Source organism: Varanus komodoensis, unplaced genomic scaffold (assembly GCF_004798865.1).
Source record: "Varanus komodoensis strain SLA01 unplaced genomic scaffold, ASM479886v1 scaffold9, whole genome shotgun sequence".
In the NCBI taxonomy this organism is placed as follows: Eukaryota; Metazoa; Chordata; class Lepidosauria; order Squamata; family Varanidae; genus Varanus; species Varanus komodoensis.
Genome location: NW_025336598.1, coordinates 24,050,128 through 24,122,216, shown reverse-complemented (window position 1 = coordinate 24,122,216; position 72,089 = coordinate 24,050,128). Strand labels below are relative to the sequence as shown.

The 72,089-nt window shown below is 42.8% G+C and overlaps 1 protein-coding gene across 5 annotated transcripts; it reads right to left on the bottom strand.

The window, feature by feature from the left end:
* Positions 1-13,021: 13,021 nt before the first annotated feature.
* On the bottom strand, positions 13,022-70,806 carry PDGFRA (platelet derived growth factor receptor alpha). 5 transcript variants are annotated; one of them, XM_044417831.1, is made up of 23 exons: positions 70,722-70,806; positions 56,141-56,201; positions 53,285-53,599; positions 47,122-47,388; positions 45,982-46,112; positions 44,173-44,344; positions 43,899-44,088; positions 42,713-42,828; positions 41,071-41,194; positions 40,168-40,361; positions 38,459-38,553; positions 38,229-38,361; positions 32,055-32,159; positions 30,403-30,513; positions 28,133-28,286; positions 27,211-27,377; positions 24,008-24,123; positions 23,307-23,429; positions 21,565-21,676; positions 19,886-19,985; positions 19,224-19,329; positions 18,037-18,272; positions 13,022-17,547 (listed from the first exon to the last, which is right to left on the bottom strand). In XM_044417831.1, exons 2-23 carry the CDS (start codon positions 56,187-56,189, stop codon positions 17,400-17,402), a joined length of 3,264 nt encoding a protein of 1,087 aa, XP_044273766.1. In that variant the 5' UTR covers positions 56,190-56,201; positions 70,722-70,806; the 3' UTR covers positions 13,022-17,399. The 5 variants fall into 5 exon arrangements, with proteins under 5 accessions (XP_044273766.1, XP_044273763.1, XP_044273764.1 ...); XM_044417828.1 differs by lacking the exon at positions 70,722-70,806 and adding an exon at positions 69,671-69,797; XM_044417829.1 differs by lacking the exon at positions 70,722-70,806 and adding an exon at positions 68,017-68,740.
* Positions 70,807-72,089: the final 1,283 nt, after the last annotated feature.

Sequence of the window (72,089 nt, the reverse complement as noted above, 5' to 3'; positions counted from 1 at the left end):
CAATAACAGAATGACAGCACCCTGAGCAGATCAGAGGAAATCCCTTTGTGGTACACTGAAGGCAAGGCAGTCCCACTCATTCTTTTTGAAGACAGCTCAGCTCCTTGTAAATTGAATTGGCCCTCAAATCAGACTGTCTTACAGTCCACTTCTTTTTTCGCTTTTGAACTTCAGCACTTGCAGTACATGACCTACAAGATTAGAGCACTGACCTTTATCAGGTGTTTGCTGTTTTTCACCTTAAGGAGAATGTTGCCCTCTGAGCTACTGAAGAGCTCAGATCCAAAATCTTGTAAGTGGACTTTTCAGGAGAGGCCTGAATACTGTTTCAGAGTAATTTTAATGCTTCAAAAAACACCTTGTGCATTTAGGAAACTAATCTAAATAAAAAGCAACCATCAACATATAGTTTGATTTGCCTTGACTTTGTTTGTTGCTTTGCTTGACTTAAGATGAGTACTCTTAAATCAGGGTGAGGCTGCAATCCATTGCAGGTATACTTGAACCAAGCCCCATTTTGCTCATGGGGCTTTGAGCAAAGTAAATATGTATACAATTGGGCCAAACCTTTTGCTCTTTTGGAGCTTCAGACAGGTAGATAGATTGGGAAATTGTTCATTTACTGAAATGATCAAGCCTGCAAACTGCTTCAAGATGCATTGAAGCTATTTTTTCCCCTTACAGGCGGAAGTCAACTGGAATGACATTTTCTTGGTTTTAGTATTTAGTCTGCTTTGCATTTGTTTATTCTTGGGCTCTTCTGCTAAAAAAGAACTTACTCTCATCTAGTGGTATAGGGTGTATTTTGAAGAGTTCATTAAACTAGCACCCAAAAGAGGCCAAAAATTCCAACAGGTGTGCACGTGTATGCATGTTGGACTAGTCACTATCTGTGCATAGCCTGCCTAACAAAGGGATCATGGGTCAGGTCAGGCCTGTCCTGCAACGCTCCAAATTCATAACACTGGCAGATACCTGCTCTGACAAATTGCCATTGCTCCTGCTGTGAAAAAGTTTGCAGTGCCGCACTGCCCTGCCTTCCTGCTCCACTACATTTCAGTATTGTCATGTTCACTGCTCCTGAGCTAATGTACATGACATTATTGATTCCACAAACCTAGGGGAAAAACATGTGACAAGGAGATAACTGCACACCAACAACAAAGTGGAGGGTTGTCCTAAAAATATCTGAAGTAGACGATGATCCACACCCTGTAGGTTGAGCAGCTGACAGATGGCTAAGCATGTCAATTGCATGACTGTTATTTATCTTGGCAACTTGACTTCGTTTTGAGCAGCTGATGTGCCATACATCCTCTTAATAAGCCTCCTTGTATCTCTCTCACTCACTATTTCAATAAAATTATCCCTCTTTTCGGTCCAGGGTTGCAGTGGGCCAAGAATCACTGGAACAAATACGTCTTGAACTGGCAGAGTAAGAACTGCCAGTTCTTGTAATCTTGTGAGGGTCAGAGGGAATTGGGGTGGGTGGGTGGGCGGGGGGGGACAAAAAGGAATGGTACAAGAACTAGTAGAAAGGAGAAAGGGACTTACAAGAACCCACTATGCTAATAAGTTTCCTTCTCTAAACACACCCATGGGAGTGTAGGAAGCTGCTTTTGCCAAGGCCATTGGTTTAACACTCAGTATTATCTGCGCTGGCTGGGGTCTTTCCCAGCCCTACCTGGAGTTGCCCAGGATTGAACATGGGACCCCATGCCTGTGAAGTGTGTACCCTGCCATGGAGATCGGGCTCTTTCCCATGAACATTGCAACAGCCGTAGAGGAGGCAGAAGTGATCTTGGCAGTGCGTTCCCCATCACCACATAACCACGCTGAGAAAGGCTGATTTTTCAGTGTTGATCGTATGCTTCTCATGCACCTCTGAAAGACACAAGAGCCCTAAGAGCAAATGGAAGGTGGCCACCCTAACTGTAAGTTTTAGGCACAATGGCAGAAGCTTGGAGCCTTGTCTATTGGGTTCCACTTCTTTTACCTGGCACTGATACTTGAATTCTTTAAAAAAGAAAAAGAAAAACAGCAAACAATTCACAAGGGGTGAAGGATGTGTGTTCCCTCCCTTCCCGCTTTCCTTCCCATTTTTTCCCTCTGAGTTGGAAATTGGCTTTCCTAAAGAAGCAGCACTTGGGGAGGAAATAGTATTCAAACGTTTTGACCAACCCTGTGTTTGAGTGGGTGGATCAAAAGTGGCATTGGTCTTAATCTTGTCCTTCACTGCTGACAGCTCTGCATTGCTGTCTTATTTTGAGTCATGGCTCACCATGGCTTAGCAGCCCCATGTGCAGGAACTGAACATCAGAAAAACCTCATGCACTCACAATGAAGGAAAAACACTACAGTTAGCAAGACATCACATGACTTGCATTAGAGTCAGGGCTTCAGCAGTGGAGGACACGGCTGCTAAGTCAGTTGGTTCCTAGCACCTTGCTTTGAAAAACCAATGAGCACTCCTAGAAATTTGAAGATTTAGGAAACCCAGGCCTTGGAAGGGAGAAACCAATTTGCTTCACATTTTCTCCAAAAATCCCTGGAAAATAATGTTGTTAAAATATATATTTCTGCCCCACACCTTCAAGACATTTACATTTTAAAAGAGAACACTTGTTTTCTGAAGTTATTTGCATGGTGGATGGTGGATAGATAGGAGGAATATCCAGATCTGTTTAGTTACACTTGCTAATGCTACCCTTAGTGCAACCTGATGCTGCCTGTGCTTCCATTTCTACAATATGTCAGGCTAGTTTTGCCCAGCCTCTGCCCTGGTTCACTTGGAAAGAAGGACAAAGGGGTTGATTAAAGTAAATAAGTCTTCAAGAACAGTTTGTCAGCGATGGTTCAGTGGTGGGGGATAATAGTGAGCAGGACAAAGCACAAGCTCCAGGGACATCTTGTTCCAAACAGAGCAATTGGATCTGCATGTCATGTTAACCCACCCTGCAAAAATAAGCAACGGTGGGTTGGTTGCTCACCAGCAAGCACTGTGGCCTGCTCCTTCCCAGCTAAAGCTGGCTTGCCTTCTCTCCCTGCCATGATTGCAAGCCCTTTCTGACTTGTTGCAACTTTACCCCCTTTTGCTTGGAAATTGCTTTTTGTGATCTCTGAGTGAACAGCCAGTGACAACCTTGCAAAGCACCCAAGCAGCACATTGGAGGAGCTATTGCTGAATTGTTGCCTCCTTTTTAAAAGAGTATGTGTTTAGTTTCTGGCACAAGTATTCCAGTTAACTAATAAAATGGCAACACTGAGTGAGATTTCATGACTTATCAAATAAAGGCATGCAAACAAAAATAAAACGATACTTCACATAACACATCATTACATTATGAAAGGCATGCCCACAAGATGACCATGGACTTAGACAGCTCTGAAATGGGATTTATTTATTGATGTATTGAAAAATGTCTGGGCTGCACTTTCATCCAAAAGAGGTTTTCCAGCAAGCATGCACAAAAGTCAAATATTCAATATAACAAAAACGGTACATAATTGCACCAGTGGGTGAAGGACATATCTGACAATGGTTATGAACCATTACAGCTAAATGTCAGATCCGTTTTCAAAGGCAGCATTCTTCCAAAATCTGCAGGCAGAAAGAGTGGCACACCATCATCTTCCAGACAGGCCACGCTGGGCAAGAACCGAGTTGGTTTTCCATTCTGTCTTCCAGTGCAGTTTGTGGAGTTTTCACCACAGAAGTGCCAAGTGATAGAGAAATGCTACCCTCTGTGCAGACAGAATCGGAACAATCAGCCTGAACTGCAAGCTATGCGCCACTCCACTGTTTTCATATCCCTCTGCTGAAAAAGAGATGCTGGGGAGTGTTTTGCTTTCATGGGCTGCTTGCAAGCATCCCTCTGGCACCTGGTTGGCTACTGTGGGCAACATGATGCTGAACACAATAGACCACGGGTCTGATTCAGCAGGGCTCTTACATTGTAAGGAAGTGTTTACTCCTCTAGTTTGCTATACTGCCATCCTTTGGCTTCCCAATATTCTCTGGGTGGCCATAGCAGTATTTGGATTCCCAGCCCCCAGGTCCTGCAGCCTTGGTGTGGGAATATGAAAGGCCAAGCCCCTGCCCCACACCCTTCACACCAATGTGGAAGGAACTGCGCAGTCTGCCTTTCTGCACTTGCATTTAGCCTTGAAGAGAAGCAAAAAGTGCAGGACCGGAGGCAGGCGGGAGCCAGCAGCTGGGGCAAAAGGCTTGTGCTGCATGCAAAGAGGGCTGCAACCCCTTCCTCTTGACCTACTTCTCCACAGTGCTTTATCTAGACAGCTGAAATCGGCTTTCAGGATGAAATTCAGAGCTCAAGGTGCAGTGTTAGCAAAGACTGCCTTTGTCACACCTTGCGCCATGCACTGGTTGCATATAAACCTCCATATGCATCCTATCGGCATGGAGGCCTATGGGCATGAAACTCGTGTGTTTGCACAGTTTTGCTATACCAGAGCACTATCTAGAGGTTGCATAATGGGACATAAAGAAAGGACAGGCAAAGGGGCTGATTTTAATCCCTCTAAGTATCGACAAGCTCCAGTAAAGTGAGTTGAATGCCTCATATAGAAAAGCCTTAAATGTTGTGCTTTTATAAGGAAACATTGTTTTATAATCTGTTCTAATTCATTTTCAGATTTTTAGGTTGGAATTTTAAAATAGAATTTATTATGCTTGAATAATGAATAAATAGTCACAGTATAATAGTCATGATGTCTTATCCTCGGTATTGGAGGTAGTGTGCTTCTGAATACCAGTTCTTGGGAGAATGTGAGTAGAAGGATGCTGGCTGAATCTTGGAACACAAAAATACTTCAGCATGTTTCTAGGCCCAAAGGTAATAGAGAATGTCCAGCATGTCCTGGCAGTGTCCTGCAACTTGCAGCAGTTCCTTTTTCCTCCTCTTCCCCTCTCCCTCTGCAACCAAGAAGCAACACCATGTGCCTCCTCCATGACAGAAGCAAGTAACCATATCTCATGTTTTTCTTTTGCATATTTGCACGCACAAACCCAGCTTTAGATCATGCTTGCAGTTAAGCCATGTTCGCTGGGCTTTCTTCCACAAAGTGTATGAAAGGACTAACAAAGTTGATTTGGGACTTCTTTTAACCAAAGTGCCTCTAGCCATTGCCTCTGAATTGGAATGCTGTGTTGCTCCGCTTTCTTTATAGAAGACTGTGCTTTTGGTCGCTCCAGACTATCCAACATTGCATTCATGCCTGGCTGTTGCCTCATAGGTACCAAGCTGACCATAGTGGGAACTGAATCATAGTCCTTTGCTCTGATCCAGAAGGGCTTTTCTCATATTCTGAAGGCCAGCTTGGCAGCAACCCTGTTCCCTTTCCATTTGCTGTGGAGCTACCCATTGAATGTCATTCATGTTTAAGCAGGCTTGCATTAAGATTGGGTTGCAAGGCAGGATCATCTCCACCTCTGAGGTAGTTGATGCCAGGAAACAGGAATTGGACTTCAATGCTTTAGTTTTTGCCAAATGATTAGGAAAGTAATCATTACAAATTAAAATGCCTGTTCAGAGTCAGAAACTGCCAGAGACTTGCATCTCCAGTTATGAATTTTCTTCGTGATTGAAAAGCTTAGGTCAAGTGACCGCATTTCTTTCTGTCAAGGGACAGAATGTTGCTATTAGCTCCATTAATTATTGGAAATTGTGTCCTGTTACATAGAAGTAAACTTACTTTGCTCCTCAAACTGTTCATTTCCAGTAAGGTTACTTACAAATGAATGTTAATCTAATGTCTGTGAAATTCAAATGCAATCAGTTTCTTTTTAAATGGAGAAGTGCAAGGAAATTAAGATAAACCTGTGGAGTAGTGCAGGCCCTCCCTACTAAAAATCAAAATTTGTTTGGTGTGGGGAGGGGAAGGAGCATTTGAGAATCTTTGCCATACTCAAAGTTGGGCATATTCCGCAAATGACTAATCTGAAACTCTGGATCCTGAGAAGGTCACATTTTGTCTTCAGTTCAAGATTCCAGCCCTTAATATAAACTTGAATATGCATTATCAGTGCCTAGATAAGAGTACTTACGACAGGTTTTTATCCTGAAATCACCCTGGCTGACACACAGAATTTTACAGAGGGATAGACATCATCTGCTATTTGTAATTCTGTGTTTTTCCACATTCTTTTTCCTTAACAGGAAAAAAACACACGAAATAATCATCAAGTGATTTAAATTGTAGTATTGGATCCTTTGGTGCAGAAACACCCTCAGTCTCTAAATCAATGGGTCTTGCCTGAGAACAGTATTTGTGGAACTATGTTCATTAATTAGATACATCTAATAAAAGGATGTTGTCTCTGGAAACTCACGCGATAACATACATGTTCACAATTAAAGGTGCCACCTCAAGGTGTTGTTGGTGCTTTTGCCTTGAGGAAAGAATATTGAAGATATTTCTGCATTTCAAAGTTTAGGTGTCATTTTGACTCTCTAAGAGCCTTAGTAAAAATGTTAGTTTACTGAGGATATTATCCATTATGTTGTTGTCAGTGATGTCAGTGCTGCTTTTGGGGTTTGGAAGGTTCTTCGGCCAGGTGCCCTCAGCCGCCTTCCCCCATTCGGGTGCACCTTGGGCTCAATCCACAGAACTACCCAGAAAGAATTCTGCAGCTTGGCCTCCTTATTGCTGCCATTCTTTGGATGCTCACAGGGCAGGTGAACAGGTGGCATCAGCAAGGAAGAGGATGATGAAAACCAGGAGCTGGAAGCGCTATAGACTTGCATAGTTTCCTGCCAAACTTTTAAAATAACTTTTGCTAAATTCCATTTTAAAAATGAAAGCTTACTTTTGACAACTGTCAAATGTAACAACTCCTATAAATGACGCTTTTGTGTGTTGTCAAAGAGACAGCACCTCAGTAAGACATGCAAATGGATGTGCAACTTTAGGATATATAAGTATCCAGAAACCCATGGAGCTTGCCATAAAGGGGATAAACAGGCACTACTTCACTTTCACAATAAAAGATAATTCACTCTTCGGTTATATTTGACAGCTTGCCTTTTGACCACTGTCCAATGTAGCCAAAGGGCAAAATAACCTCTGTGGGCAATGTCCAAGCTGGGTACCTGCTGAACTTTGCCACCTGAGGCTCCCCATTTCTGTGCTAACATCAGCAATTGCACATGTGAGGGTTTTGTTTTTTGTTTTCAAAAGGCAAATGCCTCTGAAAATTAGAGAGAAAAGAACATGGTCAGCCCCTCCAAAGTTCTGCTGAGACACCTTCAAGACACGGTCACTAGGAACAAGTGAAATCTCAAAGGGAGAAAAAGGGGGAAATTGCCTTTCATGACAAGCCTGAAACAGCATACAATCACTGCTAGGAGGGAGGAAACCCACGAAGAGGGCCACCAACCCATGGTCAACCCAACTGTCTGTCAGGTGCACTTTGTGTTGCTTACACAACAACCAACCCACTGTGGCTTACTGCCAGGGGGTGTTGGCATGCCTACTAAGGCGCCCTTTGTTTTCCATAGAATTCCCTGCAGTACAGAAGGTTCAGAAAGTACAATTCATTCTTGAGCAATAGTTCCACCTTGTGGCTGATTTAGAGAAAAGCAAATGATACTGATGCTGGTTGACCAGGGTTTCTCCCAGTTTTATTCTTGTGTTTTAGGAACATGGCAGAAGAAATTTTCTAAGGCAGGTGATTAAAGAAACGTTAGGAAAGTTAGATACGGAGTATGAGGATGTATCTCACAGGCAAAAGACAGAAGCCACATCCTGTAAATTAAAGATATGTCTAAAATATAAATTAAAAACAAAGCATCTCTTTTTACCAGTGCTATTAGGAGATATTTGGAGGAGACCTTTGAGAGAGAAAGAGGGAGAGGGAGAGGGAGAGGGAGAGGGAGAGGGAGAGGGAGTCTTCTGAACATTAGGAGAAGCTTCCTAACAATTAGACAGCTTGGGAGGTTCCCTTTTGTGGCAAGTATTTAAGCAGAAGATGAATGGTCATTAATCTGCGTTGCAGGGCTTGGCCTAGACAACCTCCAATATCCTGCCAGCTCTATGCTTTATTTGTTATGCTTACATCACATGTCCTTCTGCTTTTTCCAAGGCGCTTAGGGCAGTGTATGTGGGATTCCTCCAGTCTACGTTTACCTTCAGAACAACCCTGTAAAATTGATTGGGCTGAGAAACAGTGGCTTCTCCAAAGTCATTCAGTAAACCTGAACTCAAGACTCTCTTGTCGAAGTCTAAAATCCCAGTCCCTGTGCTAGGCTGACTCATAGCATCCTGATCCATAAACAATAAGAAAAACAGTAAGAAAAATAAGCCCTATGAAACATGGTATGGGTCTTGAATGGGCTAGCCAGTAGATTTCAGTCAGGTGATTTGCATTAGTGTGGAGCTTGGTTCGCATTTCCTTTAGCCAACAACTTTCCCTTTTGCATGACATAGCCAAGGTGGTGTTAAGTTCCAGCTTTCTAAAGTTGGAGCCTTAAATCTCTGGGGGCCCACCTACCCTCCTGTGGTGCTGTCCAGGAGCACTTACTGAAATAAAGGTATAGGAGTCCTGATTATTTCTATTGCATCTGATTCCCCTGGATCATTCATTCATTGATTAGATTTATATGCCACTACAATAGCCCATATCTGGGCTCTCTGCATGGCTCACAATATAAGGATTACTGGCCTTTTGTCACACATGCCTCACCTCCTACTGCACCCGCTCTTGACTCTTTCTGCCCGAGCTTGAGCTCCCTGAAATGTCTCTCCCCTACCTGTATATCCCACCCAGCAAATAGGAGTAGAGACAGGACAGGATCCTTGCAAATCTGTGCTTTTAAAAAAAAATGTTCCTGTCCTGTGCACTTTTCAGCACGGGATACCACCGCTCAGTCATGGTGTTCTTCTTATCTTTCAGCCAATGTTATCCGAAGCTGTCATCTGAATCACGAAGGCTTCCCACTAGTGCTCCCAAACACCCAGCTAAGCTGCCTTGATTCTCAGTGATCTCCCCATTCATCTGGATTCATATTTTTCCCTCTTCTGACTCTGGCTGATAGTTCAGAAGCAAGTCCTTTTTGGTAGAACCAGCTACATGGCTCAAAAAGTATTCTCCACCCACAGAAGAGGAAACCCAAATAATTTTGGAAAGTGAGTTCCTTCTTCTGGAGAAGGAATTGCACCAGCCCCACTGAAAGTCAACTTTTTTTCCTCTTCCTTGTCCTTCCTCATCCCGTTTTTCTTGTGGGTTGTTCCTATTTTGACTGTAAGCCTGTGAGCAGGCATGGTTTTGTCTTATTAAGCCACTCTGCCAAAAATAGTTTTAAAAAGTAGGACAGAAACTTTAATCAATTAATTAAAATCAACTAGACAGAAATCCCTTCACCCCATTCTATAGCATTTTTATAAGTTGAGGCTATTTGGAAGGTACCATTCATAGTTCCTTTAAAATTCAAACCGAAACCTGGAGTGGATACACTACCTCACTGACACTGAAGTCACCAACTTCCATTGACTTTTTATTCAGGTATTTATCCAAATAAGCTCCAAAAGTGTCTTACAGAGATAAGAAATAAGTCACACATCCCCTCCCACAGACTTATAATCTGAAAGCCATAATGCAAAAGGAAAGGGATTTGGGAGGCGGGGGGTGGGGGGAAGCAAATCTGGGCACTAGATTTTTAGCGTAACGTTAATTATCCCTATCTCATATCCTTTTTTTTTTTTTTTTTTTTTGCTGCAGGTCTCTCACTTGGATCTCACATTTACCTGTTGCAGCAGCTGTGGCTACAGGCCTTGGGAATGCCAGATTCCTGAATTGTTGGTGGGTCTTTGCTAGGGAAGTTGGGAAGAAGAAAGAGGAGGGACACAGGGAGACTTTTGCTGATCCTACTGCTGTGGCATTTCACATGCCCCATCCTTCCAACACAGCACTGTAAAGACAAGGTTATAATCCCCATATTGCTTATGGGCAAGTGAGGAACGCATGAGAGAAAAGCAGCTTTACCTAAGATCAGCAACTGAATAACAAGATCTACAATCAAATATTCCAGCATTTTCTGAAGACAAGGTTATAATCCCCATAATGCTTATAGGCAAGTGAGGAAAGCGTGAGAGAAAAGCAGCTTTACCTAAGATCAGCAACTTAATAACAAGATCTACAATCAAATATTCCAGCATTTTCTGAAGCAACTGCTAAGACGTTCTGATCATAGAGCTGTGTGTCACATCTGTTTGGGCCCTTTGATAATTTGAACCGAGGTAGTCGTATTTGGTTGTTGAAATGAACCCACAAAGAGCCATCATCAGATGAAATGGTCCCAAGTGAAAGCTTGTGCCATAATACACAAGTCTTTACAACACAACACACTTTTGGCTGTAGTTGAACTGAAGATGCTTGAACTCACATTTTATGCTACGCTGTTTGTGGTTATGCAATTTCTGCATATTCCCTGTGAAAATCAGCAAGTTCCTGTACTTAACATTAATTCATAGGGACTATACAACTGCAGACAATGGGAAAATCAGTGCCATATTTTCTTTCCTGTGCAACAGATGGTGTATGCCTGAAAAACCATTTAAGTCTAACAGTGTGACTATTTTCATTTCTTGTTCTCCTTTTATTTGATAGAACCATACAAAAATCTTAATAGCAATAACATAGTGCTCTCAATGCCTCAGCATTGGCTGGCTTCAAACAGTGCAACAAGCCATGGTAGTTTTTTACCACTGCAGTCTGCTGTGTTGTCTGAACCTAGTTGTGGTAAGTTTGGTAAATTTGAACCCAGCTGTGGTCATTATGGTCAGTTTGGTCTTTAGAAACAATGATATGAAACAATGGTTTTATCTGTGGTTTCTCCATACCACCATGGCTTGTTGTGTTGTCTGAACTCAAGATTGTGGCTTCCAGGGTATCAACTGGTATCAAGTATTACAGAATTCCCTGGAAAGAGTGGCAACTTCAGGATCCATTCCAACCATCCAGCCACTAGAGGTTGACCAATAAATAACAAGCAGGTGACATAGGCAGGAAGTCAAGAACCTTGGAATTGAATTTCAGACACAGTGGGCTGATGGGTTACATGGCAACAGCAAGATGACTGAGCAGGGAGGATGGAAACCACAATAATGTAGGGATGACTTGATAATCAGGTAGATCATGGTAAAAGCCATGAAACATGGTCATCATGCAGGGTTCCTTTAGAATCCTCAGGTGGTGGAGTGGAACAAACTACTTCAGAATGCAGGGGGGTGTTTTATGAATTCTCTTCTCCTACTTGCACCTTTGAAAAATAATTTTCTGCATTTTTTTAAAAAGCTAACCCATAATTGAATCATTATAGCCCAGCTCATTTCTTGTTGTCTTTTCTTTCTTGTTTTTAGTTTGGAGTAGGGTGTGGTGGGAGACACTTTCAGAAATGCATGCCCCAGTTGCAGTGTGAAATGGTGCAGTCCATTCTCCCATCTCAGAAATGTACCAGCTTTCCCTGCTGCTTGTGCACATATGCAGACCTGGCTTCAGAGCAGTCTGGTTTTGCATTCTAGACTAGACCAAGGGTCTCTAACAAAGCTGCTGCAGGATCGTCTTATACCACCCATAAACTCTTTACGCCCTGCTCTGTGGAAATACATAAATAAGGAATATAAAACTTTAGAGGGCCAGGTTCTTCTTTTTGTTCCTGAAGCTGTTGCTTTTTAAATACTGGCGAATGGAAGATGCTTCTGGGCAGAGAGAAGAGAAAGGACAATGGTAAAGGTCTGTGCAGATGAAAGATTAGGCTGGCTATATACTGTTCCCTGCTTCTCAGCCTCTGGCCTGGCTATTTATCTCCCACCACACCCTCTTGACTAGCCAAGCCTGCACCATAGCCAATATGTGACTAGTTATATCTTCCATGGAAGCCATTTTGTGGAGAAACAGTTCATCCAATTCCCAGATATGCCCATGTGTCTAAACAGATTGGGGATCCCTGTTCTTGAATGTCTCATGGAGAAGGAAGGAGTCTGGAGACTGTCTTGCTGCAAACAATACCTCAGAGGCAGTCTTGTCAGTACTATTGCGACAAAGTAAAAATAAAAAACGGAAATTGCAAAATTCAAGCTTGTGTGGCTTCAGAATTACAAGATGAGACAGGCTCTAACCAGCTTAATGGAACACAATTGGGACAGACAGGCTAAACAGTGTGGTGAAAACCAGGAGAAATGGGCAAGGAGGAGAGAGAGAAAATTATGAGTCATTCCCCTAGCAGCGGCATTACTTGAATGAGTAACACAGCTAACCAGGAGAAGCTTGCATTTGGGATTGTCTGGCCCAGATCCTGAGAATGCGTTGTTGTCTCTGATAGTTGGATCTGAGTTTTCAAAGGCCTGACATCAAATTGGTTTCAAGAAGCAGTCCAGCCTCTGGGAACAAAACGGTTTCACACCATTCCCCACAAAGGTTTGGCTTCTCCCCCATGTAGCTGCCTGCATACTGAAATTACCTTTGGAGGTACATTTCTGGGTTCTCATGTCCTCCCTGGTTGGATGGGTAGCACGTGGGAAGAGAAGCTCCAGAGATGCAATATGGCACCCAGTACTGATTGAGGAATCCCAGCTTTGGAACTTTGATGTGAGGAAAACAACTTTTTGTATTCCCAGGCCTTATAAAACCTTGGATGAACTGCTATTATTCCACAGCTGTGATTTTTATGCTCTTATGGTTCTATTTTTCATTGCTTATATACATTTTAAAATTGTTTTATCTGATTTGTTAACTGCCCTGTAAGTAGTAATGCCTAGCACATATTAAAAATAAATAAAAGCATTGGCTGCATTTCTCAGTGGGACTCTGAGTTAACATGCATAGGAAACTGTGAATTAGGACACGTATATATTCTTATGGCCTGTCTGACTTGAAAATATCTTCTGTTGACAGTGGCCATTTGTTTGAAAAAATCACCTGAACTGAATTAAACTTAAATTAAATGGGGTGGCATGAAATAAAATGGCTTTCTCCAAGTAAGATTCAACACTTTTAAAGTTTCTTTAAATTATATATCATTTATTGAAATATAAAGATCTTAATTTACATGTTTTTAAAGACAAAAATAAGAACAGGGGCATTTGAATTACATTTTGTACCTATGTTCACTCATTCTAGCTTTCTTCTTCTCAAACATTTCATAATACCACCATCTTGGAAAGTCTTACGTGCTTTCTTAACCATTCTAAAATATAAATTTTGGACATTTAAAAGTGCAACAGTTAGCGTGCTTGTGGAGTATATTACAGTTTAAAAATATATAAACAAAGGCAGTGATACAGCTTGTCATGTATGTTTTGGCAGTACTCCTCAAAGTAGATATAAAAATACATATATACATATTGATGTATAACATCACCTTATCTTATGTCCCTCATTATATCATAGGACTGTTTTGTACATTTGCAGACCATATTTTAAGGAAGAGGGTCAGCCATTCAAAATGGGAAACTTGTGTTTCACAGGCAAAATTCGATTGTCATTATACAAATATGAAACAGACAGAAATTGGGTATTTCATTTCCGAAAGCTTCTCCTAACTGAGCCACAACAAAGAAAATCTGAACAAGATTATCTTCAAATAGTTACTATCATACTAAAATCCAACCTTTTTCCTTCAGACTAGTATTGAAAGAGCAACAGCACAATACTATACATGACTACTTAAAAGTAAACCCCTTTAATCTGATAGTGCTTACTCTTAGGTAAGTTGGTGTAGGATTGCAGCCATAGCCCAACAGATACTGCCTGCATTAATGTGCTGACTTCATACAATTTTCCCATTCACAGTGAGGTGCAAATGCAGGAATTATCATTGTCATAAGACTATAAATCTAAGAATTAATTCAGCCCACAACTTGAGTTTGGTCCCATTCCAGCTATAGTTACATAGTTAAAAAGGTGTTGGGCATGGCTAGCATGGCATTGAAATGGAGAAACAAAATAAATGGGCATCCCACTGATAGGATGGCAGTTATGATGGGTTGGTGTGCACTGTCATGTGGGCAATGTGATCCATGTGTAAAGCAAATCATGCACATTTTGGATTAGCACATTTGTTTTTTGAGAAGCAGGATAAATTCAACAAGAAGAAACAAAGACAAGAGTACTGCAGCTTATTCCATAGCAGCCAGTACAAAATGAATGTCTGCTCAACATGAGAATACCTGAACTATGCATACTAATGCACGAGGTACCACTTGACAAATGCATGCGCAAGTAAGACGTGTGATTTTCAACCATTGCATTAGCACATTTCTAATGAATAGGAGTTGGCTGAACAGAGACAACATCCCTGCTGGATAACTACAAAGAAAGGACTATTTGCCCAAGCAGTTGCATACCCATATTGCTTGTGTTGCATTTTGTAGATGTAAACCTCAACAGATTATTTACCACAGAGAACCCCGTGTGCACAAACCATCCACAAAGAAGTATGTAATAAGTCCCATTTATTTCAATGGGAGACAGTTGAGCACATGAAGTCAATCAGACTTTCAGGAACTTAATGCTGAAAGGATCATGTCCTATGTTTGTAAGGACCAAACTCTTCTTCATTTATTCCAATGTATGGATATCTGATGCTTCATGTTAAGTGGTAGTTAATGATTTGATATCAAATGAGTTGACTGCTGTGTAGAACTGAGTTATCACTGGCCCAGCCCAAATTATTGATTTGTATTGCATTTTTAGTCTTTTTGGGCACTCATCAACAGTGACAGTGATCTTCGAAATATCAATCACTATGGAGTTAAGCTGGTTGGGATTGCACATAATGCTAACTCTGTCTCAGTTTGTACATAATGTTAGCCATTTTATGTACTGTAGAATTCTGGGTTGTCCTGTTGTATGAATCCAGCCATGCTAACAAATCCTGAACAACCCAGAAAGACAACACATTATTTGTTTCTGGCTTGTGAAGCCTGGGTTGTTTAAATCATGGCTTGTTTTTAAGTGTGAACCTAGAACTGATGGATTGTTCTGCCAGGCTACAGAGGGTATGGGCAAGAGTAGCAGGCAGATCTATCTGCCAGTACTATTTGTGATCTAGGTTCGGAGTGGATGAAAGAGCAGGGAAACAAATAGCCAGGAGACTGAGAAAAAAGCAGACAAACTCAGGGTAGAATGACAAGCCATGGGTTTAAAAAAATCCCATGGATTAGCATTATGTGCAAACATGGTCATTGTCTCTAGAACATGTAACATTCATATGTTAGTTCCTAAAGTTGCAATCAAAATAAGCCTGTGAGTTTGTCACAGAAAGTAACATTGCTCAAAGTGACTACTACCACTGCTGAAATGCTACCATATGCTACACTTGGTGATTCTCCGCACAGGGACAGATTTATTCAAAATGCCAGGACTCAGCGCTAGCATCTGGTTTCAGTAACAGGTCTGAGTCTATGTAGTAATGAGCGGAAGTGCCCTGAGAATGTGCCATGCTCTTTTTCCTTTGTTAGAGAGTGACTTCAGTCTGTCGCATGCATATTTAGAATTAAGGAAATAGCTTTTAGAAGTCACAGCATGGTTCCCAAACAGGTTTCCACTCTGAAACTTGTCTTTATAGAAATCAAACACTGGATGTTTTATATTTTTATACTGAAAAGCATAAAATCCCTTTTGTGCACCAAACTTTCCCAGTTCTTGATTTTCATAGACTGATTCCAGTTCATGATTTCCACAGACTTACATCGTAAATGCTGCAATCTAATACTCACTTACCTGAGTATAAGACCCATTGAACAGAATGGGACTTACTTCGGAGTATACATGCATGGGATTGCACTGTGAATCATAAAACAATTTTGATACAGATACACTATCAGAAACACAAGAAGTGCAGATTAAGGAAGCATCAGTATCAATTGTTTAAAAATTGTCTAGAAGAAGAAACAGTGCAGGATTGTACACATTACAAGACAGTATTTTGCCAAGGAATGTATACACTGCTGGGAGTTACACTCAATCTTGAGTTTTTAAGTATTCACCCTGGAAAGAGTTATGCATAGAAAAGCCTTTAAAGTTGCTTTACTCTTGGTTCAGTTTCCACTGGAGTGGTTGTAAAAGACTCCCATTTGTTCCATAGAAAAACTTGAGGAGGACAATGGGATCCTGTTATATCTCTGTTAAAATGCAATGCTAAAACTAGATCATTATTATTGCTTGCAATGTGGCTATATACCTAATTGGAAATCACAGGCTCAGAAAGAAGCTTTGTCAGAAAGAGCATTTGGTGCATCAGACCAGTTAGTCGCATGTAAACCCAAACAAACTTTCAGATGTGCAGTGTACTCCATGAATGCTCCAAGCAGCCTTGCTATTGATTGATTAAACACACACGTGTGCGCACACGCACACACTTGCATTTTCACACATTCATGGTACAATAACTTGAGCAACCTGATTGTAAATGAAAGGTTAAAAATAAACTTCAGGTTTTTAAAAGTTCCACTGAATCAAAGGAGGATGCACAAGCTATCAGTCTATAATGTTAGGAAAGCTACTCCATTAAGGATGGAAAATTACATCTGGATTCCTTAGAATACATTAGCTTTTCCTACTTCCTAAAATAGTTATAATTTACCAAAATTGTTAACAGTCAAAAAGAACAGTTGTATCTTGTAAATGTTTAAACCCTGAAACGCTTTAGTCCATTAGTAACTTTTTTGTGATTTTAATGAAGGACAAGGAGTAGTTATAAACTATACTTAGTGATACTGAGAACAGTAGTAGTAAGTATTCCTCTATGGTTATAAAGAGTCTCATTTGATTTACTAAGCTATTGTATAAGGTCTGGACTTTACTATTGTTTTCTTTTGTTTGCATCATCAGTGAAAGGTTACCTAATACCAGTCCCTTGAAGTTACAAAAGTGGTTTCTTTTTTACATGTACTTCATCTCATGTGAAAGTTCAACAGCAGCTTTTAATGAGACTGAAGGAAGAAAATACGCAGAATTCTTGAGTGGTCTTCTAAAAAAGAAAAATGTCCGTTCCACAAAATATCCAGGTAAGGACAGGTATTTACACAAGTACACGGGTGATGCTTCACCATAGTGGAAATGTCATCCATCTGAGTCATGAATGCCCTTGAAACACAAACTTGACTGTCCATGGCCTTTCCCTTTATCGACCTATCTACTGAAACTGCAAACAGTACTGAGATGCTAGTGAAGGATTAATGCTTAAAAGCTGGTTTCCAAATGTCCTGTTGTTTCACAAACCAGCTGAGATCTTTAAGCCCCTTTTTGGCATTCCAAGCCTTTACTGTCTGTTTTCAAAGTGGTTTTCCTCATGGAGTGTAAAGTCCATGAGTGATATGCCAAGTCTCTCCCATTTTGTTTCATGCAACTCAAAAGATGTCCCCGGTTTCCTCCAGAGTTACAGGAAGCTGTCCTCGACCAGTTCTGAAGAATCCATTCCAATGTCATCAATGATGTCGATATCGTCAATGGTCTCATCCTCGCGCTTGACAAATGTTGAACTGCTGGAACCAGTTTCAATGGCACTCTCTTCAGATGTCTGGGAGCTGGGAAGGGAAGCCGCGGAGGAAAACAGTTAGGAAGGCTGGACTGCATGGTGAAAAATGCATGATTCAATTGTCTAAACCAAGGGGTTAGAAACACATGACCTGAAGAGTGTGTAGCACCCACCCTGCCACCAAATTTGGAGGGAAAAACGTGAATGGGAAAAAAAAATGGCATTCAGTCCACTATGGAGTACTGAAAATGTCAAGCTAAAGTTTTGGCAAGTGAAATTTGATCCTTTTAGCACTCTGGAGCACCACAGACTCTGTTTGGGAAAATACCCCATAGGGGTGATGTCCAAGAAGCAAAAATGGCTTTCACAGTAGTCCATCTTTCTATAGACTCTAGAAGCAACAGGCAACCTTCCTAGGAATTTGCTAGAAAGTTTGTATACATAATTTTAGAATTCAAAAAGGCCTTTCTTCATTTTCTAAGCTTGCAGGGCTTCTCTCAGATTTCTGATTAGCCCAGCTACATTAAACAGTGTTTACCTATGCCTGTTCCTTTTTCCAAGTTCATCTTCTGAAACTGGGTCAATGTCTGGCAGAGGGATTATGTAGCCACTGTCAGCGCTGAGTCTTTGTTCATCAAATCCACTCTCCCTGTCCTTCAGTTTGTCTTCGTTCTTGTAAGTGACTCCAATGTAAGCGTTGTCGCAGTCCACTCTCATGCGTGTGACAGCAGGGTGGTCACTCTTCAAAAAGTCCAAGTGAATTCTTTCATAACTCTGAAAATATTTATTTAGCAAAATTAGCCTCCCTTCTTAATCAGACTTAATACTCTGCCACAGTAAGATTTCTTTCTGGAATGCATGGGTTAGGGCGCCTGGGAAAAAGTCCTCCAACATAGAGAATGGGGCCACAGTGATGCCAATAGCTGTGACCACACTTGCCAATGTCATCCAGTTCCTGCACCCAAATAATATTCTGTACTCCTGCTTTGAAACCGATACATTTGAAACATGGTGCTGGAGGAGAGAAAAACAAGGAAGCAGGTCCTAGATCAAATCAAGCCAGAGCTTCCCTTAGAAGAAAAAATGACAAAACTGAGGCTGTTCTACTTGGGACACATCATGACAAGGCAAAACACCCTGGAAAAAATAACCATGCTAGGGAAAGTTGAAAGTAGGAGAAGAAAAGGAAGACAGAATATAAATTGGATTTACCCTATTGAGGAAACCACAGCCTTGAATTTGGAAGAGCTGAGGAGGACTGTCAAGGATAGGACATTTTGGAGAGCTTTCATTCACAGGTTTGCCATAAGTTGGAGATGACTTGATGGCACATAACAACAACTCCTCCTGCTTTAGTGGTATACACCAGTGACAAATTCCTATAATATGATGTATAGTCAGAATATTCTGACCCCTTCCATGGTGTCCCCTAGAGCCATATTGGAACCATGGAGTCTGGTACAGTGCAGGAACATGCTCAGAATAAGATTGGTGGGGGAAGGGGCTACAAAACAGGACCGTAAGAAATGTATGCTCTTCTTTCCATTATAATATTGTAAATAGTCTGTATGAAGAAGCTCAGCTTTATAAAGCTCAGCTTTATAAAACATTGTGATCAACTGAAAGCTACCGTTAACTCTCCCCACTTAAGATCCAAGGCTTATTAGTAGAGTTGAACAAAATCTTCTGAGATTTGGAAGCAACCTGCTTTCCAAAAGGACAAACCTTTTTGTATTCTCCAGGCAAAAGATTCTCAACTATTTCACTCAAATGGTAAAAGGAAGGTCTTTTCTCCGGTTCACTGTTCCAGCATTTCACCATGATATCATACCTGTGAAGGGTATGGGGAAGGTAGCTTAATAATCTGGGACTTAATGGTTTCATCAAGGAATTAATGACAGGCTATAAGGATGAAAACAAACATAGCAGCAAAAACAGTCACTCGCATGCATCCATCAGACAAATGTGCATAGTTATCAATTGACTCAAGGTATCAGTTTTGCTCCATTCCTACTGCTTCAGGAAAGCTGCCTGTCCTTTTTAATTCTTAGAATTGCCACAGTAACATTCATGCATTTATCTGTTCATTTGTCAGCCTGTATTTTTTTTAAGGTACCATTTCTTAAAGTGCAAAACTTTGGGGATTGTTTGGTATGGGCAGAGCTGACATTGTAGGGACCACATCAATCAGCCTTATTTACAACCAGGTTCTGCTATAAACTTGCAGAACTATTTTTTTCAGAGTTCAGTCATGGAGCACTTTAGATGCGTTTGGACTGAATGCAGTGAGGACAGCAGTCCAAGTGTTCTATATATATTAAGTCTCCCTCCTGAGTCAATGAGAAGCTGAGATATTGCAGAAGAAATACACAAAAAAGGTCACGTACACCTCACTAGTAGCATGATCCGGTTTTGCCATTCGATAGCCACTTTTAATTTTGTTATAGAATGTAGAATCCACCATCATGCCGGGGTATGGAGTGCCACCTAAAAATCAAGGGAAGCAAGATGTTAGTAAGTGTTCAAGAAGCTATTGTGCAAAACTTTTTGTCCATAAATAGCATGTGCCTGTTTCAACATATAAAGACAACATTCTAAATGCTTCCATCCCCACTGCCACCACCACCACCAAAAAGGAGCAAACAACCAAAAACCACAACTTCAACACAACAGGTTGAACCAGGATGCAACCAGATTATAATCTGGCCACATCCTTGAATGAATCACATAACTTCAATGTACACAAAATTTCTAACAAGATCATTCCCCTTCATTCCTGTGTTTGCCAACAGTTGGGAGAATCTGACTAGCTTACAGGGCTGTGTATTTTGGAGATGCTGTGTAAACACTGAAGATAATGGAAATTTTGCACTGGAGGCAGAATTCAGGTTCTTGAGATTAAAACACCCAGACTCACACAACATTCATTTTGCTGTTTTTTGGGATTGTGGCAAAGGGGGAAAGTAGAATGTTTCAGGTATTCTGTACATGGCTTCATTCTTTCTTCACTGATCTCCTAGAATGCTACTGAGAATTACATTTTCCTTGAACTACATAGAATTACTCAATCTTGCCCTCAGAGAAGGGCATATAAGGGGCATGAATCAGCAAGATACAAGAATAAAATACAGTAAAACAGGAAAAAAATGGCATTGCATTCTGTTTTTAGGGACTGGAAATACTGTTTGTCTATCTTTGCATCTCTCAGGCATCGTACTTCAGTTTGCTTGGGAAAAGCCCATCTATGCTTCCTTTTAAAAAAATGGACTACAGTTCACATTGTAAGGCTGTTACAGTGTAATTTTTAAAAAACTGGACACACCAAAGTTCAATTTCTTTTTAAACTTCAATTAGTCCTAAAATGAAAAAGTGTCTATAGAGGAAACAAATATTCTTTTATTATAGCCTAATAAATTCAGATGTATAGATGTGTGTACAAATGTGTGTACTTTATCTGACATGGATCAATCATGCATGCAAATCGTGTATCAAAGTTGTGAACTAGCCTACACATGAAATGGAAAACCAAAGTATTCAAAAATTTTAAACTGGGGAAGGCATGGAAACGCTTTGCTTGGGGCTACATGTGATTTAATCCTGGTTTGACCTTGGGTAGAGGTCCAGGTGCAGGGTTGCCAAGAGAGGCTGATTATACCGAGTTCCCTGAGGATCAGCAACAGGGTAGAAGATTTACATAACTGGTTGGTTAAGGATAAGAATCAGGATGAGTCAGGTGGTGCTTCTTGGTCATTCATTCAGGAACATGTCCTCTAACTCCATTTTTATGCCTCTGGACCCAACCTTTTTGTCAGAGCAAAACGCTTTCCAGAGGAGAAGCTTGGTTTTCTTCCTCAATTCAGTTCCCTCCAAAGATGTTAGACTATGAATCACACAATTCCCAGCCAACATACATGCTGATTAGGGATTATGGGAGTTGTAGTCCAACACTTCTAGAGGGTTCCAGGTTGCAGAAGGCTGCTCCAGGCACTTGTCAGTACAGGAACATGCTTGCAAATCTTTCATTATTTAGCTAGTTCTTACATGCCAGAATGACCAAGGTACCTACCTAGAGAAAATATTTCCCACAGAAGAATGCCATAAGACCAGACATCACTTAATGTTGTATACAGGTTGTCAAAAATGCTTTCAGGTGCCATCCATTTCACTGGAAGGAAAGTCTGAAAGAATGCAAAGAGTTAATAAGTTAAATAGCATAGATACAAAAGCAGTCATTCACCACCACTATATTTAAATTTGATTTGGAATCCATCCCAGAAACTTTGGGTAACACCACGTACATAGATAGATATACATGTTATTAACAATTACAAGTATTAAGGGCATGTCCAGATGAGGCTTTTCATGGTGTCATCACACTGCCTTTTTCACAAAGATCCCTCATTCACTCTCTGGGGTCTAGACTCCAGACAACATTGTGACCCTCCCACTTTCTTTTAGTGCTTCTCTGTATTTTCCCTTAGCACTTAAATTCTATTAAGGAGAAAAAAGACGAAGCAGTAGCACAATGCCTTCCAACTGCTAGTGCCAGGAGTTCTCATTGTAGAAGCACCCTCAGTCTGCAACTGCATGTCATACCACATCCTGCTGGAATGCTATTTCTCCAAGATAATAAACAGTGGTTCTGAGGGGTCTGTCGGTACCTTTATTACTCTCAGGTGCAGTTTATCAAGCCTGGAGATTTGAACTCGTTTAAAGTAATGAAGTGTTCCTTGACTATTTGCCTATCAATCTCAAGCTGTGATCCTGTGCCTTTGGCTTGTACTCCTTTGCCAGAGAGATCATAGACCCTCTTTTGGAAGAAGACTGAACCAAAGTAGGAACTGAGCACTTCTGCCTTTTCTATGTAATCTGTTATTTTGCCATTCTGATTGAGTCATTTAATCACTGCTTCTTTCCTCTGTCTTCTGCTATTCAAGGTTATCAACTTCCACTCAAGTAGCATTGTTTACTCTGCATAAAAGCTAATCCAGAAATAATGTGATAAAATGATTTTACAAGTATTGCCCAGTTGCATTGAGAGAAACCTTGTTTGAGCCAGACACCTAACTGAATCAATGGCTCATTATGTCATAATAAATGTGCTAAATTACTAAGCAAACCTTATCCAGTGCAAAACTCTGCACAGCAAATATAACTACAGTGATGCATGAAAGGTTTTTTTCATGCCACTTGTAATTGGGATTAATAAGGTGGGGAGTGACTGGAGAGAGAGTCTTGAAAATTGCTGGGCTGAGCTTCTGATATTTGCTTTTCATCTAAATGTCAGTTTATTTCACCCCAAAGTTCTGTATGCAAAATACAATGCTTGTATTTACAAGTTTGATTTTGTAGGCTAGGCTAAAGCTGAAACCCTATGGTTCTTAAAGAATGTCTGAGGGGCCCTGGTCCTTTTTGGCTGTCATTCTTGAGGATGGAGAGCAAGATCTCACCCTGAAAACTTTCACCATGAGGCTGTGGAAAGGTCTGGCATTAGTAGTTCCCCAAGTCAGAAAGGGTAGAAAGGAGGTAGGCCAGGAAAGGCTGTGGAACTACAGGATTTATAGCTCTCCTGATCCTGTAAGAAGTTCCCTGGATAAACTGTGTGAGCCCTGAAGGTGGAGTTTCCTCCAACTGGAAAAAACCACCAGAAAGGATTCCAAAATGGGGGTGGGAGAGGAAAGATGCCCCGACCTTCTGCCCTGTCAGTGCAGTCATAAGAAGAAGTGGCTCCTCTGCCTCAGATTGTCCCTCCCACACCATAGGATCACTCTTTCTGCTCAGGAAATGCATAGGGAAAAAAGTACATACGCTGCCTTTGGATACGTAATTTGAATCATGCATAATGTCTCGAGCCAGGCCAAAGTCACAGATCTTCACAATCTTTCCTTGAGCCAAGAGGACGTTTCGCGCTGCCAAATCACGGTGCACACACTGCAGAATATATAAATGTCCTCAATCATACTAATGATAACAATACGCCCTTGTCATACAATGGAGAGTATCAGGGATTAAATTTAGGGATTTAAGGTCCTTGCCGCTATTGCTCCACATCTCATTTGGAACCATGGTTGTGACTCTTGGCTATCCATGCAAGCCTATATACGGAATAAAACCCATGCTGGATGCACTCTGCACATGCACTTCTGCCACTATTAAGTCTTCACTGTCCCGCCCACTCTGAGCTGCACAGGGCTGCTCAAAAATGGCACCTTTCCCCCCGAAGAATGCAGACCAAGCAAAGCTGTATCTTCTGTCCCATGTCTTTGTCACATGCTGACCAACTTGACTTCCTTCTTCAACCACCTTAAAAACCTTTTCTTGACCCTTCCTCCCAGAACCACCTTAAAGGCCCTCCCACTGCTCTTTCTTTCCTTCCTACCACCCATGTCAGTGAAACCATAAACACTGTTGATTGCTGCAGGCAGAAATGGAGAATGGGCAAGAGGACGGATGAATGCAGTGGGAGCACTTCAGTGGAAATGTATAGAATTGCATTGTTAGACACTCACATTTTTAGAAGCTAAGAACTCCATTCCTCGCGCAACTTGGTAAGTGAAGCTCAGGAGGTCCATCAAACTGAGGCCTTCTGAATTCTCATCAGAAATGAGGTTCTTCACATCTGGCTCTGTGGAAAGGAGGAAAAGGAATGAAGCATCTGCAATAGGAGGCTTCTACAAAGGCAACAGTTTGCTTGTTTATTTCTACTTTATTTATAAAACTCTACCCAATAGTCCCAAATGTCATCAATCTGAAATATGAGTAGGTATACATATCAGTGGGAGATGGGGTTTTTGCCCATGATTATTGAAAAGGTGACCAGACCTATTTGCAAAAAAAGAGTTTGTAATTTCAAATGGTATCAGGAGTAAACAAATGCTGTTAATTTCTTACACTGCTGCTGCTGTTTTCCCTATATCAGTGGCCATTCCTCCCTGCAATGGCCACTCCTCCCTGCTTTTTAAGACACTGGGTTGATAGATTTACAAGAGTCCAGCCCACTCTAGTGCCCTACAGATGTGTTGGACTGCAGGCTGGGGAAGCCTGCTTTAGAACATGTCCTTTCAAAACAATTCTTCAAAACTAGTGTCTCCCTCAACATTTTGCATCAATCAGTGATAGACAGTGTCCCTTAAAAAAATTGTAGTACTATGTATAGCTTTTATTTCTCCTGTGATTATAGCCCTTTTTCAAGAAATTGTAGGATTAAAGAAGTACCACCTACATATTATACAGCTTGTTTTTGCTTTATTCCAGTTGTGGTTTAAACCCAAAGTAATAATTCAGAGATGGCATCATCTCATTCTCTCTCTTTCTCACTCTCTCTGTGTAGACACACATACTTTTGTGCCTTTTAGCTTCACTGGGAACATTTTAGTAAATATTCATTGAAGGCCATTCAACTCCACTAAAGTACTAATGATTCTGTGGCAGTAATTCTCATGATTTTGTTCTGGAAAATATCAGAGGCGGTATTTTCCACAACAAAAATCTGAGAATGAAATCTGAGTTATGCAGTCATCCTGTTGGCTTAGCAAAAATGGGTGGACCAGCCTCAATGATGAAGTCTGCCTCTGGAAAAGACTCAGGTTCTGGGATCAAAAGCAAGTGGTCAAAGTCTGTTTTGAAAGCCATGGATCGGATTACTCTCTAAAGGGACTGCAAAAGGGATGAGTTAGCTGTATGGTGCTTCTCTAACCTTCAATTTGGTGATCTACAAATCACTTGGGAGTGTTCTGTGTGGAGATGTTAGCTGCTGGCTAGGAATCCTGCAAAAAGGCACAGTCAAAATGCTGCTAGATACGGGAAGGTAATGAAAGCACCAGTGCCACGTATGACACTGGGGGCGCTTCCAGATGGAGGGTGCCTGGCACTAACAGTCAAGAGCCATTCTACAGCTACTCCATCTTTTCCTCCTTAATGGTTCTTTTCTGGTTAAAAAAAGGATGGAAGAGGTGGTGGGAGAACATGGGAGGGCCATAAATTGAAGCCTTCATCATCTGGACTTTCTGTAAAGTTTTGTGAATGGGGCACTATGGTGGCACAAGGCAAGCTTTGTCTGGAAACGCCTGGCTCTCACTAGGCATTATACCACTGACTAGCTCTGTTCTCACATGTAAATGTCACCACTGTCATGTGGGGAAGGGGAAGAGGAAGGAAACGTTTCCTTTCACTCCAAGGGTTGTTCTGAATCCCGGCATTCTTTTAACTTACAGATATTCATTGATGTTCTGTCCTTGGATATAGAGGCTCTGTTGTTTTACATGGGGCTCCCCTACTTAACACACAGAAAGGAAGAGCCCTGGCTGTGCAGATTCGGCACAGACTGCAGTAGGCAACCATTATACCTGATGCAATTCTACCTCCTGATCCTGGGCAACTTTTAAAGGGACAGAAGCTTGCTTAAAGTCTGGACCTGGCAAAACTATGCATTGCTTCTGCGTTTTTAGCTTGTTTAAATGCTGCCTGTTATATTTTAAATGTCCCTAAGACAGCAGCATTTGTTGCAACCTAGTCCTAAGTTACTGCTAAAGACCAACTCTCTACTGTCATCGGAGGCCTTGCAACACTCAGTCCAAAGTTTGTTGAGAGTATTACCATTCTTTTATTGTGCAAAGGTGTGTGTTTCTTCCCATTCTCATTTCATTTATTCTTCAAGGTGGTGACTTGCCCCAAAACCACTGAAGGCAGTTGTCACAGCTACACTGGGTTTTATTTTGAAATAGTGTAGAATATCCCTTGCCCGTTGGGAGGTAGCTGTAGCTGAGAACAGTGTTGTAAACCTTCAAAAATCAGTTAAGCGATGGGACATACGGACATTGCTCCATGACTACTTGGGGAAATAAGAAAGGTTGCTTGTGGGCAAAATGGTCTTGAGAGCGTTTGACTCAAAGGCGACTACATTACTCATAGCAAGGCCTGAGAAAACTAGGGCTTATCTTTATGAAGCATATGACCTACTTTCCAGCTGCTCCTGTTTTCTTTCTGGCTGGTTTAGAACGTCCTTCACAGGATATTTTTTTTCCTCCTGATGGGTTTCCTCTTAGACTTTCTATATGTTCCTATAGGTTCCATTACGCAACAGAATGTGGTGCTTTGATATAGAGCCAAATCATGAAAAGGCACTATGAATAATAAACTATAGAGTGTCTAGGAGCATGCCAGACTTGGCTTGTTCTAGAAAAACCTAAGGAAATGGCTGGAAAGCTTGGGAGAGGACCTGGAGGGTGACAACATTGAGAAAATATCCTACAAATTTCCATGAGTGAGAGATCACAAGTGCACCATAAATGCCTTATATAGAGAAGCCCCCAGAACAATAACTTTCAATCATGAATGTTTCCAAAAGGAGCAAATGGTGTAGCTGTTGGGGCCAAACAAGTTGTGATGGAGAAGATCTACACTCAGATGTTCCAACTTATTTTCAGAACTTAAAAGTCATGGGAAAGAGGGTGACTTGGGTTATGGCCAGTACATTAGCTCTCTGACTTTTCATCTTCTTCAAGGTCATTAGCAACCTCAAAGGCAGAAAAATGGTGTTAGGAAAAGGTTAACACCCTCTCCAGCATTGCAGCACTAATCAAAATACTGCAGCTTGAAAAACACATTGAAAAATCTCTCACAAGATATCAGATTAGTCAATCGGTAGAAGAATATATTCAAAATGTGTTAACCTAACATTCCAAGATGCATATCTGCATACACCTGAACTTACCCCACACCGATTTTTTCTTATATGAGGCAGGCCGATCATACAAAGACCTTTGGATGTCAGAATATTTTGACCTGTCTTTCCTTTCCAGCATTGGCACATACTGAGTTGTCTCTGCTTGCTTCATATCCATATATTCACCATTGTTTTCAAAGGACAGGATTACATAGCTGGAAAAGTAGCACAACAGCATCATAAATAACTCAATGCATAGTGGGATTTACAGCACGGCTATGCCATGCTCTTGTCTGCATCGTACAAATACTTATAGTCTGATGTTTTCCCACAGACATCAAAATAAAGTTTTGGCAGCCCGATGCCTATGCCATGCATGCCTTTCTGCCCTTCTTTATGAATCTTTTGGAATAGTAAGAATCAACTGAGTAGCTCCATACTAATGCAGCTACACTGCTGTCAGCTCTTAGCATGAGACTGCATCCAATAGGTAGCATTTCACGACAAATCCCTACAAGTTATCTTGCATGCATGCATGTAATACAGGTACAAGGCTAGTAGGCAAATCTTCAGCTGCTGTATGAGCCAAGTGTCTTCCTGGATAAGCCCAGCTGATGCATCTGCCATGCAAAGCAGCCAATCTAACACTGGTTCAGGCAATACACGGTCCTTCCAGTTATGCTTCAGTCAAAGTGCTACCAGTCCTTCCTTTATTTTCAGAAGTATTAATGAAAATGCTTCATTGTTCATTCAGTGATTCATTCCTGCATCACCTTATTAATTTTAAAGTATACTTTTCAAAGTGCAAAACTACTCAGGGAATTTGGAGGGTGGGGGCTACTGATGGTCAATTTGCCCCATGCACAACTGGCATCAGGGCTCACTGAGGCTTGCTGGGCATTGCAGGCCTCTTTTCCTGTCTAAACATGCATAGGATTATGTCTTGAATGATTTTAAAAATAAATCCTACCTCCTAGTACTTTCATCAGCTGAATTCATCCCAAAGATGTCCAGATCCTTCTTGGACTTTTCAGGATGTCCAGTCAGAAAATTGTCCCTATTTTTATGCAGGTAGTTCACCAAGTCCCCATGAAAACAGTACTCTGTTATGATGTAAATTGGACCTGGTGAGGGGAAGAAAAAAGGAAAAACAACACTTAGCATCTCTACAAGGTTATCTCCAGAAAAGGATAAAGTCAGGCCTAAGACCAGCAAGGAACTCATGATTCAATTGCTCTACACAGAAACATCAAGCTCATGAGCGGGCATCCAGTCCAGATGGGCTGGAACCACGAATATGTCTCTGAAAGGCCTGCAGTAGATTGGCAAAGATTTCTGACACTCCACTGTCTAATAAGACCAACAGTTAGTCTGTTTCTCTGAGTGTTGAAATGAAGAATATTGGGGTGCAGGGAGTGACTAGGAATGTGCAAACAGACTTAAAGTTCCTTTCTGATCATAGAAACTAATTCCTGGACTGCTGGACATGTGCCCAGAGTGCCCTTTAGGTTTCTTTAACTGTGAAGGGATGGTACTGTGCACTGAAAAAAATTAGGGTTCAGGCCCACAGGGCAATCCTGCCCCCTTTTTTGCTAATTTACATAGGAGCTAAAATCACTCTCCTTTCCACGTGTGAGTGTAGGTCTCCTAAGGACACCCCATGTGTAAAAAGAGATGTAAGGATGGGGGAAAGGAAGGCATTGATTTAAAATAAAAACTCCTCTCAAGCAGAAAGTTTTAAGGGCAGATGTAAAAACCCAGCTAATTCAGTGAGCTTGGAAGGAAAAGAGGGTCCCTGCACCTTCATTTCAGCAAGTTCCCATGCATGGCAGGGTGGTGGGACAGATGGCTGCCCAGAGATTTGGGGCTCCAACTGAGAGAATCAGGCTTCCAGTACTAGTGGGCCACTCCTGACACAAGCTCTGGTCTGCCCCAGTGAGCCACAGGGCCTGCACTTGGCTCCAGCTGGTGGATCTCAGTGCAGTTAGGTAACTAATCCTAGACCCTGGAATTTAGCCTATTACGGGCACCCCTTATGTATTATGTTAGCTGTGCAGCATACAACTTACATTTCTCTCCCCCAACACATTACACCTTCATTTATATTGACATTATTTAAAAAGCAGCCACAGATACTTGCCAACATTGGTCAAACAAAACACTGCAGAAATACTTTGAACATGTGCACTTTTGCTTTTTAAACTCTCTTAAACCACAATACCATCATGCCCATAGAAAATAATGGAGTTTGCGTCTGCTGTCCTGATGCTAAATTTATTTGGGGAAAAGCACCATTTTGCTGTGGAAAAGTATAATTCATATTTAAAGGGGAAACAATAACTTAAGCAACTGAAATCATGTGGATGATTGCACGTCAGATTAAAACGTTTTTTTAAATTAAAAAAGGATGCTACGTTGAGCAAAATCAATGCTACAGGATCCCAAGAGGCTAACGCCAACCTAGATACTAACGCAGGGCCTGTTCGCTGTGGTGGATGCTCCGGTCATCTGCCATTCCTGGGTAGTCATTTGTTCCCCATGCCCCTAGACCTTGGCCCAGACCTAACAGCACAACTGATCTAGTAGCAAACAATAGAAAGGCGACTCCATGAGACATCCTTGCCCAAGAAGATCAGAGACAAGACAACGGATGGAAGGCTTCTTATGAACCACCTTTTCAAGATAAACCCAGCCACTGAGGGTCCTAACCTGAGACTGTCCAAATGCTGGCATCAAGAATTACATTTTGATTCATCTCCAGTCATGGCTGGGGACTTCACTGCCCCCCCTACCCCCATCACCAACAAGCCCTACCCTGAAGAGGTATTTGGCATTCTGGACCAGGCCTTCACAATTTGCTAACCCATCAGCCATGAATTGTAACCTGCCAGACACTTGACAGTCTTCTTGGGTTTTGAGCTCCTCCTTCCTGGCCGTCCATCCATAGTTAACTGGGCTGTGTTTTGGTTTGGTGCATCACAGATGGTACAGGCATAGAATCCAGACAAAACGATGGCTACAGCAAGCAGATATTTACATGATGTGGACAAAAAATATAGTATAATTATGGTATAATGTATCTCAAAAGCCATCTAGCTGAATAGCCACCTTTTGATCTAGAAAATTATAGTCTGTCTGCTTGCCTGAATACTAGGTCAGTGGCACCAAGCAAATAGGACACTGTGGAGTTGTGCATTTCCTCTTGTCAGGGGGCAAAGAAGGACTGCTAAGCAAACCTACCTGATTTTGTACAGGCTCCTAACAGGTTGACGATGTTCAAGTGTGGACCGAGATGGGTCATTATCTTTAATTCAGACATAAGTGCCTGCTTCTCACTGGATCTTGCAGTGGCTGTTGGAAAATTAAGTGTAACAGCTAATTGTAGTTACATACTCACAATAATGAATATTAAGAGATTGCATCATCCCATGGTGACATCTATTTCTTCCTTGTAACAGGTTTTTATGGGGGTAGGGAAAGGGTACAAGGGGAAAAAATTAACAGAAGCTGATGTTCACTAATTTATCATTAAAATTTATTAAGGTTTATTTAATATGTTTGCTTTTAGTCTCCAATTATTGTTGGTTTTTAACATCTTATAAAGCACCAAGAGCCTATGGGAATGGGATGGTATATTAAAAAATAAAATCAAGATGCATACAAACTACATAAGAGGAAGGAGACATGCCTTGTATAACTAATAAACAATTACAGTACTTATATGGTGGATTTTCATTTTAAATTCTTCTACGTGGGTCATTCTCTGAATCAGAGTGTATGATCATGAGTCTAATTTCAGATGAACAAGTTCAAATCTAGTTTATCTTAATTAGCACCATGTTTAATGGCAACATTATATTTTATCATTACAAATTTTCCCTGTTTTGCTACCATCTGAGTAAAGTCTATTAAATTGTAAGCTGCTAACATCTTTCAAACCTTGAAGAAACTCAGATCATGCTAAATGCTAATTTAATTTTCCTTTCCACTTCTTCCTCAACAACAATGCACAACACATGCAATTGTTTATTTCTAAGATTCACTGATAAAAATATGTGGACAGAAAACAATCCGGATGATTTAATATTACATTTTTAATGACCTTTTCGAATTCTGATGCAAACGAATATGATCCCCAGTTCTTGGACTAAAGTATCATTATGAATTTAATGAACCTTCAGAATGAGCATTTCTCTGAATTGTGTGGAGCAATCCTCAATCAAGGGGGGGAAAGTGCTGAGATTGTATGCTAAACTATGCTAAACAGGAAAAAGACTGATCTGTGTGCTATACTGAAAAATCAATATGGGGAAAAACGACAGATTTAAGAGGTGATTTGTTCTGATAACAACTTTGTTTACATCTGGGGTGAGAGAACTTGGAGCTGGAGAGCCAAAGTTCCTTTGGACCAGCTTTTGGGGGCCACATTCCAAAGAAGGGTGGTGCCAAAGCGTAAAAAATACACCCCCCCCAGTATATTATAGGTTAATAAAGTATGTTACACATACTGTATATATTAAATATACTATACTTGTTTCTGCTTGTAATAAATCCTTAGCAGAGTCATTTTAATCTATTAGAATGAGGGAAAAAAACCACAAAAGAAGGGAGCCACAAAATGATTGGTGTCTGGCGGGATATGGGAAGTGAGTAAAGCCATTCAGGGAACTATGGAGCGTAAGAGTCGGCCCCTAACAGGGTCAGATTTGGCTCTTGGCTTGAGGTTCCCCATCACTGGCATCTTGGTGGAATCAAGACTATCAAGAATGAAAACCCCGTTGTGGGCAATATATCGTACCAATCAGTGTCACTTTCCAGTTCTAATTCAGCCATTCTAATGATTTGCCACCATAGCAATGTTGTAGATCAGCTGGAACCTAGAAAACACTTACGTTTCAACATTTTTACAGCCACCTTCATCACTGGCTGTGACCGGCTTAATCCATATGCAGTTCCCTCAACTACTTTCCCAAAAGCTCCGGAACCAAGGATTCGTCCTGCAAATGACAGAGGGATGCTGTTAACTGAGATACAATCTCATATCATTCTGGCTGCACTGACATACATTTTAGGCCATGCTGGAGGGTGGTCAGAATTTGAACTGTCATTGTTTATCCTAATTAAAACCTATTTTTTTAAATATATGGAGGTTTTATTCATTGTTTATTCTTTTCATTCATTTTATGCTTTTAATGTATTACGTGCAGCTCAGAGACCCTGGGTCACTGGACACTTTAAAAGTCCAATTGTTCAACTGATAAAATAAAATAAAATGATGAAATAAAATAAAATACTCCATTGCCCATTGAAAGGTAATTCCTCCAGTGAAATAAATAGGAAAAGCCTGCTCAGGGGTGGCATTCTGCACTTGTCAATGTTTCTTTTCACCATTGGTTGGACTATCCATCTGCTTTCCACAGTACGCTTACTTCAGGGTAATTCCACTGAGGTTATTATGTTTTCAGGCCTAGACAACCATTTCAGTGTATCAAATGAAGCTTGCCTTAACTCCAATCATGTAATTTTGGATTACATTTCCCAGCAGTCCTGACCATTGGCTATAGTGTGTGGAGCTGATGACAGCCAAAACAGTTAGAAGGAAGACTGCAGGTTAGGGAAGAATGCATTAAACAGTTTGCTTAAACTGGGCTGCATTTGCATCCCCTTGAGGCCATGCTCCAGGTGATTGATTTACTAGGGATATGGAAAGGCCAGTGGAGGGTGGTAAATATTGGACTTGGGAGAGTTAGAGAGTAGGTTAAGGGGTCCACATTACTCTGAGCCTTTTCCAGATGCTCCAAGTGTGTACAATGAATCCCCAGGGGGCAGCATCAAAGAAGCGCACACTGAACATTCATTAGAGCACTCTTTGAACACCTGAAAAATCTATGTTGTGATGCTTTGTTGTTGTTTTGTGCCATCAAGTTTTCTTCCATTTATGGTGACCTTATGAAAGAAAGCACTCCAAAATGTCTTGTCCCTGATGGCTCCATTCAGCTTTCCCAAGTTCAAGGCTGTGGCTTCCTTTATGAATTAAATCTGTCTTATATCTGGTCTTTCCTTAAGTTTACTGCATTCAACTTTCCCTAACATGATTGTCTTCTCCAGTGAGTCTTGCCTTCTTAGGATGTTTCCGAAGCATGACAGCCTCAATTTGTCATTTTTGCTTCTAGGGAAAGGTCTGGCTTGATTTGATCTAGGACCCACTTGCTTGTCTTTCCATCAGTTCGGGGTATTTGCAAAGCTCTCCTCCAGCACCGTGCTTCACACACATCAATTTTTTCTGCTTTCTTCACTGTCCAGCTTTCACACTCATACACTGTGATTGGGAATACAATAGTGTGGATGGTTTTGACCTAGTTAGCTAATGAAACATCCTTGATTATGTTTTTTAGTTCCTTCATTGCTGCCTTTCCAAATCTTAGTCTTCTTTGAATGTCTTGGCTGCAGTCTCCCTTTGAACTGATGACTGAGCCGATGTATGTGAAATCTTTCACAATTCTGATTTCTTCATTATTAACTGTTAAGATCTGTAATCCTTCTGTGGACACAAATTTTGTTTTCTTACAGTGAACGGATCCTATTTTTCTCAACAGCTTTACAAATAAAAGAACAAAAAGTCATCACTATCTCAGCTTGAAGAAAATGTGTCCTGAGCATGAGTGAATGCATGTGGGGAGGAAATCTTCTCAAGTTCAGTAGACAAAGGAGTTTCAGAGACAGGCTTTTATTGTATTTCCCAAAAGTCACTGATGTAACAGTTTTTATACCCATATTGCTCCATTGCCCTTAAATTAGGTTTGTTTTTGTTTATTTATGTGTGGAATTTTACAACAAAGGATATTGTGATAACCTGTACCCAGTGGTCATAGAAACTGGCACTGTGCAATAGGACTGCAACCTGAGCTACACAAATTAGCCATAGAAAGCTCCACAGACATGCACATGACATTCTCTGTTTAGCAAAAACTAACCCAAAACAGGGTATTTGCTTACTCTGTCTTCTGTTAAAAGCACCATGCGCTGATAAGAATTCTGTGCTAATTTAGAAGGAAGCAGTAAATTTAGAAGAACAAAGAGAGTCTCCAGGCTGAGATCTAAAATTCTGCTTCTTAGTGTAGTCTTTAAAAAGTTTCTATTTGCTAAATGCTTATAGAGTGGAAGAACACACTGGACTTTTAAATCCCAACCTGGCTCCTTCTTGTGCATCTAACGTATGAACAAATGTGCACGTTTTTATGGTATGGAGCTCAAAGTCTACTAGCAGCTGTAGATCAAGCCAAGAGAGCTTTGGCTATTGGGCAGTACAGAAATATAATTCATAATGCTAATACTAATAATAAAGGGTCAAGTGTAGGATTTTGGTTCAGACTCTGACAAATCTGGAACTAAGGAAATCTCCATGGTTGAAGATGCAGTTGCATTGCCTGCCAACCACAGAATGTTGGCTCCAGAAACTAAGGGTAAATCTAGTCTATACATTTGTATTTTATTTATGTAGTATTCCAGCTGTATCCCACTATTGATCCTCTTGCAAGGAACCCAAGGCAGACTACACGGTCATTCTTTTCTCCATTTTCTCCTCACTACCCTGTGAGGTAGGTTAGACTGCAAATCAGTGATTGGGCCAAAGCCATGCAGTGAGTTTCATGGCCGCCAAGTGGGGACTAGGACCCAAACATCTGCACTCCCCATCCAACACTAACCACTATACCACACTTTACCATTTTTAATCCTATATTCCTTTGATGTCAACTTTAGGAGCTGGCATTCTGAAACAAAGCCATCCCAGAGTTATTTAGCTGAAACGATAAAAGTGAAATCACAGTGGTTTATATTTGCAGTGAAGAGCTGCCATGGCAGTTTCTACAGAGCCCTAACAGCTTTCGTTTGTAAGGTTACATCTCTAGACCTCATGGTTGCAAAGCAAGCATGGATGACTGTTTGGTCCCCGTGGGCCAAAATATGTGTGGCAGGTTTGGACCACCCCAAATGCGCACATCCTCTCTCCTCCCCTGCCCTGTGTCAGCACCAGGCACAGGGAGAAATAAGTGGGGAAGGAGACACACAAGGTAAATTTCCCTCTCAACAGGAATCTGATTCTGCCGGGGAACTGGTGACTCCCCTTGTGTGCCCCTTTTTCCAGCTTTCTCCTGAACTGTGCTTCTATATGGGACAAGTGAGGAGAGTGACAGTGCCTCTTTCCCAATTGCAGCAGTTGCAGACTGTGTGAGTGGAACTGGGGGCAACTGGGAGGCGAGTTACACATGCAGGCTTCAAGGCCCAAATGCAGCCTCACTGTGGCCCATGCCTCTGACAGAGAAACTTCTAGAAGCATAGAGTCAGGGTTTTTGTTTTGTTTTTTCTGAAAAGAAACAGTGGGTCCATCTTTTTCACTTACCATTGGTTACAGGCCTCAGTAGGCTATACTTATTGTGCCTCCTGCATCTAAACACTTCTCTCTTTTCTTTTTTGGTGTCCTAGCATGACTTCTCCACACCAGTCCTGCTATTTTTTAGCCAGGTCAGGTCATGGACATTAAACATACACAATTCATTGCCTCCCAGCCCCTTCCCATTCTACAATGCGATCCCAGGAGAGGCATGGCCTAATGTTTCTCCCATTTAAGTGCCTCCTTGGCTTTAATGCAAGCCCAATTGAGTCATGGCCATGAAAAGGCCATGAGGAAGTTCTCACAGTTCATTTGCCAAAGAAAACTTTGTGCTGGTTTCTTGTGCTGTAACCAGGATGAAGAAAGCTTCCTATGAACACTTCAAGCCCACGCCAACACATTGCGCTTAAACCAAAAGCCCTGACAGCCTTCTGTGACAGAAGATCTGTGGCCCACATGGCAGGATGCAGCCCCTCTATTTAGCCATCATGCAGTGCCTGTTTCACTCAGTGACAAGGATGTATGCAGTCAACATGACAAATACTTCCTATTCTGCCCACACCTTCCTTTAAATATCTGCAGAGAAGAGAGGGGGAACTTCCTGGATGCCAGCCATTGATCTTCAGGTGCTCTATTTGCCCTGCTTTTGGATAAAAGACTTGTTTACCATTGAATGGCTGGGATCAGATGAGACCTCACAGCTTTTTTTCAGTGGTTGTGGCTAAACAATATGAGGGGAAAGGACTCTCCATGTTATCACAGGCGGCCTTTTATGATTAGTTTATCACAGAGGCACAGGGCTTCTTTCGGAGGACTGAATTCCACTTCAGATAAGCCCTTGGGAGCTGTATTCCTGTGGAGGTTGAGACTGGAAACAAAAGGGAGCTAGCCTAAAATACCACCATATTTTAGTTTAAAGCTCTTAATGCTATTCAGGATAGGCAGAATTGAAGCAAGGGGACACTCTGCACAAGCCAAGAAACTAAGGAATGTTTGGGAGTAGGAGGGAAAGGGATGGGGCCACCTGGCAAAAGCTACAGGGTTGGATTTGGTCACTGGGCCTGAGGCCCTGACTGTTGCTTTACATCTTCCAGGGCTTTGATCTGCCAAGGCTCTGTTGCTCTGCTTCCTTGACATTGCAAGAGAAAGAAAAGCAGAAAAGGCCATACTAATGCAGGAGCTTCTCTTCGCTCAGTTTCCTGTGTTTCAGCTGCAGAACAAGCCAGCGGTTGAAGAAAATGGACAGGCTGAAACAACTGGATTAGTTTGAGGTTGCAGTGAAGGATCATGTGAAGAAGCTTCAGTTGTGGTTCCATACAGATGTTTGCCATGGCTTTAGCTCTCCTTTAAAACGAGCTGAGTGAGAACGACACTTTCTTTCAGCAGAGATGGAAGTGAGGCTCCCTTCTTATATTCTAGGGGTGGTGTGACTCCCTACCACATTAATGTGCATAATGAAAGATGTTCAGGTTATTTGGTAATTCTTCCCTACTCTGTAGCTGTGTGAAATCTGGAGCAGCCTATCCCCTATCAACCAGTTTAGTATAGGCAAGAAAGTTTGTCCGCAGGGAAGCATTTAAGTATGCATGCAACTTCTAACAAAATACTGCCATTTTGAGTAGTATGTCAACCTGTCTGAGATGTATTCATTCCATTCTCCTTCTTTTCCATCTCACCCCACCCCTGGCCTAAAGTTAGCCATTGCTCTGGTTATTAACTAGGCTCTGGTTCTTACCAGCCCAAACCTGTGCATGGGTGGGTCAATTTTAGCTATGCAAGGATCTGCCACACTCAGAAAACATATTCATTATTATGATATGGAAGCTATCTGAAGCAGTAGGGGCCAGACTACTATCTCATTTTCACATGATGTCTAGAAGGGGAGCTAAATTAAACAGCTTTGTCATTACATGCAACTGAATTTTCTGTGTTTGGGACTTTAATTCCAGAGTGTGTTTAACTCTAGAGCAAACACCACAGAGGTCTCATCTCAGTTGGGACTGTGGTGCTTCAGAAAAGGGGGTTCAAGTGTCCTCATTCTGCCATTTTTGTCCAGAAATCACCTCACGTGCTGAAAAACGGATGCCTCCATTGACTCCAATATTTTTTTAAACCTGCTTTCTACCCCATGTGCTGCTGGAATTACAGGACAAACATTTCAGAGTAGGAGAAGCTTAACCTCCCCCTTCTGCAATGCTATGATTCTGATCTTACTTGGAGCTTCATGCATTTACTCTGGAACAATGCATTTACACATAACTATGCTTGATGACAAAACTGTGTTATTCGACCCGCAGTCTTATGTAACTGCTGATGTGCCACTCCTTCACACATTGCAGGGCCATGCAAGAGGAATCTAGTCCCTCTCATCACACCAGCATTAACTCTTGAGAAAACTTGGTTAATCGGCAATTGGAAACTGATGTTGCATGGGCTCCTCCCATGACATCTGAGGGTCTAGTGACATGTCAGCTGTGTAGCAAAGAGTGGAGCTCCCACACTATCACAAAAACAGGAATACTGGGCCTTAATTTAGAGTCATGGCCCAAGGAATAAACTCCACAGCACACATCTAGCACAATGAGCAAGATTTCCCGGTTATGCATATAATACCAGTAACAATATTAACACAAAATGAATGGTAATTTAAACCATTCTGTTTTGTGATGCTTACCCAGTACTAATCCATCTCTAGGAAATTCCCATCTTGAGTCATAGGGCAGTTGCATGGGATCGACATATATATATTCATGGCCATCAGGGCTGATGGACTCAATGACTCTCCATCTTATTTCGTATCTTGGTTTCTGTAGTGCACAAGACAGTGGGATGCCACATATTAGTCTCATCCCTACTCAGTAAGTGGTTGGAAGCATGGCTTAAAGATGTGTGCTTCTCCATTACCTGCTTCCATATGATCACCAGGACAATCAGCGAAATTATTACAATCACTAGCAACACTAGAACGGCGGCAGCCACTGTCAGTTCTGATCGTAAAGCTGTATGGAAAAGGAAACACTTAGGTCAGATGTTTATTACCATTTAGTTCTAGTAGCTGCAATGGACTGATATGTTGTATCAAAGACAACAGGAAATCTCCTGTGGACCCCCATAGCATAAATGCCAAAACACATACTCCCCCAGAACCACCTTCTGAAATTGGCCATTCAATAGGAGTGAACTACGGGGACTGGGCGTTGTTCTATGGGGACTGGGCGTTGTTCTCATATAACCCCAGTTCTCCGTCAGCTCCACTGGCTCCTGATTGAAGTCCGGGCCCAATTCAAGGTGTTGGTTATGATGGCTTGGGACCTGGTTATCTAAAGGAACACTTGCACCCGTATATGCCCTCCCGCCCCTTGAGCTCAGCAGCAGATGCCCTCCTCCGGGAACCCTCTGTGAATGAGATTAGGAGGGTGAGCACCCGGAGAAAGGCTTTCTCTGCGGTGGCATCCCATCTATGGAATGCGCTCCCCAGAGAGGTCCACCTGGTGCCGTCGTTATTTGTTTTTCGGCACCAGGCTAAGACCTTTTTATTTAAAACTTATTTTAACTGTTAATTATTTATTAACTAGGGGTTTTGTTTTTTTTTAAATTAGCCAAGAATGCACTGGGGGGGTGTTATTTATGGTATAATTTAGTATTTATTTATTTTATTACTTCTGTATTTATTTATGTGTTGTGAGCCGCCCCGAGGCTTTGTTGCGATGGGGCGGCATAGAAATGTTTTAAATAAATAAATAAATAAATAAATAAAATAAACCACTGTAATGGAGTTCCTCCAACTCCCAGTCTAGTCTATCTAATTGTGTTAAGTTGGGTTTTGTTATGCACAGTTCCTTTGCTCTAAGTGCAACTGAACTCAGTGGGACTTACGTCTGGTTAGACATGCCTAGGACCGCACTTTAAATCTTAACTTTGGCTACATCATGTCCCTCTTTATTGAAATCTATCTATCATGTAATTACCAGCCGCTGTTTCCTGCCTTTCTTGAGATTAAAGACACATACGATACCAATACTTCCTCAGTGAAGAGACATTTCCCTGGGGTTTCAGAGATGGCTAAAGTTGTAGAAGCACAGATCTGAGGGGTGAGAATAAGCTCTTAATATGCCGTGGACTCTCCATCTGTTCCCTATACTCTAGTAATTGTTTTTGTAAGTTCGGTTTAGTTCCACTTGGGAGAGAAGAGAAGTTGCTTTGGTTGCCTTCTGTTATCACAAGTATGGCAAAAAGAATCTTTATAACAGTCTGGTGATTTAGAGTTCTATTGCACTGCACTCTTAAAGATTATGGGTTGCATCCATATTTAAGTCTTACTTAGACTAACTGAAATCAATGAGATATGGCTAACTGAAATTGCATTGATTTCACTGGATCTATTCTATGTAACACTAAATCTGTATCTACTCCCTCTTGTAAATCATGTAACGGCATGCTAGATACATCACGTAATATTGCATTTCTTTTCAATGTTGTGTGTATATTAAACATTTGGTACTACACTGGTTTTGCATGCATTAATTATTTCATGTTTGATTGGGTCTCTTCAAGAAGGCAGAGGTTAGGATTAGAGTCAGCTGCTGAGCTGATCATACACAAAATTAACTCACTTGGAGCCACAAGCTTCAGTTCCCGTGTGACAGTGCCAAGGTCATTTCTTGCCATACATCGCACAGCCAAAGTTTCTTCCACCTTCTGAAAATTCACCTGGCTTTCAATCACATCTTTTTCATCAAGATGAGTCTTCACAGTAATATGAGAAATATTGTTAGTTAGAAGGGTCCATGAGGTATCATTGCTGCATCTGGAGACAGGTGCAAACAAAATTAGGATGATTGTGCTAAATATTCCTAGTTATTCATTCCTAAATTTCTATTCCATCTTGGGTTTTTTTATTTTTCCTCTCCATTTTATCCTTACAGTAGCTTTGTGAGATAGATAAAGAGTCAAGGATTGGCTCAAAGTCACCCCAAGAGCTTGGTGGTTGGGTGTCTGTCCAACACTCTTACCAACACACCACACTAGCTTCTTAGTGAGAACTGTTTGTGTAACAAAACAAATATAGGTAGGTAAGGACAGAGTGCCTAAGCCAGCCTTCACCAACTGATGAAAGTCGCAGCCCAACTTGTGAAGGGCACTGGGCTGGTGAAGGTTGGCCTGAGTCATGTGAAGCTGAACGGAAAGTATTTCTATGGGAGTAGCCACTTGTGATCTACAACTTGTCTCCTTTCATGCCAAAATACTATTCTTGCCTTAGTTGCATGTGCTTTCAAATGAGTCTAACATTATTTGGGAAAATACTGTTAAACTGTTAGGGTTAACCCTAACTGAATCACATTACTGAGGTACATGGCTTAGACGAACTGAATTCAACAATTTTATTCACTTAAATCAGATTTCTAGCACCCCTTCCTCCATATCCAAAAATTACAAATAATCTATAAGCTCATGCATGTATAATGTCACTGTCAAACTGATCCTATTCAAAGACAACCCAAATCAAATGTTCTTACTTTTTAATGTCTTTGCAAACCAGCCATTCCACTTCAGGGAGGGGCGTCCCTTTTGCCAAACATCTGACTGTCTGCCCACCAGAGCCATGATGATTATCCACCAGGTCTCGTATTAAAGCAGGAACTGAAAAGGGACAGGTTTGAATGAGACCCTGGCCATATGGAAGACCTCCTTTCCATGAAAAACCCAACCATGTTTTCATGCTTTCTGCAAGGGGGCAGGAGTCATATCTGTGACTCTCCTTTCCAAGGGGTTTTCCAAGCCATGGATGTTTTCCCTTGGATCATAAGAATGCTTTCTTAGATGCAGGGCTGTAATTATCAAGTGTCTTCTACTTAACTCAGTGGAACTTAATTTTATCAAAGTGTATACAGGATTAGACTACTTACTGCATTCCTATGAACGCTTCCCTGAAAGTGTGGTTCACTGTGGTTTGTTTCTGAATAAATATGCATAAAATTGCACTGCAAGCCTTTGCACCATATTTATGGGAAACAAATTCATTGAATACATGGGTAGGATTAGGGGCTAGTTTGTCCTAGTTAGTAGGAATTGCTAATTCTTAATCTGGTGATCTGCAAATGACTACAGCTTCTAGCATTCCCAGCCTAAAAAACAAAACCCCCTAGCTCATATTCTGCCTTATGCCAGACTAGATGATCCTGGGACTGTCCACATGCAAAGCATATGCTCTGCTGCTAAGTATGAAAAGGGACTGAAGGCCAATGACATAACCTTCAACCATTTTGGTGCTGAAGTCAATTAGATGTGAGGTTGCTTGGAAAAGAAGCCCACTTAGAGGGAAAGCAGTATACAAGTTCAGTAAGTAAAATAACTGGTAGATAGTTACTGTATCAGCAACCCTGTGTGTGTGGGGGGGGGGGGGGGGGGAGCAGACATCTATATGAATTCCTTCCAAAATGCTTTTTAACAAAAACTGCTCAAGAATAGTCACCAAGGTAAGTTCTCTGCTCGATGCTCATTGTGTACTGAGTCTTTATCCCTTTAATGTACCCCTTCCTCTTTTCAAATTAAATCCATGTGGAAGGGACCATTTCTGACAGTCAGCCAGGCACAGCAGATGTTTAAGTATGTCAACATCTGGGGCTGAAATAATCTCCAAAATATCATCCATGGACAGCAGCAAGTGAGCAAGTTTGTTCCTAGGCAGTTTGTCATATTATTGACCCTAACTTTCAGAAGTATTATTCATACCATATGCTGTTCTTGAGAGAATGCAAATGCTGAGTACATTAATGAAGGGTGACCTTTATTTCTAAGGCTCAGAACTTAATGTACAAATTGTTATTTGTACCAAAAGCATACAATGTGACTGAAGCCATGGAAGAAATAATCTGATGCAAGCTATTTAGGCTGTGATCAGTTATCATTGGTCTATATCAGACTTCTACAACCTCTGGATGTGTGGAACTAGAATTTGCACGATTCCCTAGCCAGCCAGTGGCTTGCATAGCTGAACAGGGATTTGAACCCAGGTTTCCTTAATCTCTCATTCAATACTTTCCATATTTAGGAACCTGGATGTTCATTAGCGCCATACTGTCACTTCGCCTCCAAGTTCACTTATGAAATTTAATATTGGTATGATGGGGGGTTTTTTTACCGATTGTACAGGTGTACCTTGTATGAGCAGAGAGAAAGTATATCTTTGAATTTCATCTTCATTCTGTGCTACAAGAGTATACTCCCCACTGTCTTCTTCTTTGGCACGAATTAATTTTAATACACTCCAGTACCTATAAAAAGTAGACAAAATATTGGATTCATTTTGGTAAACAGTGCAACTATGTAATTACTAGCAGTAAGAACAGATGGCTTTATTAGAAACAAACGTGTGTACAAGGAAGGCTCACTGTAAGGAAACATCAATGTTGTAAAGTAGCTCCTCCGTCCAGTCCTGAGCACATTCAGAAAGGACAGGAAGTTAATACAGATCACTATGCTTTTAGATCAGTGCAACCAATAATAGCTGAATGCATTTAAATCCAACTGGAAGCAAAGAGATTTAAGTATGCAAATCCCGTTGTTTTCAGTGAAGCAGGGGAGTTTATCTAGCTTATGCAGCATGGAAAAAAAAGATGAATGTTTCAGTTTGCATGATGAGCTCCCTCCCTCTCTGGATCACAGCCCAGGAGTAAGCCCTACTGCATTCAGAGGAACCTACTTCTGAGTAGACATGCGTACAGTTCTGTTACACATCTTGTAATATAACTGAGATACAAGCAAGCACAGCATCTTATAATCTGTATAAAGCTGAAGAACAGTTTCAGAAGATAGGCGTCGGCTAGATAATTTTGAGATACTGGAAAGAATTGCACTTGATCACCCACGTGGAAGATTGCCATATAAAAGAAGTATCAGGTGCGAGAGCCAGAACTGGTTTTCATTGTAGTGGAAGAAGCACCAGGAGACTGAGCTGAGGAAAAGAAGGACAAGTAGTGAAGGTCCAAGTTCTAGAGAGGTTTTAAGGAGGAGGATGGCATTTTTACTGCACTGGAAGGGATGATGAAGTATTATGTAGAGAAAAAATAGGAACCTGATTTTTGCTGGGTTGTCTACTGTTTGAGATGCAACCAGAGATGTAATCAATGAGCCACAGTGGCTCTATTCTGTTCAACCAAGGACCGATGTTTATGAATGGTATTAATGACATGACAGAAGCAGAAAGAAAAAGTGCTCAAAGGAATAAGGACAATTTCACAGAAAGGTTTATGGATTGGAGCTTCTCCAAAGGAGGGAATGATCTGTGCAAATGGAGAATCACATGCCAAGACATCAACAGCTCCCTTTCAAATATTTTTGTTACCTCGTCTCCTGGATCTGCTTGGAGCTAGTGACAATCTCTGTGAGATTATCCATCAGAGTGACATTGTCCTTCAACCAAAACAGTTTGGGCTCTGGGTATGCATGCACATCAACTATAAAGTGTTTAACTTCATGCAAGTTTACAGCTTCCATGTGGTTGAAATGGGGCTCCAAATGAATGAATCCTTTATCTGTGGGAGGACAAAGGTTTCAATGAGTATCTTTCAGTGACAAACTGTCAGCAAGCTCAATTGGGAACAAGAAACTGACTCTACCATGAACTGTGATGGCCACCCTTTCAGATTCCTTGAAGTCTTTGGTCACATGTCGAGCTGCACATTCGTAATCTCCAGTGTCTTTCACTGAAGCATCTGGGATGGTCAAGTTGTAAACCAGCTTCTGGGTTGGAATTTTGATGTCCTCTAGTGAGATTAAGCCTTTGTTCTTCTGCATATGGAATGAAGCAGAACAACCCCCTTCATTAAACAAGCTACAGAAAATAATTAGACCCATTCTATATGTTTCTGCATACAACAAACCTCAGAGGAAATGCTACTCCAAATCCCATCTTTATTTATTGAAGCTCAGGTGAGTGGGACAAGGAGCAAGCTCTTTTCAAAGAGGGCTTATTCTTGAGGATTGTTTCTCCTAAGAGACTCTCCAGACCAGCTCCCATCTTAATTCTTGGAAATTAGCAAAGGTTTCTTTTTCCTTATCTCAACAAGTATTCAGAGGGTAAGTTGGACAATAGCTATGTTGCTCTCTTGAAACTGGTTTGAGTTGTAAATGTGATAGATGGTGATGATGAGGATGAAGTAAACTGGAATTCTGCTAGTCTAATAGGCTGAAACCAATGTTAGTTCTACTAGAACAGACACACAGAAATGACTGTGACTTAAGTTAGACTAACATTGGATACAACCAAATGTGTTTGTGTGGCTTCCCACTAAGCCATAATGGTGGGTATAAATCCAAGCAAGCAAGTGCATTGATCTTCATGCAACTGCACATGTGTCACTGTAGTTGGATATCCAGACTAGTGCCTGTGGGTCGTTCACTGGAAAGGAGGGGAATGGTTACCCCTTATTCATCATCCCAAATTTAAGTTCAAAGCTGTTGTGCCTATCTGATTGTGGTAGAGCACACACAACTCTGGTTAAGGGACTGGGATCCAAAACCATACGCCAAGTGAAATTCCTCATCTAGCCAGGGGTACAAACGCTGAAGGCTACTTTTTCATGTGGTCCCTAGCTGGAGCAGGGTAGATGTGCAAGAGTAGATCTCACTTCATTCAACAGAACCTGTAAGAATGCTTAGGTTTGCAGTCATGGATCCAAGGAAAAAGTATCTATATCACCTCCTGTATGTCAGAGGAAATCAATTACAGGATAAGTTTTATACTGTAAATGTAAGAAAGTAGCTTCTGAGAACTGGGGCTCAACCCTAGCTTTATATCGGTGTGAAACATAATGTCCATAATGTGAAAGAAATTTAGACAGAGACTTCTTTTACTTGGTTTTCTGCTTTGAAGAACTCTAGGGTGGACCCAGACTAAGTAAGTCATAATGTTCCTATTGAAATAATGGGACTGAAGTTAGTCACAACTGTCTTTTCACATTCACTTCAAATGAACTTCTTTAAGAGAGTGCCTGGGCTTATCCCTTCTTATCCTTGCAACGACTAAGAGGGATAAGCTACGAAATCAGTGCCAGCTAGGCCGGTTTGTGGCTTTGACCGGCGTTGAACCAAGATCTTCCTATTCCTAGTTTGACACTTTGAACTGGGATTGCACACTGGTTCTGAGTAAATGCTAGTGTGCTTTGCTGGTAGATTATGGCTTGAAGTCATAATGTTAGTGCTCTGCATCAAGAGTCCCATTTCCTGTCAACCTCATAAGTTACCGTCTCATAATATCTTGTAAAGCTCTGCATGTTCACTAACAATCAAGCCTTGATTTATGATACCAAGTTAGCACAAAAGAAGCTGGTCTCTTTTCATCTGGCTATATTCCATTTTCTAAAATAAATAAATACATAAACCCCACCCATGGTTTTCTTCGGTCAGCAACAAAGGTGGGTATTTACCATTTTCCCCGGATAATTCCACTCTAAGTTCACCACTTCATTATCCAAGACCACACAAGTTACAACAATGGTTTCGCCTGTTTTATACACTGTCTTGAGGGACTCAATCTCAACATGAAGATTTGAAGTAGCTGCAAGAAGAAAAGAAATTCAACATGTTTAAGAAACATTATACATGTTATACAATTTTTGAACAATTTCCACCAGTAATCTTTGAGGGGATCCTCTGCACCCAAGAGGCAACCCTATGCAAGTTTAGGGAGAAGAAAGGCCAGGGCTAGCTGGGGAATGCTGGGAGTTGTAGGATATCTTTCTGTATAAATGGGGTAGGAATTCTTAAAATAGGTCCATCTTAAGACAAGTCCATCAAAATTGATTGTGGTGCTTTCAGAAACAAGTGTTTAGCATTTGACATGATTCCTGTCCACCCTATGAGAGATAGCCAACATTTATTTTCCCTTTTGAAAAAAATATTTTATTTGCCCTTGTTGATTTTGTGAAGTCTAGTTTGTTGCCTTGTAAACTCCTTAACTTGCAAACCAATGTGGCTTTGCAAAATATAACTCTTATAATAAGCAACAGATGAATGCTGGGCTTCAGGAGAATATGGAGATCTAGCTATGAATAACAAGTTTGCAGAAGAGTAACAAGGCAAGAGCTCCTGCACAGGAATAGGTGAGAATCTTGATCACTTTGTGTTTTAATAAGGCATTCAAGATTTTGCATATATCTTCATAAATGTCATGGAAATCATTTGATATTTTCAAAATACTGATTAAGCAGAATGTGGAAGAACACGGAACATATTTATCCATCTACGCAATACTTAGCATTAGAAAGTGTGTTTGAATTCCTGTGCATTCAGCAATGTCAACGGGGATGCTCAATTAGGGTTCCCACCCCTCTTTTCTAATACGATCCTTCTATTTCACAACTACATAGCTGACATGTATGACTTGGCTCTCTTTCTTCTACACCAGTTGAATTCGGCTGGTGCAATTGCATGACAAGTTCATTGGGGCTGTTCTTGATGTGAGGGCCTTTTGCACATCTTTAGTGCTATGTCCCCTTTCGCCCTCCAGAGCACATAAAGAGACTCATGATTTGTCCCTCCCATTGAGAATATATATAAAGAAGTACCTTTGTAAACATAGATGAAAAATTCGGCAGACTGGAACTCTACTTCCTGAACCATGGTCTTGCACACATAAGAGCCTGCAGAGAAGTTTCCGATGAAGCCCTGTCTGTTGTCATAGAAGGCATACAAGACTTTGCCATCACTGTTCATGAGTGTTACTTGAGCATTAGGGTCGCTTGTACGGCAAGGGATGACAGAAGACCCGTCTTCCTCAGTTATGACAATAAACACATCTTCTGGGGATGTTGGAACAAAGGGGACTGTCGGATCTGTTGAGAGTTAGATATTTTGGTTTATCAACAGGGCTAGAAGAATACTTGTAAGATGGAACACCTTCCACATATCTCTATTTTAACCTTTTCTTGCCTGGGCAAGGTCATGTGAGATGCTTACATTCCTTTCCTAGCAGCCTTTAGCAGCTCATTTTCCCCAGATCTTTGGCACACCCACCAGGGCCAGCTCTACAGTTAGGCAGAGTGCTTCAGATGGCAGATGCTGGGGAGCTGGCAGCATGGCAGCAAGGAGTTTGGTGTGCCACACAGCTTGCACTCCACTCCCCTAAGCTCACCTGCTGCCTTCAGATGTTATAGATGTTGCAGGAAAGACTCAGCTGCTAGTCCAGTCATCTTTTGTACCTGAAATGATGTACATGTGCCATCTTGGCCTTCCTCCAAAATGTCTTGGGTTGGTCCTGGCATACACAGCATTCTCTCAAGGGAAAGCTGAGCAACACAGAGCACAGTGCAGAAGCTCCTGCAGAAGAATGTTCCTCCAGATGAAGCTACCTGGGGTGCAGAAGGAGGGCTGCTGGACCCTCTCAGCCGTGTTGGGGCATGTTTAGATCAGTAGCAGCTGGCCAGGGGATGGGACACTTAGAACACAGGTGTGAATGAGTAACTCTACACCTTGCTTTTCATGTGTAGTTCAGAGTCATAAATCTAAATCATTTTAGGCCTGAAGTCCTACCTTAATGAACTTACAAGAGAGTAAGCTTAATTGAAAACTGTGGGGCTTGCTTCAGAATAATCATATATTGGATTTATTTATTATTTAAAAGTGTTTAAACCTGTATTTTAGGATGTGATGCTTTCACAACATACCTTTCCCCATTGCAAAAACATTGAAATATTTCAATACAATTTGCAATCATGTACACAGTAGCAGTGGTAGCTATTTATTTTAAGTACTAAATATTCTAGTTAAATAGTATATTTAAATATTCTATTTGCAGTACACGCTAGAACATTTGTGTCTTAAGTGAGGGAGGGTTCCTTTCTTTTTTTAAAGCCAGCAGTGAGGAAGATTTATGTATCTCCCTGGGAAGAAAATTTCAAAAGTATGGGCCCACCACTGAGAAAGCTCTGTCTCTAGTACCTGCCAGCCTGAAGGCTGTTGTTGGTGGGCCAGGGAGCAGGATGCTATTGGAGGCCATTGGATGGAAAAATGACTATTGCAAGGACACAGCCTGGGTTAGCTTTTTGAACCATCCAGGGATGGATTCAGTAAATGCTTAGGGGGTTCAGGATGAGGGTGAGGAGTCTGGTGAACTAAGAAACAAATACTGAGCACAAAATAATTACAAACCTCTCTGACTCAAAATAACAAATGCTTGCATATCAAATTAAGACATGATACCAAAATGGGCAGACAAATATGCAATGGTTGGTAACCCTAGACAGGGTGTGAGGTTGCAGCCTTTGTTAAAAAGACATTAATTTCTTCGGGTTTTCAGAATTTATTAGTTGTATATAACCAGCTGGAGAAGAGGAGAGGTGCTCTGTGCCTCTAAGAGCTATGCAGAACAGAGAACATCAGCAGTTGTAGCTTTTCTCACCCCCCTCTGAAGGACAAGCCAGACTGGACATAATATTCTTCAAAATACTACAGGAACTGTGTCCTGTTTTCCCTAGAGTCATCTTAGCAGTAAGCAACAGCTCAAGAAATTATAAAGTATTACACAACAAGACAATAAATATGATGCCATTTAATCTGTCACACTTTTAAAAAATCCAGAAAAGCAAAGAGGAATTGCTGCTTTTCCAACTGAGGTTAAAGGTGCCTTTTGGTCACTCTGTGAATGTGATGGCAAAATGATGCAAACTATGGAAAAACAGAATTTTAAAACATTTGAATGGTAGCACCTAACAAGGGCCTAGTTCACACATAATGCTAATCTATGCTTTGGTTTATTGAGTTCTGAGCTGCTGCAGTGTAAGGCCATTATTGTACTAACAAATCATGGCTTGTTGTTCAGTTGTGAACTGTGTATGCTTTTTTAATCCATGAGTGGTTATTTACAAACCCAGAACTGTGGTTTGTTTCTCCAGGCTATAGAGGTGATGGGCAGTAGTCGTGAAAAAGGAACAAACACACACTACAACACAACAGAACCACAAAGGTATACAGGGAAGAACAGGGAAAGGAGGAAGAAAACAACCCATGGAAACAAAAAAAACCCACAGTTTTTTCACTTGTCAGACAGACAAACCTTGGATAGGTCAACCATGAGTTAAAAAAGATGGGTTAATGTTATATCTGAACTAGTACTTTGCTTCTTAAAAATTCCAATGGTTTGGTGACCATGTTTCTGCAAACCGGCACCTCCTTAATCATACACATTATCAAGGCTTCTCTCCGTCTGTACCACTAAAGTGTATCACATCTGGAGTCAATTTCTCAAGTGTGGCCTCCCTACAGTAGAAAACACTGGGTGTGGCATGTTTGGAAGGCAAAAATGTGAGCATTTGGAGATGGGCAATGCAGGAGGGTGCAACATATCCTTCAGACCAGGAAAAGATGAAAAAAAGATGTGCCTCTTCCAAAAATTATATGTCTCTTCCAAACACAGCAGCAGTTGATGTTTTCAATTCCAGATCAGAGACGACATATGGAAAATGTGCATCCTGCAATTCCAGAGGAGCACCAAAATGCTACAGAACAGGCTACAAAATTCCAGCACTAAGAACTGCATCTTTGTTCCTTCTCATGCCCCATCTCACCCCAAAAAGCACAATTTACTCTTTATGGTTGCAAATTTGTTCATGTTTTCATGTATTACAAAATCTGTGCAGCAAAAAGTGTTAGCATCTGCACAGGACAGTTTCTGCCGGTCATGGTAGGAAGAGACAAACGGCTAAATGGGGATACCTGAGCTATATTCCTGAGTGAAACAAATTTCCCTCTGCATCTTGAAGCTGCTCCTGGCACCATTCCTTTTTTCCAAATTCCCCAAGCAAGGACACTAAGTTAGGCAATGTAACATCATGCATTACCATTGCTCCCAGAGCCTTCTGGAAAAGAAACTGAAAGGCAACCACCAGGAAGGACTCTGGTGCATGTTTCAGCTGTTCTGCCCCACACTTCCCATTCCCCTGCCTGCCAAATTGAAAGGGAGTATGCAACCAGCCTTTCATCATCCACGAAATTTGAGGGGGCACATTCAGCAAATAGTAAAAATCTAGAATTGTGTGAACTAAAAGAAAGTAAGCAAAATTGTTCCATTTAAATTCATAGAGGTGACAGCTTTTCATATCACAAAACTGGGATGGGAAGGTTTGTCACAAAAGGTTTTTGTTTTTGTTTTCGATTTATATCCCGCCTTTTTCCTACAAAGGGCTCAAGGAAGCTTACATCTCCTCCTCCATCTTATCCCCACAACAACAACCCTGTGAGGTAGGTTGGGCTGAGAGTCTGTGACTGGCCCAAAGTCACCCAGTTGGCTCCATAGCGGAGCGGGGACTAGAACCCAGATCGTCTGAGTCCCAGTCCCATGCTCTTAAGCACTATACCACACAGGCTCAAATTTATTCATTTGTTTTCCTTCTAGGGCAGAGAACAAACAGCCTTGTTGATAGGCAGATTAAATTAAAGAGGGGAAAACCACATATTACAGTCTTCTGTAATTTTGTAGTAAAATAGTCTTATATTTAAAAATCCATTTCTTAGATTATTCAAACTTTTCTTGTACAAGTAAAGACATTTTGGCTGCAAGATCAAGATGGCTTCTATCAAGTATGATAGAGGGAAATTGCATCTATGGAAGGCAGAACCCAGCCAGCAAAAGAATTTGTAATGCACACTGTGAGAGCTTGTAACAATCACTCATATGTGGCAGCATAGAAACTTGCATTCCATAAACTCAGTGCATTCACTTTCTCCCACTAAGCGGGTCCTCATCGCCCCCCCCCCCCCTTTCCCTCCCGCAGTTCCTTTTGCTTGGAATTGATTCAGTGCAAGGACTTTAAAAGCATTCTGCTTTTAATAAAGAAAATGGTTTCCACCTGTGCTTTCCAAATTCTTACTGAGAAATTTATGGCTTCCTTAAAAATATACATTGTTCATGACAGAAAGAGACATTTTCATTAGATAATAAAGAACAAAAATAAACCATCTAAGATCTACAACTTGGGCAGCTTGTTCTTTGGTCCTTAGGGAAGTTCTCAAATAAGGGGGAGTTACCTCAGGACAAGGACAAATTCCATACTGGTGGGATTATAAGTCAAAGTATAAACACCCCCTCCAGCAATAATCAAAACAGTAGTCCGGGTATACCCTCTGGTTTTTAAAAGCAGGATGAGTGCTCTGCATGAGAGGATCAAGCTTCAGGTATCTCTGTCTATTATGCCAATCAATTAGGTGACTCAATTAGGTGACGGGGCTCAGGCTGAAGGGGAATGGAGAGAGTTGTGAAACAGCATTAGTTCATGTTCTGCAAGAAGTCTCCAAAGATCCAATAGGACATTTGCCCAATCTGTCCAAAACTTGGCTCCTCTGATGTCTTGGGGGCTCATGATAGTGGAATGTCCACAGCTTTCATGACATTTGCATGGAAAATGCTTTATCATGGAACAAGAGAAGTGCAGCCCTAACCCTTTTAAGTCAGCCTTCCCCAACCTGGTGCCCTTCAGAGGCATTTGGATCATATTTCCCAAAACTCCCATCCAGTAAGGCCATTAACTGGGAATTCTGGGTGTTGCAGTTGAAATGTTTCTGGAAGGCACATGGTTGGGGAAGGCTGCTTTAAAAATAATGGGAAACTTACAAAATTGCTTATAAAATGACATCCTTTTGGTAAATCTGTGTATACATTGGCAGGTATAATCCCATATGAAGGTGGTAGAACATTTGCTATTTTATTGTATTTATTATTTATTTATTAAAACATTTTTATGCCGCCCCATTCGCCGAAGCCTCGGGGCGGCTTACAACATTGTATTGTATTGTATTGTATTGTATTGTATTGTATTGTGAATTGGTTCGACTACACAAAACTTATAGGCATCGGGACATAGGCTGGGTCTCCACTGTTGAAACCCATGTAAAAATGAGTATAACACTAAAATAAACACAATAAATAATGTGGAATTAAACGAATGTAAATAAAATGTTGAAACTACACTAAGGTAGCCTTTAGAAATGAAAAGGAAACAAAAAAAGTACTGATAGTACTGATAAAGATACTTTGTAAGAGCACAAGATGGATTCTCTCATCCTGAAACCTTCTATGGCATGGTTTTGCACTGCAAACCAGGGAGCCTTGTGGATTCCTTGGAAAATCTATTGGATGTCTGACATACTTCCCTGGGAAATCATTTGTCTAACACCACTATCAATTTTCCTTTATGAGGCATAGCCACAAAGGACTTGAATATTCTTTAAGGTACACACAGAGTCATGGTAAGGCCCACTAGGTTCTAGACAATGTGAACTGAATTAACTGCAGTATAGAAGAAATGCAGGGGTTGGATAATACTTGAAAATCCAGATCTAGAAAGGGAGTTGAATTGCATTAAGTATAGGGTGGAATCTTGCTAGATCCTTCTGCCAATGGAAGATTTCCTGTAGCACAATGAGTAGGGCATAATTTGGTGATTTGCCCTCTTCTCTGCAGGCCTTCAAATTTTCTCTGGAAGGTTCAGAGCAAGTTTTGGAGGGTGGAGGATGAAGCAGAGAGACGTAATCTTGCAAAATCATCCTTCCCCATTCTGCTTACAGAAAACTTCTGCTGGTGGAGGGTACTAGTTCAATTTCGCCCATAATTCTTAAAATTGTGAATGTTGATTTGCTCAGAGAACCACAAATACAAACTTGGGTTTTTACATCAGCTCTCCACCTGAGGTCCCTCGTGGCAGTCTCCCATGTATACAGTGAAATAAGTCAACTCACCTGGCACATAGATGTAGATGTCCTTCCCCTCAACCTCACTATCCTCTTCTTGAGAATGATTGTAATAACACGTATACAATCCAGTGTGAGAAGCAGAAGCATTTGCCACTTCAAGCACAGTCACAAAAAAGCCACTGTTGTTCTCTTCGCTTCTGATGTCTATGGTGTGGTTGCCTTCAGCTACTGGGTATTGCCAGCTTACTTCACTGTCTCCAAAGCATTTCAGAGTGAAGGGGGAATTCAGCTGCACCACCATTTCATCTTTCTTGGGAATAATTGTGGGAAGTAAGGACTGGCAAGAGGCTAGCCATGGCCCTGTGAAGAAGGAAGACCAGCATGTTACCAGAAGGAACATTTAACTTCATTTTGGGGGAAGAAATGGCTACCAGTTCATTCTGAACACTGGCCTTTTCCACGGATAGGCTACAGTCATGTCTGTAGTATTCATTCATTCATTCACTCATTCAACTAATATTCAACTTACAGTCTGCTATACTAGTCCAAAGACTCTCTAAGTGAATTACAGTAGCACATAAAATAACAATAATAAAAACAACATACAATAAAACAGAGAAATACACAGCGGAGTAGCACCTGCTTTTGAGACAACTGAGAGTCATCAGATAGTGGAGGTGAGAAACCTAGCTTGGTCATCATGAGACTTAGGTTAAAGACTCAAATTCCTTTTCTACGATTCAGCACATGAATTCCTCTAAAGATTAGTTCTTCTAAAAAATACCATCAAATCATGTTGTTGACTACCAAGAAAGCCCCCCGGTGGTGGACGTGTGAGGGCAGGTGAGGCTTCGCATAACAAGGAGAAAGCCTCACACATGAGATTCTTGTATCTGGATGTATGAATGGATGGATGGATAGATGGAAGGCTACAGTGGACCAATTGGACTAAGGCAGACTTTTAGGGTAGACTTGTGCAAACCTGAAATGGGTTTTGTCCTGGTGGCTTAATTTGGCTTATAAGCCATCCTGACAATCATATTTAACCTCCATCCATGAGGCCTTTTGAATCATAAAGGGTTGCCATTTCATTTGAACCTAGCTCAAACCAAGCTCAGCTACAGGACAGATGTTTGGCTTGTGCTACTGACAGCACCTCCAAAGTGCCCAATTGGCACTGCAGCTGCCAGGAGCTTCCTCTGCTCCACGCTGTGCTCCGAAAAGGCCTTGCCACAGTGCTAGACAGTGCAGGCTGCTGCAACCGACTTGCAAGTCAGCTGTAACAGTCTGTGGTCCTCTGTTGCCTATTGCTGCAATGAGTCCCGAAAAGGGTTCAACATGGTGGCAGGTGGCCCAGAGCACTGCAACCAACTTGTACATCACTCCTCCCACTGCCCTCCCGCTCCCCACTGCCAGTGTTTTCAAAGACAGAGATCACTCTGGTTGGCTTCATAGCTGGACACAGTGATGGATGGTGGTAGGAACTTCGATGTGGACTGCAGTAGGGAGGGGAGCAAGAACTTTCGAGTAGAGAACTCAGGTGCATGGCCTGTGCTGTAGTGTGAGTTACTGCTTTCTGTAAATCCTGCCTCCCTCTCCCTCTCCCATGTCCCATTCTGTTTTGTTTTTATCAACCTCCAATTAAGTTTGGTTTTGCCTTAGGCTGCTTGTATGTTACTGGACTCTGGTGAGTTGGAGTATAAAACAATTTTTCTAGAAAAGAGGCTGAGCCACAGTACAAGAAGGGAAGAAGAGAGCAAGGAAGCTCAGAACTTGATGGTGGATGTAGCTCACTGCACGCTGTAATTTGGTAATTGCTTGCTTATTTCTACACATGCCTCTTCCACCAACTCCTGCCTGACCAACCCTGAACTCTGCTTCACCTACTGGTTCCTTGCAGAGCACCATTTGGCTCCAAAGGAAGCACCAAGTGAAGTCATGGATGGAGGTTAAATATAATGGTGAATTTGAATGCAGTTGTGAGGTTAAATATGATTGTGAGTCTTCTGGAGCTGGATGCCCACTGCAATGTTTACTTCATGTAGTTTTGAACTATTCAGAAAGAACACTTGTATACATCTTTTCCTGGGAACAGTTTACAGTTTTTACCAAATGTGGCTTTTCAGTTTATTTAAACTTTTAAAAAATAGTATTGCAAATAACCCATTCTAAAACATGTACATAGCAGTGTGGCCCAATGTAGCAAGTTATATGTCAGTTGAGTTTTTTATAAATTAAGTGTCTGGATGATAATGATGATAACGATTATGATAATGATAGAACTTTTATGTTTCATGTTTGTGGATTCTTGTTCTTCCTATGCCGTGAGCTGCAAAACTGGACCCAGCTATGCCTTCTTCCCCATTGCTTCTTGCTGCTCACACCCAAGAAATCTACCAGCATTATGTACTATTCACAGGTCAAGGGCCTAGAACTCATAACTAATTTAACCCCTGGACCAAGCTTCAGTTATCATCTTTCCCTTTCCCTAAGCAAGCCAGTGGTAATTCTCCTGCCATGGCCAGCAAAGCTTAAGAATTCTGGATAATCCAGATTGTGTTTATTTTTCCCTGTGAGTTTGAACCAGCATGATAACACCTTTGAGAACTTGTTCACATATTTACTTTTCTGGGATGAGAAATGATGGAATATGATGAGAGAAATCGGATCATCCTTGTGACATCAGACTTCTTTGAAATCAGATTGTCTCAGCATTCTGAGAACGGCCAAGAACATACATCTATTTCTGATGGTTTTTTCGTGTTCAATCTCACAATACATCAGTGAGCATAAATTCACTCAGAATACTTTGCCTTAACCAGTCTCAGGATGAAACCAGCTGCTTTCCCTGCTGAGGAATGTTGGGCTTGGCAAAACAAATCCAAAGGAAGAAGAATTTACCTGTCAAGAGGCAGCCCAGGATAAGAAATGGCCTTTGGGACGGACCCATAGTGATGGTCAGCTGAAACCAGAACAGGAAATAAAGAAAAGACATGATTAGTGAGTGAATGTATAGAAAATGACAACAGCCCATCTGCAATGCACATTAACACCTCAGAAATATGCGCTGCTGACATGAATGGTTCCATGCTGTCAGGAATGACAAATAGCCCAGGGTATCTCCTACTTTGGCCTGTTCGAATCCATATTACCACTCAACAGGGATGCCATCTGGCAAGAGCACACAGTGTCTTGGACGACATCAGATCAGTACATGTATGCCTGGTTGCTGTGGCGTTTCCAAGGATGGCTGCAACAAAAGGCCTCACGGCACGTTCTCATGCACACAGAGCCAGAAAACACATTTCTGCTGAGTTCAGTGTTGGGTGAGCACTTACACACCAAACACGAGGAAATCTCCACCGGCAAAAAGCACAGAAGAGGATATGAATCTACCTAAAATGTGCATGTGTTATACGTATAGATGCATTTTTGGAAATAATGATTATAAATTAAAATGCAATGCAGCAAGCAACACTGGGGACAGTTGGGATGGGATGACCTGCATGCTTGCTCAGTCCAAGTACTAACTGCTGGTGGTCCAATTCAAGGCAGGGCTGGCAACAGGACTCGGAAGCCCGGTGCGAGGTGGCTTGTGCCTCACTCCTGGTTCCCCACCTCACCCCACTGCCAATGCTTCTACATTATTCTACTTGCCCAGCTTCTGCAGGGCAGGGCAGCAAATGATAGCTCCTGGGAATGTCCACTTTCGGCAGCTACCATACCTGCTCTGCTCCTTGCTCCCAACTGTCCCTCGAGGTGCCATTGGCAGGACTCAAGGAGAAAGTGGGGCAGGAGGTGGCTCAGGGCCCTACTGTGCCTGATTATTAGCTGGACACAACTAAATTTTAAGCCTCAAGTGGGTATAAAACCCAGCCTGGAATTAAAGTATCATCCAAACCTGCCCATTGCTGAACCCAGCCATGTGCTTTGTTAACCAGACACAAACCATGGTGGCTGGGTTCAGACAGCACAACAAGCCAACATGGCTTATTTGCTTTATGAACCCAATCACTGATATCCCCAGTTTTCAATATTGTGAACTTTCACAATATGCTAAAAGTGCCTTGGGAAATGCCAGCTTTTGAAATGTCATGTTTGAACGAAGTCTTGGAGGAGAGGGTGAGAAACGGTAGTATAGAATTTGGGAAGGGAGGAAAAGAGCAGAAAATGATACCCAGTTGTTGATAAACTTTTTCCCAGACACAGAACCCATTTAGTGATGTGCGCCTCCAAAATTCCTTTCTTAGCATTCAGAATGTTAACCACCTGCTGAAAGAATTTCTTATGAAAACAGACCAAAATAAATGCAGTCCTTATTTTGACCCAGCTCTGTTCAAGGATAAATCCCTGAGCTGCAATCCCTGATTTTTAAGGCTGCAGTCCTTTGCACACATACACTTACATATACACACCTGAGAGTAAGAGCTGCTGGACACCACTGGATTACTCAGTTCTAATGTCACCATGCATGTGTTCTCCATTAACAGTGGGGGAGAGACAAGGGGAGGCAGAAGAGGAGCAATCATTCTTTGCTGAAGTTTTCACTAATGTGATTTTGTTAATATTTTAACTGCATTTCCATTAGGAAACAAAAATGCCCTTGATTAATCTTGCTATACCCCTGAGGGAACATAAGACTGCGCTCCTGTTTAGTTCCTGCTTTATATTCTACATTGCATTAAAGCCATTGTTGCATTGCCTTTTCAATTTTGCAGAGCAAATTGACAGACGTTTATAACCAATAACCTTTGCTTCTAGGTCCCACATGTTATTTACTGTTTAGGGAAGACTTTCCCAAGTTTACGCCTCCAGTTGTTGTTGGACTACACCTTCCATCATCCAGAGAATACATGGCTGCTGTTGAAAGATGATGGGAGTTATAGTCCAAAAACATCTGGAGGCCTAAGGTTGAAAAAAGCTTAAACATGGTGATGACACTGTATGGTGCCTTAGATCAGTCTAAAAGGTAAGCATCTAAATCTCTTTGTGAGCAAAGTTTTTCTTGAAGCCATGGGAGAGCCTTGGAGCTGACTGGTGGGGGCTCTGGATCCTGCAAAACAAAATGAGGTACACAGCCACAGGACCACTGATTTCTAGCAAGCGGGTGTGAATCTGTGGTTAAATTGTGCACAGAGTGCACACCAGTGTGTGATGAGATGAGCTGCCCCTGAAACAAATAGGGCCTCAAACATCTCCCTCTTCTAGAAGGAACTCATTGCTCAGCGGTAGGCATGGATTCTTTCCATGCACACTTTCCTGGATCATTCGCTGCTATCTCCAGATATAAAGCTCCAGTCACAGGGCATGGGATGAACCTCTCCCTTTGGGTTCCTGCAGACCCAGCGAGCTGGGAGGATAAAGAGTCTGGGCTGATAACAGCATTCTTTATTCCTCAGAATTCTCTTCTGCAAATCCTAGGGTTAGATTTCAGCAGGTAATTGTTGCCAGATATTTAATGTCATCCAAGTAAGTGGTTGCAGTAAATGGTTTTGATTGTATTTAATACAAGGGTGAGCTCCATGCAACCCATGGGCTGTAGGTGGCTTGCTCTGACCGTTTTTTGTGGCTCTTCCTTACCACTGCACCACTGAAATTCAGCAACAGCCCTGAAAGCAGTGCTTGTACTTTAAACACAGTGCACAGAAACTGCATGATTTGCTTTCAGCCAGATTCTCCTCCCAGAAACATCCCAGGACTGCAATTTTGCGTGATAATGTGGTGCATGCTGTCCATGTACCTCATTTTAAAGGAAAATGGTGGCACTGCAGTGGGACAGCTTCTTTGTCCCTGCAAGTTGCCCTATTTTGATCTAAAAGGTGAGATGGCAAGTCCAGATTTCATGTTTGAGACTCGCCATAAACTACATCACTGGGAAGCGAAAGCATTCCTGTTTCAAACAGGAATAGATTCACATTTAGACAATCCAAAACATTTCAACTATATTATGATGTATTTATTAAGTTGTTTTATATTGTAAGCCATCCAGAGATGAACTGTAATGGACAGATTAGAAATACCCTTAATTAATAAATAAATGGACAGGTTAGAAATACCCCTAATGAACGAACAAACAAATATATCATCCCATTTTGAGTTTTGTTGGGATTGACGCTGAAATGGAAAGGGTAGACACTGGGCCCATGCTGGCCCCAAAGCCTTCAATGTGTTTTAAACTCACATGTTTTTCCCTTGCCTGAGATCTCCTTGCAACTTGTGCCCTTCCAGATGTTGGTCTGTAACTCCCATTATCCCCAGAGAGCATGATGCATGGGGAAGGATGATGGGAGTTGATAGGACAGAACATTTCTTAAGCCACAATAAACACCGAGCTTATGTAGGCAGAATACACTGTCTTGTAACTTAGGAGCACGGTAGCAGCAGCGACAGCAGTAATAGTAGCATTACACTGCATTTATATCCCATCGTTTGTCCTCTTGCAGGGAACCCAAGGCAGCTTACATGGGCCTTCTCTTCATTGCATCCTCACAACACCATCACTGGGGAGCATTAAACCAGTGTAACAGATGACCAGAGGCCACTGAGAGATGCTGCGCTTCCACTGGGCCTGGCCTTTCTGTACGTGGAAATGAATCACAGCCTTCATTCCACCAGCAAGAATGACAAATGGCTGGCTAGCAAGCAGGCACACACACACACACACCTCCAGAAATTCAGCAGATGGCATTCCTGCAGGAACAAGTCATTTGCTGTGGTTTTTCAATTAGCAATAATGGCCATGTGTTTATGTAAGTGCCTCATACTGATAACAGGCTCTTGGACATCAAAGTCATCTTCCCTTCCAGCCTTCTCTCCCTTCGCCCCAGCCCCCTTTTTATCATACCAGCTCTATCCTGTATTTTTTCTAGATAAAGAACCCACAGTGCACACATCTTTAAAGAATTCCTATACTCATCTTTGGTTAGTCGGCCTCTAATGCTTCTCACTGCCTCTGCCATCTGTGCTTGCAGGACAGTTCTATAGGTTTTCTCAGAAGGAAGACCTACTTACTCTTTAGAAGTCAGTCTTTTAGAACCCATTGATCAATTAAAAATAAGAAAAGGCTGGAGAAATGCAAAAATAAAAGGATAGCGTGATGATCTGCAAGGGCTCAACATTTTGGGATAAAGTGTTTATAACAGTCCCTCTGTCTCCAACGTTCAAGGCAGGGGTGCCTTGGCTTGCATAGCCAAAACAGCATTACCCATGCACGGCATGGATGTGCCAACAGGCTTTGGGGTAACCCTGAAATGTGCAGAACTAACAACAAACAAAATCAGAAGCAGGGAAACTGTTAGGGAAGGTTGCCTCCAAAGAGCCAATGAAGGCTGAGTGGTCCAAGTGGCCACAGTCTGCTGGAGAGAACACCAAGGAGGTGTGGGGAACAATATGGAACGGCAGCTGGAATCCTGAACAGGGAGCGGATGGTTCTTCTTTGTTTAGCATAAGCCTTACTTGGAAACCCCTCACAAGAATCCTTGTACTGACCCAGAGTATGTGGAGAGTAGAGGTGATGATCACATATCAGAAGGCACTGCAGTGTTTTAACTTAGAGAGGAAGAAAATGCTTGGGAGTAAGAGTTTGTGAAAATGGGAATGATCCTATGCATTGCTGGATGAAGTATGCTGGGAATAGTAAGCCTTTCCTGACTATACACGCATAGGATTGTGCCTCTAAAGTTTGTGATATGCAGTGCAATCCTGTGCATATTTTTCAGAAGCAAGCCCTCAAGTATGCATGCATAGGGACTGTAACCCCAATTTTACTGTTCTCATCCCCCTATTGCCTTGTAATCCCATATAAACACAGCATGCTATTTCAGCCTGATTAAAATCAGTCAGCTCTAACCCAGTTGATGAATTTATTTGCTCATTCAGCTAAAAGCTATGATGCTCCTTGTTCATTTTTTTTCCAATTACAAAGAAAGAAAACATTGTTTGGCTTATAGCCAGAATTCATATTATCTTTTCCTCCACCAAACTATTCTGATGATGTATGATATATATTTAAATGATCTACTAGTTCCCTTCACTATGGGGTGTGTAGCAAATGGAAATCTGATCAACCATATGCAAATTCCATCAAAGGGTAATCTTTGTTAGAAAGGTTTTAAGATCCAAAACAACAGTATATTAATGTTTTTAAAAAGCATCAGTCACTCTGCAAACTCTCATGCATGTGTATTCCCAAGTAAGTGCTTACTCTCAAGTAAACAATTTTCATCATGAGAATGTTAATAAGCTTGCTATTCGATGCAGCAATTCTGTGCATACTTACTTGAAAGGAAGCTCCACTGAACCCAGTGGGATTACTTTTGAGAAAACATGCACAAGCTTGGGCTGCCAAAAATGCAGGAGTTTGCTTTTTTCTCTTTATCAGCATCTGATAGCACTCACTGTCTTTCTGTATCACCGCCTTCGCAAGCCAGCGCCTTCCAGATTAGCTGGACTTCAGCCCTATCAGCCCCACAAAATGTGGCCATTGGCTAGGAATGCTGGGAATTGCCATCCAAAAACATCTGCAGCTTGGGGGAGATTGTTCAATATTATAGTCCCTTTAAAAAAAAAATCTGTCTGCTAGTCACACTCTTGCTGTGACATGCTAAAATGTGAGGGACAAAGTCAGGAGAACCAGCTTTGGAAAATGCCGGTGGGGGAGAGAATGGGCCATGAGGATGATATCAGTAGCAAGAAAACACCACGGAGAAAATGATTTGTTCCCACCTTGCTGCACACCCCTGAATCCAGTCTATACTATGGGCCGCTAGTTGCCCTTTGTAATTTGCCTGCATTTTACTCCTACAAACCAGATGGTGGCAGTGTTGATCCACCTTAATGCAGCAATATTCCATTACACTGTGATGAGTATTTTTGTCTCTGTGGGACTTGGTCCAAATTGCCTAAATAGCATCGGATTGAAAAGTGTGATTTTAAAATGGAAATCAGGCATATTTCTGTTTTGTTTTCACAGCATATAGTCCAGGCTTCCTCAGCTTGGTGCCTTCCAAATGTTTTGAATTTCAACTCCTATCAGCCAGTGCTGCTAATGGCCAGCAATACAAGCAAATATAATCAAAAGCACATGAAGAGCACCAGGTTGGAGAACCTTACAGTTAGAATGGGATGGATTTTCCACTTACAGCTACAGAATGGCAAGATGGTTCCAAGACTGACATCCTTACTATGGGTTATTGCATGCTAACATGTTATCCCTTCCCAGGGAGATGGTGATGCTTCCCAAGAAAGCTTCAGGAGATAAGCTCAATAAAAAAGAAACCACATTGAAGAAAGCTGCACATTTTGCAGACTTCATTTCACCATGTGGATGGGGCAGCCTGCAACTTTTCCTCCACCAGTGGCTCCTTTTTCCTTACAAAATTCCTCAAGATAGTTCCAGTAGAAAGAACAGTGGAAGATTCTCTTTCGGTAGTGTCTCAGAGACAAAAACATGCAATAGAACAGTAGATTCTCCAGACATAGTTCAAATAGGGTAAACTCATGGGTACAAGAAACCCTAAAGTACAGCATCATATTCCCCCTCCATGGGTCATATCTGAGATCATACTCCGCAACTGTGAGTTCCTCCACCATTGATGGCTTTAATGTACACCTTGTATCCCACCACCTACTACAAGCCTTTCATGGAGTACCCTGCGGAACAGATGTCTACCAAGGCATTCCTAAAAAGAGGAAAGAAGAGAGATTTTCTCCAGACCTTACTGTCCCCATGCATGGTACATCGTGCTGCTGCAAGCGCACATCAAAATCCATGTACTGGTTGTCATTTAAGGGCCATTTAACTCTTCTTATAGGTCTACTTGTGAGTTGCTATGTCAGCCTATCATTTGAAGCAGCTTTACATGTTGTATGGACACTGAGCTGCGCTGGAATGCCCAAAGGGTTGAACAAAGGTACCTCTACTGACACCTCTGATAGGAGGAGAAACATATACCTGCCATGCACAGAGATGTTCCGCCACCTTTTAATGTACCTCTAAACATCTGTGTATGTTGATTCTTTGATTCTTGGTGCTGCTGTTCCATGTCACAGCTAAGCAGTTGCAACCTGGTGCTCCCCAGATGTTTTAAATTACGACTCCAGGAATCTTCAACTCTTGGCCATGTTGCCTGGGGCTGATGGAAGTTGTAGTTCAGAACACTTGGATGGCACCAGGTCACCTAACCATGCAAAAGCCTATTAATTAATTTGGAATATGGACTGAGGGTGCTCTGAATTAGCACTTCAAAAGAGTTTGCATTCTAAGATTGCAAGCCACCAAGTAATGTATTCTCTAAGTAATGGTCTCTTCTTTTCTGGAGCGGCATCCTTGACTGGGGTGAAATATTCATTTGCAGTCTCAGGTCTTATCCACATAGGGGAGAGAAATATGTTTCATGTTGTTGAAATCATGAAGTGTTTCACCCTTGGCATGTCCTTGGCATGACCATTTGTTGCATTCATGTATTATGTCATTACAAGATAACCTCACTGCAAGATGATAATATCAGGTCCTGAGGTTCCAGGGTGATATACCAGCCTTACTGGCTTAATGCAACACCGTCCAATGGCAAGGTAATAATGGATGCCAAATTTCCCCATTTACTGTTGGACAGTTGTACGTTTGGAAGGCAAACTCCTGGCTGTACTAAACTGTGGCATAGAGCTTGCTAATGTCACACAGGGATGCAGCCTAGACAAAGCCATATTACATACTCCTATATCGATTTGCACCACACCCCACTGAAATTGGCTGACTCCTGAGTAAGCATGCGTAGGACAGGGCTATCTCCATATAAAAAGCATTTGAAGTACATCACACAATGAAAGGGTTTTTGGCATTCTGGCCTAACCTCCTGCATTAAAGCAGGAACATTCGTACTACCTATTTCCTCTTCCAGATTAGCAAACATGGTCCAAACAAAGTTGAGAGTAAAGGCAAAACTGTTCCAACCTATGCACAGGCATACAACATAACCCTTCTGCCACAAACCAACCACATATACATGTCAGGATGCATTTTCACATAGCACATTGAAATATCTCAATTTGGCTTGTAATTCATGTAGTCACTGCTATCTAGCAGCTAGCTTTGGATGGTTTGGATTGCAGCTCCCACATTCCTGATCTTTGACCATGATGGCTGGGTTTGATGGGAGTTAAAATCCAAAATGTATAACGGACATCAGGGTGGGAAATGCTGCCATACAGCAAGACTCTACAACCCCCCTCTAGTCCTCTGTGCATGAATGTGTATTTGATGTGCGAATGTGTATTTGATCTGGATATCAGTGACTCAGGTGAGGCTGAAGAATGTTACAAGAATTCAAGGACAAATTTACACAACCACTTTTTTCAAAGTTTTCCCAACTCAGGTTCATTCACAGCAACTTCCTTCTCCCTTCCCCAGGGCTAGTCAGTTTGTTACAGTCATTGCTCTGATATGCAAACTCCACATGATTTCAATTTGGAGTTGATCTTGCACACATTCACTGTACATCCAAAGTCCAAGCTCAACGCACCCAGATTTTTAAGAGAGTTTAACTAAGTAGTGCCCAGCTGTGGCAGGGGAAAGCACGCTGAAGCAAACACTGGGCCACTGAGGTCCATTCAAGGGGTCTGCTTGCATTCAGCATGGAAAAAATTAGACTCAGGATGAATGGATGGATGAATAAATCTACTGATGTACCCAGTTCATTGCCTGACCCAAGTTTGGGAGGCTTCAGGACTTCTCGCTTGGATCCCTTCACCAACTGGATTGATTGATTGATTGATAAAGATTTTTAGAGCAACTTTAACCCACCTCAGATTATTCACAAGACCAGAACTGCACATCTGCATGCTGCTTAAGTTAAGTTGGTTTTAATGAAATGGTCGTGTGAACCCATCCCTGTGCTGGAAATGGCTTGAAGTGGGATTGATTGAGGTTGCATTCCCGCTTTACATTCAGTGCTCAGGCTGACCTTTTTGGGGAATGCTGACTCCTCACTGTGTTGTTGTCAGTTGAAAGGCATCCCTTTGTTCTGTTTTCTAAAAGGTTTATTTCTGCAACCCTCCAAGTTTCCCCAGGACCCTGATACCTCCCTGCACAAGGATATTTGAGTTCACTATCAGAGAGTAAGAAATTATAACAATATATGTTAAAGCAGAGAAGTAGAAATGAATGAGACTTACGGGCTATTTACTCCAGCCTCCTGCTCATAAAAGCATGCACCCTTGAAACTAATTCCACAAGGAAGGGATCTTCCATACAGAAAAACTCCCAATATATTAGATGAGTATTTAAGAGAATGTCAGTCGTTGTAAGATAGCCCATGCAAAACACACCCGTAGTTAAATTAGGACTTGCGTCCCTTCCAGCGCACCCTGCAAATGACACCTTTCGTTCCGTCCTTACTGTTTAAAGAAGAGGAGACAACCAAATTAATCCGATTCATCGTCCTCCTCAAGCGCAGGCTGCTGTTCGTGTAAATAATCGCTGGGGGGCAGCAGAGCACCGCCAGCCTGGAAGACTTGCTGTTTTTGCAAAAACGGCACAAAATTAAAAAGGCCAATGTGACCCAGCGGCTATAATTGAGTGCTGCCGCCTCTTCCCTCGGGAAGCCGGAGTCTCTGGCACGGGCCAGCTGACCCACCCCGCCACATCACACAGTCACCACAGCAACCCTACAGAAATCCGCGATCTCCTCGACCTCCCCCACCCCCGCGGACAAATCCAACAAGCCTGGCGAAACAGCGCTGCCTTTCCTCTGCCCCAGCCATGCCTTTGGAAAGCTCGCTCCCCGCGCCCCCTTAGCGTCTGGGGCGCTTTCTCGAAACCTGAGGAAACGAGCGCCGCGCGCTGAGCCCGGACTGGGCGGCTCGCGGCGGCGCTCTCTCTCTCGCGCGCACGCGCATGCACGCACACGCGCGCGCGGAGCGCTCTCCCCCCGGAGGAGCTGGCAAGGACGACAAGTTGCGGAGTCAACAGTTTTAGAACAGGAAGAATGATTATGATTATGGAGCCGAGGAAACCGCGCTCTCCACCGGCCCCACAGTCCTCGTCAGCGATTTGAAGCGGTTTAAAAACCGCTTGTTTTCCATCTCTACGGTAATCGCCAGGGCTCGTCTGGGAAAGCGAAACAAAGCAAACATTGCAATAGCGGGGTATTCCTAGATGTTTCTGCCCGCCCACTCGCAGCCGAATGGAACCAGCCCCACGGGCTCCTCCACCCCCAACTAAGGGATCGCCTTTGTTTTAAAGGCAGGCCGGCCCCCTTTCCAAAACCTTGCAGTGCGGAATGGATCCTCCTGTTTCAGATCCGTTCTCCATAAAGGCTGCAGTCCTCTTTCCTTTCTCCAGCCCTCAGACGCAGCTTTCTGCACTCGGGAGTCCCCAGATGTTGCTGGACTACGACTCCCATCTTCTCCAGCCTGCAAAGCCAGTGGTCACGGAGGATGGGGCTTGCAGTTTTGATTTTATAATGTAAAGCGTGGCATAAAGTTCATACGTAGGTGATTGAATGGCTAATCCAACAACATCTGATGGGGTCCTAGCTGGACAGATGCAAGAGTTTTTCAGTGTTCATTCTGGGGACAAATTCTGCCTGTCTTACCACCCCGCCACCGCCAAGTCCTCGGGAGTGAAGGGTAGCGCTCAGACGTGCCCGATTCTCTCCCCGGGTGCATGAACAAAGATTTCTTTCCAGGCACTCCATTCACGAGAGCCCTAAGGAAAAGGGATCCTTAGAGCAAACAGCCACTTAGGAACCAATCCTGAGTTGTCCCTCAGGTGAGCAACCCGTTATCCACAAAAATACATTTCGAAAATTCGGTCATGCCCCCTCTGAATTCAAGATCATCATTCAGGCCTGAATAGGCCTAAATTTGGAACAATCGTTCCGTGAGAGCTAATTCACAACCATTCCATCATGAAAAGGTGTCAGGATTGCACTTGCGAATGAGTCCCCAGGGACCATCTACTACAAACAAATGTGTCCCATCATCTCCAGTGCCTTGCCTTTAGTTAGCTGCAGCTCGCAGTCTATTCACACGTTCAGCTACAAGTCATCAACAAGCAGAATCAAGTCAAGATCAGACATGTGTGAACTTGCTTGTATTCTGCAGAAACACATCCAGGTCAGCCAGAAACCAAGCGCCTATCAGCCTGGCTCAGCTCCGAAGTCCTCCTCACAGTACACCGTGCGATCTAGTCTCCATCCAAGCCCAAACAACTGACCATTGTAAAAAGACTCGTGGACCTTATCACACTGTTTACTTTGGGAGAATGTTTGCCTTCACACAAGTCAGACCAAACCCACTCGTTAAATGTTTACCAAGACTTTATGTAGCGCGTTGATGGACCACGATCCACAACCTGCTAAGCCGCAGTCGTTTAATCTGAAAAGGCCCTTGGAGTCAGACGGTCAAACCTATCGACCAGTGAGCCAACGAACCCATTGCTGCGGCTTAACTTGTCTGAGGAGCAAGTTCTTTGAAAGACCAAGGGGTCCACTCGAAGCTCCCGCTTAAAAAACAGAGTGAAGAGGAAACGAAAGCAAAGAAAGGAAACAGGAGAGGACAACCAGGAGATCCAGCCGTGATGTTAAGTCTCTTTCTCTCCCCATCACCACACTTTTTCCCCTGTGAAAAAAACACCGGGATGCTCTGGGCTTAATTCAGGAAACAAACACTGAGAATGGGTGAGGGCCAGTTCTTGGCCAAGAAGGGTTGCGGTATTCCTTCAAGGTATTGGGATAGCAGAGGGATTCGCAAGATTATTCAGCTTGTTAGCAAATCACCTAGCTAAAAGATTCCTTCCAGGGTTGAGGAGGGGTGGATCCAGGAGGTGGATGACGGGGAGCCGAGGGAGAGCCCCGATCCTTTGTCTCCGCGTGGATTAGATTCCTGGAGGTGTCTGCGTTTTCTCAGCAACCGAGGGCAGGCGCTCTTTCCGCAGTTGTAGTTCTTGAAATAGATGTTGGGGTAGGAGAGGCCCCGCTGGTCGATGGAAATAGCTAATCCGGGTAACGGAGTTCTTTAAGATTTGAGGACAGGAGAATCAGATCTTCCAAAAGTTCTCCCCAGCAAAATACCACCAGAAGCTTAAGACTTAAAAAGAAGGTAACGTCAACACACATGCAACACGCGATCTGATGTCGAAAGAATCCCACTTAGGCAGAGGTATCCGAAATCTGTAAAGTTGGCAGCTTTAAAAAGGCTGGGGGCGAGGGCGGGTTGTCCTTTTTCTTGTTCTCAGATTAGCTGCAGCTCCGGAAAACTCCACATTTCACCGACTGTCATTATCCCGGAGCAAAATGCCCCGTTTGGAGGTGCGGAGAAGAGCAGAGCGGGGCACTGCAGTTCTAATCCCGGAGCGCCCTGTCGGATCAAATCCTAACAAGACAAACAGAAGGGAGGCTTGGCTGAGATCCTAGCTGCGCGGGGTCGAGGGCTGTTTCTTGACCCCTGTGTAAGCTTCGCTCACGAGCTGTGGAGAGATGGTGTGCCCACCCGCAGTCTGGGGGGGGGGGGGCAGGCGGGGAGGGAAGTCCGCAGAACTTGGGGAAAAGGGTAGGAAGAGCCAGCTCCTAAGATCCCAGGAGAAGCAAGACGTGTATCCCAGTTCTGCAGCCCTGGCAAGAGCTAGCCGGTCCTACGTGGAGCTGCGATCGCCCTCGGAGACTTCCCAAAACAAGGCGGAGAAACCTCAGGGGGGCAAATTCAGAGCCTGAGCCCGCCTCCTCGGTCTCGACGGAGGGACGGAACTGGGCAGGCGCGCCTCCCCAGTCCCAGTCCCGTCTCCCTTCGCTCCAGCGAGCGCTTTGGATCGCCCACCAGCTGCTGGAAGATGGTCCCCGTCCAAGGAAAACGTTGCGCAACAGAGCAGAGCGCAGAGAGAGCCATTTCCTGGTGCGGCCGCCCAGAACGTTTCTTTCCAAGGCAACCCCGCTCGCCAGGCTGCGCTGGCAGCGGCAGGCAAGCCGCTCGGTCGGGCTTTCCTCGGGCAGCGTCTACACCACCCCTCAGCCTTGCGCCCCGCTTCCTTCCTCGCATCGCCGGGCTGCTTGCGCGCAAAGACACACATCTCAGGGAGCGGGTGGCTGATGGCTGGTTTGGCAGCGCTAGGCAGGCAGGCACTTAAAGGGCTGGGGTATGTGTGTAGGGATCTGGCCACTTTTTCACGGTCCTGTCGCACCATCGAGCATTTTATTCCACGTCCAGTTTGGGGGTAGACATCCAAGAGCGCCTTGGGATCATCACCTGAGCGAACACCCAGATTCGGAGGGACTATCCGAGGGTTAGGAGAGGCAAGCAAGAATAAAGGGATCGAAGAGTTCAACGGCTAGGAGGAGCTGGGGAGAGAAATCTGCACCGGAGGCAGAGAGCGAGAGAGAGAGAGAGCGAGAGAGAGCGAGAGACTCTTCGTTTTAAAGTAAAGTATTTCCTCCTTACCTTGCTCAATAGCCTCGTAGCTGGTCCCCAGCCTCCCAGCATCTGCAAGGCGCAGACTGGATGATGGAGAAGCCAAGGGTGTTTGGCCAGCTCCCCGGGCCCTTTCCTGTGCCGTGATTCATCTGCAGATTGTCCCGCTGTTTAAACACACACACGCTCCCTCCCTCCCTCCTTCCCTCCCTCCAAGGGGCTTCACTCCAGATTGGGGGCAGGGGGCGCGCGCACACACGCGCGCGCGCACACACACACACGCACGCACGCACACGCGGACTCCTCTCCCCGCCTCTCCTGCAGCAGCCCACCTCTCCTGCCGCCCCCAGCCCTTCCTCCCAGCCCAGCTGCAGGAATGCAGCGCGGTGGCCCCTCCGCGCTCCTCCAAATCTGGTTGTCATTAGCGCGGTCCAAAAAAGCAGGCGTCGTTTTTCCAACAGCGCCGCAGCCTCCCTTCAGACCCGAGTCGGCGGGATCCCTCCCGGGGAGAGGCGGCCCGGTGTGCAGACCCCCGACGCCGCCCGGGCGACTCCCCGCTGCCGGGGGACCAGGGAGGACAGGCTGCCTCCTCCGCCTGCAGCCACACTGCTTCCTCGATCACCGTCCAGCTGCTTTTTATGCGATCCCCGGAATTCTCCAGGAAACCTCTCTACGCATCCTCTTCATCCAGCAGCCTGATCCGATGATCGGGGCTGCCGCGTTCACACAAACATTCATAGTATTGCTACTCATGATAGTGGCCTCTTCTTGACAAGAAAGGGGGGGGCATTCCCCGCTCTTTGTGGAGAACTGCTCTCCAATGCCAAACCGTCCTACAAGCTTGGGCTGCAATCCTGGCCGCTTACTTGGGAGTAAGTCAACTGGGTGGGAGAAGCGGCGCACGAGTTACTTCTGCACACACAGAAACAGGATTGGGTTGCAAAACTCTTTTTCCCTCCGAGCCCCGATCACCGCCTCTCTCCCAGGTGGTTTCTTATCCCTTCCAGATCCTGACTCCAATTTTGAAACATTTCCAGCGCAGAGACAGAGAGAGAAGGAAGAAATCCGTCCCTTCCCTTACCTTCCGGTGTATGTGATAATAATCCGTAACAAGACTAGCACTACAACAGATAAGCGAGTAACATCATTTTTTCAAGACTTCTGTAATTCTTGCTTCTCCTCTTTCCCCCTCTCTCTCTTTCTGTGATGGCCTCAGAAACCAAGTCCTGTAATTGATTCAATGTTAGAGTCCATCCTGCTCAAACTAATCATTGGCTTCAAGTAAATAGCTGTCAGGAAATGAAGCCCCCCACTCCGCGCGCTCGGCCTCCTTCATAATAAGAGGCTCCGCGCTTCACTCGGGTCTGGGGCTCTCCCGCAAGCCTCTTACGTTGGTAAGCAGCTGTGGGGCGGGAGGGGGGAGGCAACGATTCCAGACTTCATCTGGAACGGGGGCGGGGAAGAGCGTGTGTTGGTGGTGGGGAGAGGTTGACCATATGTCAGGGGCTGGGACTGGAGGGGGTCATTCGCACTGGCGCGGGCGCATTTATCCCCCTCCTCACCTTCCCAAATGGCCCGAATGTCATGAATGAACACAGTTCCCCCGCATCGCACAGTCCCGGGGTCAGCTGCATGGGACGCGGGTCCACTCACGCCGGGGAAGTTGATGGAGAGGGGGAGATGGCCACGGCCACGGCTGGGGGGCTTTGCCGTGTCGCTGGCTGGCTTGCCGTTGGGCTGGGGGCACCTCGGTGCGGGCGGCCGAGCTGGATGGCTGTGCGCTGCTCAGCAACTCTAGGAACGCTCGCCGACCCCGAGTTACTGCAGAATATTTATGAATGAAAGATAATCCGGCAACTGGCCTGCGGGAGACCCGTTTCTTTGTCACAATCGTTACAGCCTGCTTTGGAAACAGGAGATGAAAGATCTTTCCAAAAAGAGATTAAATGGGGAGTTCGAGTCCGATCTGGGGAGAAAGCCTTTCGGATTATGGCAAGCGAAGTAAGTCCCCGATGTAGATCTGGAAGTGTCACCGGAGTTTAGGATCGGAAGGTTGTCTTGACACAGGATGGTGGCCAGAGAAAAGTTGGATGCCCGGGCAAGAGCGACACGCAGGGAGCTTCTGCGCGCGCTTGTGCGTCTATCTTCGGGACAAGCAGATTTAGACGCGATCGTGGGAGTGAGAGGCGCTATTTATTTTCTGTCTAGTTCGTAAGAAATGAAGCACGGAGAGCGCGCGCGCGCGCAGCAGCCTGGAACTTCGGAGCTGTTCAGCTTCGGGACCAAGGGGGCAGTCTAGCTCCAGGAAAGAGAGTCAGGGGGCGTTGATCGTATCCATTTCCAGGCGTGCATTGGGATTGAAAGAAGAAGAAAGAAGAAGGGTGGAGAGGACAAAAACATCTCCCCCAGCACCCCAGTGCATAAGCTACTCAACTCTGCGTCTTTTCTC

Excerpts from the sequence above, each read along its gene's own strand:
- PDGFRA (XM_044417827.1), bottom strand. The coding sequence starts at position 56,273 with ATGGGCTGTTGTCATTTTCTATACATTCACTCACTAATCATGTCTTTT. Across the intron at positions 53,600-56,140 it reads CCTGGGCTGCCTCTTGACAG|GGCCATGGCTAGCCTCTTGC; the intron begins GTAAATTCTTCT and ends CCTTCTTCACAG. Across the intron at positions 44,089-44,172 it reads GGTGGCCATCACAGTTCATG|ATAAAGGATTCATTCATTTG; the intron begins GTAGAGTCAGTT and ends GTCCTCCCACAG.